Source organism: Lactuca sativa, chromosome 5, assembly GCF_002870075.4.
Source record: "Lactuca sativa cultivar Salinas chromosome 5, Lsat_Salinas_v11, whole genome shotgun sequence".
NCBI classification, from domain to species: Eukaryota; Viridiplantae; Streptophyta; class Magnoliopsida; order Asterales; family Asteraceae; genus Lactuca; species Lactuca sativa.
The window spans coordinates 224,109,946-224,182,034 of record NC_056627.2 but is presented as its reverse complement, the minus strand read 5'-3'; the positions used below and the strand labels follow the sequence as shown (position 1 = coordinate 224,182,034).

The 72,089-nt window shown below is 35.3% G+C and overlaps 1 protein-coding gene across 3 annotated transcripts; it reads right to left on the bottom strand.

The window, feature by feature from the left end:
- Nucleotides 1-33,806: 33,806 nt before the first annotated feature.
- On the bottom strand, nucleotides 33,807-56,994 carry LOC111909257 (serine carboxypeptidase-like 10). Of its 3 annotated transcripts, none has more exons than XM_023905045.3 (14): nucleotides 56,768-56,994; nucleotides 56,478-56,623; nucleotides 52,526-52,602; nucleotides 39,431-39,553; nucleotides 39,043-39,145; nucleotides 38,892-38,929; nucleotides 38,697-38,798; nucleotides 38,500-38,586; nucleotides 38,248-38,403; nucleotides 35,397-35,468; nucleotides 35,106-35,257; nucleotides 34,834-34,947; nucleotides 34,680-34,734; nucleotides 33,807-34,014 (listed from the first exon to the last, which is right to left on the bottom strand). In XM_023905045.3, the coding sequence occupies exons 1-14, from the start codon at nucleotides 56,989-56,991 to the stop codon at nucleotides 33,931-33,933; spliced, it is 1,533 nt and encodes a 510-aa protein (XP_023760813.2). In that variant the 5' UTR covers nucleotides 56,992-56,994; the 3' UTR covers nucleotides 33,807-33,930. The 3 variants fall into 3 exon arrangements, 2 of the variants coding, with proteins under 2 accessions (XP_023760813.2, XP_052627443.1); XR_008232403.1 differs by having other exon boundaries at nucleotides 33,930-34,014; nucleotides 34,858-34,947; XM_052771483.1 differs by lacking the exons at nucleotides 38,697-38,798; nucleotides 38,892-38,929; nucleotides 39,043-39,145.
- Nucleotides 56,995-72,089: the final 15,095 nt, after the last annotated feature.

Here is a 72,089-nt window from a genome sequence, read left to right as displayed (position 1 = left end):
CAAAGAGTTTGGCATCACATATATGTTTATTATCGAGCTCCATAGTATATCAACTTCTAATTCTTGGGTCGTTGACACTATATGTGGTACTCACATTTTCTTGGATATACAGGGACTAAGGGAAAGTAGGAAGTTGAAGCATGAGGAGCTCAATGTATTCTTGGGAAACAGACGCACTGTATCTTTTACAATGATTGGGGACTACACGATTGTGCTTAGTAATGGTGTTTCTCTTAGATTGTTAATTTGTTACTACTCTCCTGATATGTCACAATACATTATTTCATTTCATGCATTGTTTAAGGATGGTTTTTAGTTTTCATTTGATAATGAAATGGTGATATTTTGGTTTATAAGAATTTTTCTTTTTAATTTAATGTTGTTCCTTAAAATCGTATATATGTTTTGGATAGATCATGTTTGTAGCATTGTCGTCTTGGCAATATAAACAAGAAACGCATCGCCAATAGCCAATCAAATTAGATATTGAAATCATGTGACTTGAAGTTGGATGATGTATGTTATTCTTACTTAGTTTTCAAGATGAAAAAAGCGCTATTCATAGGTAACTGTGAAAGCGACAAGTATTTGTTGGACCTTATACACACAAATGTGTGTGGACTGCTAAGATCTTCCACAAGACATGTCGAATGAAACTTTATAACTTCTACTGATGATTTTAGTAGATATGACTATATTTGTATAATAAAAAAAGTTAGAAACTTTTGAAATGTCAAATATTTTCAAAACAGAGTAGAGAATCAATTTGGCAAGAAGATCAAGATACTCTAATCCGATATGATAGGGTGGAGAATATCTAATCTTGAATATTATGATAATCTAAAGAATTTTGTGATAGTTTCACAATTATCTCCTCCTAAAATTCCACAACTTAGTGGCATGGCTGAGAGAAGAAATCAAATCTTGTTTGGTATGGTTCGATCAATTATGAGTCGAGCTACACTTCTGATAAGTTTATGGGGTAATTCCCTAGAGATAACATCCCACATCTTAAACTTCATACCATCTAATATAGTTTCTAAAATACCCTATCAGATTTGGAGTGAGAAATATCCCTCTCTAGCACATGTGAAAGTCTGTAATTGCAAAGTTTTCGTTCGTCACAAGGATAACAATAAACTGGAACCCAAATAAGAGAAGTGCTACTTTGTTGGTTATCCCTGAAAGTGTTTTGGATACTTGTTTTACAATCTTCCTGAGAACAAGGTGTTTGTGGCATGAAAGGTATTCTTCCTTGAGAATGAGCTCATATCCAAAGAAGCCAGTAGGAATCTAATTGATCTTGAAGAGATTCAAGAGTTAAATGAAGAATAACCAACATTTTACACTAGAATTAAACCAAATGTCGATGCACCTATGGAGGAAACTAACATATCACCACGTAATCTTTGTAGATCCAATAGACTTCATCTTCGTATTGAGTTTTATGGTTTCCATATTACTACATAAGGAGATGGGCATATTAGTGATGAGTCTCTAGACTGTATGGAAGAATTATCCAACTATAAGGAAGCGATAACACTCGCATAGGCTACCAAATGGAAAGAGTGCATAAAGAGAAAGATTCAGTCTATGTGTGATAACCATGTTTGGAATTTGGTTGATCCTACATCGGGCCTTAAAACCATTAGGTGTAAGTGGATCTTCAAGAAAAAGACTAACATGAATGGGAATGTGCACATTCAAGGCTAGAGTGGTAACAAAGGGTTACACTCAAACTCAAGGGATTGATTATGAGGAAACCTTCTCACTAGTATCTAAGATCAAATCTATTAGGATATTAATTGCCACAACTGCTTTCTATGATTATGAAGTATGACAAATGGATGCAAAAACCGATTTCCTTAACGGAAAACTCACAGAGGATGTGTATATGGAATAACATGTGGGTTTATAGACTTTAAATATCAAAATAGCTAGAGTGTGTAATATTGATAAATCCATTAATGGACTCAACAAGCATCTCGCAACTGGAATCTTTGCTTTCATGAAAAGGTCAAAACATTTTGGATTTTCTAGAAGTGAAGATGAGTCCTATCTATATGTCAAAGCTAGTAGGAGTGGTGTAGTCTTCCTAGTGTTGTATGTTGATGATATAATACTTATAGGAAATTATATCCCATTGTTACAAAGTGTGAATACTTGGATTGGGAAAAATTTTACTATCTAGGATCTAGAAGATGCAACATATATACTTGGTATAATAATCTATAGAGATAAGTCAAAACATCTAATAGGATTTAGCCAAGGCACATACTTAGATAAGATATTGAAGAGGTTCAAGATGCAATATTCCAAGAAAAAGTTTCTACCCATGCAACATGGCATAAGATTCAGTAAAGATCAATGTTCCAGTACTAGGGAAGAATTAGACAAAATGAATCGACTCTCATATGCATCTACTATAGGATCGATCATGTATGTCATTATATGTACTTAACATGATGTCTTGTATGCTTTGAGCATGGTGAGTCGTTATCAAGACAACCCTGGTGATAGTCATTAGACGGCAGTAAAGAATATTCGTAAGTATCTAAGTATAACAAAAGATGCAGTCTTAGTATATAGAGGTAGAGAAGACTTGAGAGTAACAAGTTACAATGGTGGAAGTTTCTAAAATGACAGAGATGACCCGTGTTCAAAGTCAAGATAGGTGTTCTTAATCAATGGAGGAGAGGTAACTTGGAAAATTTCCAAGCAAAAGACATTGGCATACTATACGTATGAGTCTGAGTATATAGAAACAAGTGAAGTTGAGAAAGTGGTTACATGGTTGAAGAACTTCTTTTATGATCTTGGTGTCATTCCTAGCATCAATGCACTCGTTGAAATCTTCTGTCATAAAGAAGGTGCAGTCTCTTTGACTAAAAAACCTAAGGATCATGGGAAGTTAAGACATATACTCAATAAGTACCATTATGTTCGAAAGTGATTTGAGGAAGGAAACATTATAGTGAATGATTTATCATCGGAGGAAAATCTGGCTAATCGCTTCATGAAACCATTATTGAGGACCAAGCCAGATAGTTACACTAGGTCCATAGGCATTAGCGTTGCAAGTGATTTGACATAATTTTTTTTGTTAGTAGTTTGATAATTTGAAACTTATAATAGTATAAATTGTAACCGATTTGGTGATTATTTTGTGGTGACTTAATAATAAGATGGTTTGCTACCTTTTTTTGTTAATTTAAAAAGATGTTTCATTTAGCATGTATGGAACCAAGTTCCCGATTATTAATTTACTTAAACCTGCATAGTCGGTCATACTCTTGGAAGAAAGTAGTGATTTAAAATTGTCATGAAGTATTAGTAGATTCTCTATAGTAATTTCCAATTGGACATAACATAGAGATTTCAACTAACACTCATGAGTACTCAATGGAGATTTAAGTATTGGAACAACCCACACTTATAGATTACACAATTCATTAAGTCGCAAGTAATTCTAAGATGATAATATCTCTTATTCTTCAAACCGAGATACATGAGGGATTCTGCTTTACAAGTTTTTTATGCATTGGTTTACTCTAACATTGTTTGTAGCTGACAATGATACGACAATATTATAAAGTATGCCCATGCGTGATATGATGTGAATACATAAAATATATAGTCAAAATTTATTTTTTCATTCTTCCCTAACAGTTAAAGCAATATATATGGGCCCCTCGATAATTTGGTGTTGACATATAAAGTGTTTGGCCAAGCCCTAACTAGAATTGATGTGTTTAATTTAGTAGTCTAATGAAGTAGTCACAAAAATGTATCGGGAAAAATAATCTAGAACATTAAGAATGACCCTTATCCATGTCTCAGGTTCATATAGATGTAACACCCTGATCCACAGGTATTAATAATGATATTTTGGTTTGGACTTTTGAGAGCCTACTCGGCGAGTTGGCCTCCCTACTCGTCGAGTAGTAGTGGGTTTGTCCGTGAAGTTTAATGATCTACTTGCCGAGTTCATTATGGTACTCGACGAGTAGATGCTGGCAGATGAAACCCTAGATTTCGGGGCCTTGCACCCTATTGGGTCATTAGCCTCCCTTGGCCTCTCCTTTACAGCTCTTTACCTCCCAAAAACCTTGTTTTGAGTGTGAGTGTGTTTCTTGGTGATTTAAAGCTTGAAGGAGGGATTTGGTGAAGGAATCACTTAAGGAATCATGCTAGAAGAAGCAAAGGACTCGTGGGGATTCAAGATCTACTTCTGTGGAGCACTTTCTGAAGGTATTAAGCTGTCTCTTGGCTCATTTCCACCCAAAACCCTCTTGTGCATGGATTCTAAGAAAGGGCTTTTGTGTTTAAGCCGAGATCTGAAGTTGTAACTTCAGATCTTAACTCCTTTTGGCCTTGAGATGCATAAAGTTATCAGTTGAGCTTAGCATGTGCCTTCCCTCAAGTGTATGACTCCATTCCAAGCTTAGATTTGCTATTTTAGGGCCTTAAAGCCTTGCATGCACGTAAAGTTTGCAACTTTACGTGGAAAGCATGCCTCAGGAGCCTAGATCTGTAGTTTGGAAGCATTGCATGGCTCAAAAGAGTCTGTATGGATTGAGATCTGATAGGACTCGGCGAGTCGTAGGGGGAGACTCGGCGAGTCATATGAAGGCAGGCATGGACTCAACGAGTTGGATGAACAACTCGACGAGCCCGATGAATATTGCTATGAACTCGACGAGTTGGATGAACAAATCGGAGAGCCGGATGAAGATTACCTAGAACTCGACGAGTTGAAGGAATAACTCGGCGAGTCGAGTAAAAGTCCCCCAAATTGTTGGATGTTCGTAGGCGTGTCGAGTGTCAAGCAAGGGAACTCGACGAATGACCTTAGATTATCAATCAAGACCATATGAACTCGATGAGTCACCTCGATGACTCGGCGAGTAGATGTTACCCCGGGAAACTCGGCGAGTCACTAGTTGTACTCGGCGAGTTAGGGTCAACATGGACTGTTGACTTGACCCTGGCTATAGTTGACCAGGATGGACTTTGGGGAAATGACTGAATATTGTATGACACTTTTTAGGCAGTTGCGTGGAGCAGCCCGTGGGGTACATTTGGTCGCAAAGTGTCAGTTCAACATTCGTGACAGGTGAGTCTTCTCACCATACCTATGGGTCTAAGGCATCAAGGCCGGACCATTATGTGATTATGATATATGTGTTAGACATTCTGTGTTTTGTGATTGCTTGTTTGTATGAAGACCCCGGGGGGAGCCCGTGGCATTGGATGCAAGACCATGTGGGGTAGCCCATGGCAGTCCTAGGTGAAGACCATGTGGGGTAGCCCATGGCATTGGATGTAAGGCCATGTGGGGGAGCCCATGGCAGTCCTAGGAAAAGACCATGTGGGGTAGCCCATGGCAGGTTTCATGTATGCATGGCTTACGTGATATGTGTGTAGCTTTTATAGCTAGCAGGATATATGATATGTGGTATGTGTGTATGTGGTATGCTCTGGGAAACTCACTAAGCATTTCGCTTATAGGTTGTTGATTGTTTCAGATACTTTAGAGCCTAAGGGCAAAGGCAAGGTGTGATGATGTGGCGTGCACTCTACCTCTCTTTTTGTGTGTTGGGATTCTTTGATGTTTCAAAAGTACAATGAATTTGTAATAACTGTGAATTGGAAAACAAATGATTTGGAAATTTATGGATTATGAGAATCGTTTGATTAATTAAAAATGAAAATTTTCTTGGTAAAATTGGGTCGTTACAATAGATATCTTGTAGAACAAATTTTGATCCTTATCTAAGGGTTGAATTATGATTTAACCAATTTTGAAATTGCATTAGATAACATACACTCAGTTGATTATTTGACAATTATTAGACCTCGTATTGTAGATGACTTGTTCAAGTGGGATATTGTCGGAAAGAATGTTCAAGGCCATTAACTATTGGTACTATATATAATAATAGTGAAACATCCCAAAAATACAAGCCAAAAATTTCGTTTTTAAAATCATTTAATAAACATAATGTTATCACCATAAGGTAAAATCATCAAGCATGTATCTCAAAATCTCATAAAATCTGTTAACATATAATAGTCTCATAATAAATATCACAGTAAGATCCCAGGCTAATAGACTATGGTGTGTGCCATGTCATCAGCTCGAGCCCTTCCCTTTGCCAACTGAAGTACCTAAAACCAAAACTAAAACTGTAAGCACGAAACTTAGTGAGCTCCCCCAAACTACCACATACCATACAAAGGACATATATCAAATAACATAATTCCGGGACTACTCCCACTACATTTGGACGAATCCCGGCATCGGACACCTGTCATGCATCGGGCTCACCCCGACATCCGACTTTATCGGGCATTGAGCTCACCTCGACATCGTGCTTGCCCCGACATTGGGCTTACCCCGGCACATACATAACATAGTCACATAATCTGCATCGGGCTTTCCCCGACATTGGACCGAAGCCTGGAACAAACAACATATAAGACAAAAACTAGAATACATCGGGCTTGCCCTGAAATACATAATACACAACATAATGACTAACATACATCAGGCTTACTCCGGAACACATAACATATAGGAACACATAACATATAACATAATCACATATACTGCATCGTGCTTGCCCGACATCGGACCGGAGTCCGGAACATATAACACATAACACATAAACATGCATGAGTCACAAAGACATTAAGCATACATAACTACTTCTCGGGACCGCCCCGACATCGGACCGAAGTCTAGAAGCATATAAACTGCATCGGGCTAACCCCGAAATCGGGCTCACCCCGACATACTCTACTACTTAAACGAGCCGTCATTGGTGCCTTAGACCCGTTCCTACTGGAGGAAAACTCACCTCACACTGCAAAAGTCTCGCTGACAAAACCCTACCTGCTGGATGACAGATTCCCGAATCTGTCGACATCAAAATAACACCCAATTAATAATTGAGTTCCATCACATATACTCATAAGTCCATGATTGGGGTAAAAGACTGCTTTACCCCATTCAAGCTCAAGGCCCAATAAAAGGCCCAAAAGTCTAATAATGGACCAAGTCCCAACTATAGCCCATATATGGCCTAATTTTCCCAATTAGGCCCAAGTCTCTACAAGGTCTTGATCAAAGGCCCAACCTTTTAGTCCAGTCCAACATTTGGCATTCTAATGGCCCAATATCATATAACCATCAAGGCCCAAACTATGGCCCAATTTTCCAAATTATACCCACACCCTCATATGGGCCTTACCCTAAAGCCCATCTAAATATTCCAGTCCAAAGATTGATCTTGGATGGCCCATTATTAGCTCAAACACCAAAGCCCCATAGAAAGGCCCAACATAAAGCCAAGTGAAATTAGGGTTTCACATAAAATGACGATTAGGGTTAAGTGTTTCTCACTTAACCCATTAAGGACTTAATCCATTAAGCCCTTTACTCTACTAGATAAATGATATGGAATAATTTGGGCTTAATACACAATCCAATCCCAATGGCCCAAAGGTGGATCCAATAAGTTCAAGGCCCACATATCTAAAATTAGGGTTTTCTAAACCCTGATTAGGGTTTTCCACCAAAACATGGCTGAATAGGCCCAAAACTAATCTTTAAGCCCATTAGGGTATTTGCTAGGTCCATTAGGGTTTTGCTAGTGGGGCACCACCCACTACTGTTGGGTTTTGAGCAAACTAACACTCCTAAGGTGTTCATGCAACCCTAGAAACCTTGGATCTATGTTTGACTATGATACATGCAAAATTATTTTTCCAAGGTTCATAACCTATATAGCATAGCATGGGGTACTTTTAAACATAAAAAACTAGAAGAATTACATACCTTTGGTTGTGAGTTGATTCCTTTGGAGTTTGAGAGCCAAGCACCAATAATGTGAATGCCTCAAATGGAAATCACAAAACACCACAAACTTGGAAAACTTTATGAGAGAGTATGTCTTTGCTCTAGAAGCCGGCCACTCTTATGCACACACTTAGTTTCATTTCAAGCATCACAAGCCTCTTTATATAGTGTAGATGATTAGGGTAAACTCTAATAACCCATGTCTTTTCCTTTTCCAAGGATCCATGGGTTAAAAGCTCCATGGATCATCCATGGACTCCCATACAAGCTTAGCCCATTTCCTAATGAGTGTTAGCCCACACTATATAAATATAATAGTCCATGTTTAATTAGTCACCTTTTGATCACTAAATTAATTCATAATTAATTTAAGATCAATACTAATTAAATAATATGATTTCATATTAATATATTATAACTTATAATATTAATAAATCATAAACATACTATTCTCACAAATATTATCCATATAAATAGTTCAGGTGAAGTGCAACCGAAATGGACCATGTCGGGTCGGGTCAAGTATATACCAAATACGTTATGGACTTAGACACCTTATCCAACAGTCTCCCACTTGGATAAGTCTGATAACTGTATTTTCCTATATTACTTCAGGAACCAACCGACAATCATAGCTCTCGAAAACTCTGTTGAACTAGGAAGCGCCATTTTAGATAAGTGATCATATAATCCTCTGCTCTCATGATATCAACCGGACAAATACATGGAACAATGTCTTTCTTATTGTCCAGCAGTTTGTTTCCCGATTTCTGATTCGTTTGACAAAGAACTTAATCGAACACATCAATTTATTTCTGACCGGGCCTGGTACATAGGTCAAAACAAAATCATCGAGGGGCCCAGATATCGCTTCTAATCCAAGAAGCAATAGATAAACTTCGACTCATATGCTTGTTCTACTACTTGTTGAATCATGCACAAAGGCACGTTTTATAACATCAAGTTACTGATGCGTTTTCGTGCAATCATTGCACAACCAACTCATAGGTAACAACTCATATCTCTAGGTTTGAAGACTTATATGATATTACCGTCTCACGATCACTCGAGATAAATTCCATGAAGTGATGCAAGTGAGTGTGGGTTTATTCCAATACTCATAACTTATGAGCACTCATGAATGTTGTAGCAACCATTGCTATGTCTAAACACATTTAGCCATCTACAATCCCAATTCATGACAATCTTGATTCATACCTACTTCCGACGTATGACCGACTGTGGAAAGTTTGAATAAATTTATTATTACGGACGTTACACTACGGGTGACAGGCGACGAATGGAACCCTAGAGATGGCGACCAACAGCGATGACGACCTAAACGGCGACCATAGGGCTGCTGGTGGCAGAACCTGATGTACACAACACCAAATTACAGAAATAACGAAGAAGAAACGATAAATGGGTGGTTTGTAGTAGACTAACCGAGAGTTTCAGGTCGTTCATACTCAACAGCGGCGTTCACCGCTTCCTTCGTCGGTCTCGGTGGCTCCACCTGCTTCCTAACGTCTCTGGTGGCAGCGATGTAGTGGTACTCGTCGGTGAGGCAATAGGTGACGCTCTTGACTGGTCGGAAGAACAAAAAGAAGGTGGCGGCTGGAGTAAAAATGGCGGTTTAGGGTTTGCATTAGATTAAATATGGAGGCTGCACACTAGGGTGACGTGCTCACCCGTACCCTTCAAACTTCTTTCATATTTTACAAGTTCAGCCCCTCCTTCATTAAATCTTTTTAACTTTATTCCAATAGTTACTCTTTTGCCCCTGATTTCATAATTTCTTTTCATTTTAGGTCCTAAGAATTACCAAACATACCCCCACTTCTAAGATTCTTCTCAATCAACTCCGTAATTTACTAAACAACCCTCAACTATCAAAATTCTTCAAAATTTAGTTCGAGAGTTACATTTATTAATTTATTTGTTTATTTATTAATTAAACGAGGTGTTACAACTCTCCCCCACTTAATTTTGATTTCATCCTCGAAATCAACCTCTATAATTCCTTACATGCCAAGCCACTCAGGTAGCCTGGCCACAACCTTGGGCACACCCAAGCCTTCTCAGGGTAGCTGTGACCAACCCGCGCAGGGTTCTAAAATTTTGCAGATGAACGAATTCCTTACAACAAGATCACATCTACTCCGTCTGAAATCTGTTGTCTCGAGATGGTCTGAATACCTGACAGACCACTCATACTAAATTATTATAGATGAACCCTGCGGCGGGTGACTTAGCATTACTCAACAATCTGTTATGCTTACCATACATGAGATCCTCAATTACCATTACTGGTGGAGACCCAAAACTGTCTTAAACTCTGATTTACCTGAAAACACTGAACTGCCTGAAACACTGACTGCCTGAAACACTGAACTGCCTGAACACTGAACTACCTGAAACACTGAACTGCCTGAAACACTGAACTTCCTGAAACACTGAACCGCCTGAAACACGGAACTACTAAAACACTGAACTTCATGAAACAACATGCTACTACATGACCGCTTTCCCAAAATCTATCGAGACTTTCCCGGTCTCAATTCATCTGCCGGTCATCTGAAATACCGGGTTCCGGCCCGGCTACGGAGCCAAAGGACTCCCACTTAGTTGCCTCACATGACTTCTGAACGAAATACTTTTCTGGAACATGTTGCAACTAGTTATCATGCCACTGTGACTCTAACAACTTTCTGATCTAACCGATTAGGCCCATGCGTCGAATCCCGTCGTCATCAAATCCAAGACTAAAAGTGATTGCTACATGACCAAAGGTAGCCTTAAATCACAAACGACCTCACATGATCCATTGATTTTCTAATCCCATAACTATAGTGGCGCTCCTACATTCTCATCACTGGCTTAACCAGGTCTAATCCGTCTAGGTAATTCTGAAATCCAATCCGTGGATTTCCATATCCTCACTGCTACACCCGAACTGGTGGGTACTACTGTTCTTTCCACGTCCTAACAACACACTCACGCTATCTACCAACCTAGTGAATGCTACAGCTACACCCGCAGACTTACAACACTCTATCACTGTCTGGTTGCTAGTGAATGCTACGGCTACACTCGTAGACTTACAACACTCTAACACTATATGGCTGGTAGTGAATGCTATGACTACACCCGCAGACTTACAACACTCTAACACTATCTGGTTGCTAGTGAATGCTACGGCTATACCCGCATACTTACAACACTCTAACATTATCTGGCTGCTAGTGAATGTTACGGCTACACCCGCAGAATTACAACACTCTAACACTATCTGGTTGCTAGTGAATGCTACAGCTACACCCGTAGACTTACAACACTTTCCATACTAGGCCGAATACGTGCTTGACCTACACTCAACTGAACTCATGTCCTGACTGGAATCCTTAACCTCATTCCTTAAGGCTTTCTAGCCAACAGTACGGGAACACGATCTCCTTATTAGCAAGTTTTTCCGAACTTCCATCTCATACTATCCTCAAACCATACAGCCGCTTGAGCTTTCTTCCTTCCTAACAAGGATTCAAAACTTATCCCAGTTTCAAAACTACTCCTACTTCTGAATCCTTGGATGATTCTCCCCCATTTTGATTCAACTAACGTCTTACAACACATAATATTGGAAGGATTATCAATCCTTTTTACCATTCTATGCCCAATATGCTGAAACCACGCTTACCATTGCTAGTGTTTCAATACTAGCTAGTCCAAAAGATCACACCACCTCCAAGAACCCGAATAAATCTCCAGTAATAACCCGGTAAACCCAGGAAGCTTCGAATCTTAGTTGGAGACCTCAGAATCTCCCACTCATCACGACCTCTATCTTGGCCGGATCGACTAGTACACCCTGCTGGTTGGCATGGTGCCCAAGGAATTGCACCCCGCACAACCAGAACTCACATTTGGAGAACCTTGCAAAAATTCTCTCCCTCCTCAAAGTCTCTAGCACCTCCCTCAGGTGCTTCTCGTGCTGCTTCTCTGTCTTGGAATAAACCAAGACGACGCTGTACTCTCCCAATCCCGTAATTTGGGGAATTGCTCTATCACTATTCGCTAATGCTTCTCGGTATGAAGTTGGCATATAACATCTCTTGAAAATATAATTCAGACACAAACTGAGGATAACTCAGCGTTACACTTACTCAAACCCTTGGAACGAAAGGCTCCCTTGTGCAGTTTCCCGCAAGTGTTGTAACGAATCTGGTCATGCTGGTCTCTCGAAAGCTAATCCCAAATCTAGGGTCTCCTCCAGAGACCCTTCAATATAAGCAACTGATTTGGTTCCCTCTCTCCAATGTGCTCCAAGTCCATATCCCGTTCTCAAGCTCTAGAAGTCATATCATTCAGGGTCTTGCACCCCGAGATACTCACGATCTCCCTACTATCATTCTACAGTATGTTATGATAACTTACCTTCTTCATTCCCTCATCTGATGCATATTCTGGCACCATATAAGCTCTTTCCTGAGACATGGCAGTGATCTCTACCGTAGTCTCAGTCGTTTGGTGGAGATCTAACAACTCTTGCGCCAATTGCTGTGCCTCAATCGCCTGGGCACACTCTGCCCAGAATTTGGTCTAAAAGTCATCCCATGACATAGCATCAACTGCATCATCACTCAAACTTCTACCAACCTCTTCCTATCAATCTCATGCTCTGTCCCTGAGGAGACAGGAAGTAAGTCAGATCTTGTCTCCTTTCGAGACAACGTCTTGTACGAAAATTTTTGGTGACATCTGCCAACGATCTGCTTCTAACAATGGGGTCCCTGACCCCTATGATAGTCTGAAGCCTCATAAACTCTGAATTCCCGGACATCAACGTATGGGTCCCTATCATGACTGCTATCTTAGTGCTGATTACACTCGGCCTCTCATCACAAAATCTCTATAATGCCCTCCTTGATCATATTGAGGATCCCAAGAGTCTGGTCAATAATACTGCGCATAATCTCAGATGGAATGAACTCCCTCATCTGATCATCGAGCTGCCCGGCTACAGAGTCCGAGCCTGATCCCTCGTCGACACCAGAACTACCATCTGTTCTACCATGTAGCGTCACTATACTCAGTAATATACCATCACTAACATCACAATACTCATCAATACTCGAGGGATATCACACACTACAAGTTCTCTGGTCTTATCTCACCCTTCCTTGATTCGAGTACGGATCCTCTGCTTTCAATAGTATGGGCCCATACTACCTTCCACATCTATCCATACTTTCCTCAAGAACTGCCTTGACTCCACCAAGTCCCTTCTACTGCTACTGCTCTCTGCTACTCTCATCCTAGTCTTGCCCTATGGAAATCACCAACCCACTCTCCGCCATCAGCTGCATAAGAAGTTCCTGCTTTCTTCCCTTAACTAGCTCGTGAATACTATTACATATTACTTAGACTAGATAATTCTTCAAATGAAAGATCCTACCCTACAACGGTTGGACTCAAACAAGAGCTGTGCAATAGAGGTAGACCTAACCTTCTGAAATTATTTAATCCTCGCAATATATAACATAACATATTCATTTACTAGCTAGTAAAAGATAACTAAGACTCCTAAAAGCACAAAGCAAGCAACATTCGAGCATCGAGTACACATAATCAAGCATATACTACTTTGGCTATCGTATTGACTAATCTATACTAGCATGTAGTTCTCAATAAGCTGGTACACATATAACAGGCACATAAGGCATCCTTCCTAGATCGTTAGTCCTAATCTAGCATGTTGTTCTCATAAAGCTGAAAAACATATCATAACATAAACTTGTATGGGTAATTTGAGAGTACTTACTTGAGCTCGGCTGATTGCAAGCACCACACCCTTTTCACTTTTCAAAGTTCTTTTTCTTTCTAAAATTTATTTTCGTTTTTTTCTAAAACTCTTTTCTTTCCTCAAAATCCTTCTTACAAAAATTGATTTCCTTTTGAAAATTTCTATACCAATTCCTTAGTTTGAGTTCAGACACACCCGAAAGTGTGCCCGAATCCCTCAAACCAAGGCTCTGATACCAACTTGAAACATCCCAAAAATACAAGCCAAAAATTTCGTTTTTAAAATCATTTAACAAACATAATGTTATCACCATAAGATAAAATCATCAAGCATGTATCTCAAAATCAAATAAAATCTGTCAACATATAATAGTCTCATAATAAATATCAGAGTATGCTCCCAGGCTAATAGACTGTGGTGTGTGCCATGCCATTAGCTCGAGCCCTTCCCTTTGCTAGCTGAAGTACCTGAAACCAAAACCAAAACTGCAAGCACGAAACTTAGTGAGCTCCCCCAAACTACCACATACCATGCAAATCACATATATCAAATAACATAAATCTGGGACTACTCCCACTGTAACGGGACGAATCCCGACATCGGCTTACCCCGACATCTAACCGCATCGGGCATCGGGCTCACCCCGACATCAAGATTGCCCCTACATCGGGCTTATCCCGACACATACATAACATAATCACATAATCTGCATCGGGCTTGCCCCGGCATCGGACCGAAGCCTGGAACAAACAACATATAACACACAAACTAGCATACATCGAGCTTGCCCCAAAATACATAATACACATCATAATGACTAACATACATCGGGCTTGCCCCGACATTGGGCTTACCCCGACATTGGGCTTACCCCGGAAAACATAACATATAACAAAATCACATATACTGCATCGGGCTAGCCCGACATCGGACCGGAGTCCGGAACATATAACACATAACACATAAACATGCATGATCACAAAGACATCAAGCATACATAACTACTTCTCCGGACCGCCCTGACATCAGACCGGAGTCCGGAAGCATATAAACTGCATCGGGCTAACCCCGACATACTCTACAATTTAAATGGGGTGATATTGGTGCCTTAGACCCGTTCCTACTGGAGGAAAACTCACCTCACACAGCTGAAGTCCCTCTAACAAAACCCTAGCTGCTGGATGACAGATTCCCGAATTTGTCAACATCAAAATAACACCCAATTAATAATTGGGTTCCATCACATATACTCATAAGTCCATGCTTGGGGTAAAAGACTGCTTTACCCCATTCAAACTCAAGGCCCAATAAAAGGCCCAAAAGTCTAATAATGGACCAAGGCCCAACTATGGCCCAATTTCCAAATTAGGCCCACACCCTCATATGGGCCTTAACCTAAAGCCCATCTAAATATTCCAGTCTAAAGCTTGATCTTGGATGGCCCATTATTAGCTCAAACACTAAAGCCCAATAGAAAGGCCCAACATAAAGCCAAGTGAAATTAGGGTTTCACATAAAATAACAATTAGGGTTAAGTGTTTCTCACTAAACCCATTAAGGACTTAATCCATTAAGTCCTTTACTCTACTAGACAAATGATATGGAATAATTTGGGTTTAATACACAATCCAATCCCAATGGCCCAAAGGTGGATCCAATAAGTGCAAGGCCCACATATCTAAAATTAGGGTTTTCTAAACCCTAATTAGGGTTTCCCACCCAAACATAGCCCAATAGGCCCAAAACTAATCTTTAAGCCCATTAGGGTTTTTGCTAGGTCCATTAGGGTTTTTCTAGTAGGGCACCACCCACTACCACCTCAGGTAGTGGTGGTCAACGGCGGCTCACAACGGCTGCCACCACCTTACGGTGGTGGTTATTATTTTCATTATTCTTTGCTAATTACAGATACAATGCTTGAAATCAAAAATAGACGCACACACTAACTAACATAACACACACACACACAACCACCCTAGTGGCGGCCGACGGTGGCTCGTGGCGGCGGTGGCTTTTTTTTCGGCCAAATAAACACCCAACACTACATCATTGAATAACACACACACAATTACTCCATTTCTGGAACAGTAACACAGTCACCCACCTAGTGGCATTTGGCAGCGGCAGTGGTGGTGGTTTCGCGATGACAGTCAGGGTTTCTCTTGATTCCCAATTAAGCAAACCTATGTGCACACTCGAAAACATGGTCTAAAGGCCGAGACATGTCCAACTCAGCCACTACGGGTGGCAGGCGACGAACAGAACCCTAGAGATGGCGACTAACAGCGGTGGCGACCCAAACAACGACCATAGGGCTACTGGCGGCAGTAGCTGATGTACACAACACCAAATCACAGAAAGAACGAAGAAGAAAGGATAGATGGGTGGTTTGCGGTGGACTAACCGAGAGTTTTAGGCCGTTCATACTCAACAACAGCGTTCACCGCCTCCTTCATGGGTCTCGGTGGCTCCTCCGACTTCCTGACGTCTCTGGTGGCAATGATGTGGTGGTACTCGTCGGTGAGGCAGCAAGTGATGCTCTTGACTATTCAGAAGAACAAGAAGAAGGTGGCGGCTGAAAGTGTAACACATGGTGGTGGCGGCTGGAGTAAAAATGGCGGTTTAGGGTTTGCATTAGATTAAATATGGAGGCTGCACGCTAGGGTGATAGGTTCACCTGTACCCTTCAAACTTCTTTCATATTTTACAAGTTCAGCCCCACTTCATTAAATCTTTTCAACTTTAATCCAATAGTTACTCTTTTGCCCCCGATTCCATAATTTCTTTTCATTTTAGGTCCTAATAATTGCCAAACATACCCCTACTTCTAAGATTCCTCTCAATTAACTCCATGATTTACTAAACAGCCCTCAACTATCAAAATTCTTCACAATTTAGTCCGGGAGTTACATTTATTAATTTATTTGTTTATTTATTAATTAAACGTGGTGTTACAAATAGAAGGGTACTTTTGGTTGCCCTCATGAGCCATTTGAGCAACAAAAAGACAAATATAATATAGTAAAAATTAGCTTATTAATCTTTCATGTTATGATAAATTAATTGGATACTATTTTTTGAATTAATTAAATAGAGGAACTGGATGTGAATTAATTAAAAGGTTAAATTAATTAGAACATTCCAGAACTCCTAAGGATATTGTTGGACAATTTTCAAATAAAGCCTTTCATGGTTTTGGAGTTGCTTTGGGACCAAGCATGTGAAGCCTATAAATAGGGAGCTAGGGATCAAGCCATAGATTCCAATTCCTCAATTAAAAATTTTGGATCATTCCTTCCTCTCCCTAAGGTGGATGAAATTCTTAACCCTTATATGGTTTATATAATTTTCGTTCCTAGCCTCCCATATCCCATGGTTTTTTTCTTTTGCTCTCTTGGTGTTTTGGGTGTAATTTCATTAGAGGGATTCTACTTTGGATCCTTACATGCAGGCAAGGTACCAAGAATAAGATCTCAAGCAAGAAGGTCTCTATTTGCAAAAGAGGTATGTTTTACTATTAATCTTGTAGTTGCAATATTAGAATGAAACTTAGATCTTCATATGTTTCATAGAAAATTTTTCATTTTTATTTATTCAACTAAATCAGGGTATACTTAAATTATGCGGAAAACATGATGTCAATACGTGTGTGTACAATCAATCCTTGCCCTTCTCACAATCTGAAAAAGCACCTTAAAACATTTATAATCAACCGGGTAAGCACAAATCTTAGTGACTTCCCCAAAATACCATATACCACAATACGTATACATTCATACAAATAATGGCTCATGAACTTTCTCCGATCCTCCAATAATATATAAGCAACAACTCATGACCTTTTGCCTAACCACTAGTAATTTGTGTATTTAGTCTTACGGCCTACTTTTCATTTCATTGTCAACACGCATGTCAACCGTTATTCTAACCGTAACGAATAACCTTAATACAACAACATTTATGCACATACAGGCTACATTTTTGGATCTAATAGTATAGACACACAGATACTATATTATCTACTCTACTAGCTTCAAGTACATAAAAGGTAAAAGCATAGAGACTATATTTCCAACTCTACTCTACAAGCTCATTGTATCCTTACATACATAGATGTATACTGTAATACATAGTATAGTGAGGTAACTCACCTAATTAAGGTGGACGATGCTCGGGAATCTAGCTCATGGGCTAATGCTTTAACTTATGTCCTTCAAAAACCTAAGTACGAATATTAGTGTGGTTCAGTATTCATTTGTATTTATACTATTTCCTGGATTCCTCAACAATCCCAATGAATACATTGAGATCTATCAAATAAGGAACAACCAGTAAGATCATATCGGAGGTAGGGTCTATTTGGTATATAGAGAGTATAATATTGGAAATGCCACTCTAAACACCTAACTAAATCTTGCCTGGACATCATTCTCGTAAGTAGATCAATCGGTATTGTATCTGGAATCATCGATAAATATTATTATAGATCTATAAGAACGACTATGAATATAAAAATAAGTTAAAATTAAAGCGTAATAAGTGCAACTTAACTTCAAGAAATTTCTAGCGAAATGTTAGGAAGTCGCAAGCATAAATTTACCTTGAAAGCATCTATTTCTCCGGGATCGTTGATGCTAGGGAGTATCGGGGCTAGGGGCACGGGAAGGTGTCCATAGGATTTCGGGTTGAATGAGTGAGTGAATGAGGTGTAATCGAGCTCTTTTTATAGGCTGAATAGGGAGACATGTCGCACCTATGTAAGTGGTCCGCCACGCCCAAGGATGGTGTAGCTCCATTGCTTTGTTGTCACGTGTTGTCTTATCATTGGTCCACATCTCTCCTTCTAAAATGTTTCCACATGTTATCTTATTATGGATACACGTTTTGCAACCTCGTGCTGTCTCGTTATCGTTTCGACTAAAAGACCTGGTCGCCTTTTTGCCATGTGGCACACTCCGGTGTCGCCACATCACCACAACAAGTATTTTCCTAGAATCTTCGAAAGTCCATAACTTTTGCATAAAATCTCTATTTTCGATGTTATTTATATCACCGGAATCCACTCATCGAGGTCTATAACTTTCCTTTAGGCCTCAACAGCTAGTTCTCATTCTATTTTAAAGTCATATTTTTATATTTAGACTATCATAGTCTGTGCGAAAATCATAACTCTTTCAAATGAACTCCGTTCTCGACTGTCTCTATATCAACAAATTCGTTTTTACGAGATCTTCAATTTTAAATTATAATTTTTTGGCTAACAATCAACCAATTTATATTTCAATTTCGGTGTTGCATAATGTTGTATTATGTCCTATCGAAACTTTGATAAATCATAAATTCATCAGCTAAAGTTAGATTTGGACGTTTTATATATCTACAGAAATTGTATTGACGTCTAATACATGTTTATGATGATTATTTTAGCTAAAAATTAATATATATATATATATATATATGTATGTATGTATGTATGTATGTATGTATGTATGTATGTATGTATGTATGTATGTATACTTTGAGTTTCATACACAAACGTTTTATATTGAATTCTGTTGTAGAGTGAAACTGTGACAACCCGGAAATTATCCCGTCACTGTAACCCACTTTTGTTAATAAAAATTTATTTTTATTAAAATTTTTCCGTTAACTTCTTGAGTTAAGTAAATCAATTAGGGTTATTGTCGTAATTTCATATGTGACGGAAAACGAAAAATCACACGAAAACCCCGTTTGTTGTTGGTATTTGGTGGACCCCCCCTCCACCCTGGCCGTAAACTCAACCCTATATAAGGGTTGAGTGGTCTTCATTTCCATTTTTTTCACACTCTAGAAACTTTCTCTCTCTACTCTCTTTCTACAATTTCGGATTTTGATCAAGAAAGACTCCTACAAGCTTCACATAAGTAAGTAAACCCCTCCTAGCTAGTTGTTTGCTTAGCATACTTGCAAATCCATGGTATAAACACCCAAAAACCCCAAGAACATGGGTTTATGGTTTGGGAACCTCCCAAAACCGTAAACACCCTAAAAAGGGGTTTTGATGCCCCAAACTCCTTCCAATGCTTGGCTAATGAACTAGGAACTTGCATGAATGATCTAAGAACCCCAAAACACGAAATGAAAGGAGTAAACATGAGTTTACGGTTGGGGTATCTCCCAAAACCGTAAACACCTTCTAAGGGTGTTAAAATGCCCTTAACACGTTCAATGGCTTGTATAAGTGGCTAGAACTTTGCATGCTTAACTTAGATGCACCAAAACACAAAAGGAAGAGGAAAACATAAGTTTACGGTTGTAAACTCATGGGTTCACGGCAGTAAACTCCCCAGGGACCGTAAACTCCACAAAGGGGTCCATTTCAAGCCCCAATCACTTCCATAGCCCTTGATTCAAGTCTAGCAAAATTCCTTGAGTAGTTTAAGACCTTTGAACACCCAATGACACCATTGCCATGAGTTTACGACCGTAAACTCATGGGGGAAATGGTCTTGGAACCGTAAACACCCCTAAGGACCACCATCTGAGGAGTAAACTCCATAGTGAGGCCGTACTCTCCTTAGATGCAACTCCTAACACTCCTAGCACTTGAATCAAAGTGTTTTCAAGCATCAAAGTGTCCTTACTTACTTAGTTAGTGATTAAATAACTAATTAGATAACATTATGTATCACTTCATGATACATAGGATCCGTGGGTGTGTTCAAGTCCTCACTTAACACCTAGCATCCTTCCCGGCACTTCCATCCATTCCACTCACTGCATGTGAGTTCATACCCCTACACTTTTCCGAGTTTTTCATGTTTTCAGGGGGAATACTAGCTAATCATAAAGGATTTCGTAACTTAAAAACTGATGTAGTTACCATGATTTTCTATCAAACATTTAGATATATTTATCCCTTTTATAATATGCGGAGCATAAGGGGCGTTTTCTAAACATAATTACATAGTTTTTATTTAAAAGAACTCAAGAACTTATCAAACCATTCAAACTATAATGGGTATAGTTTGGGATTTCATCACCTATCTTACATATTCGAATTTCATGAAAAGTCAAAGATATAAACTACGTCAGATTTAGTTGATCCATTGCTAACCTAGAGTATCTTGCTGAATAATTATCTTGTGTATAATTATTATACTCTACACCGTTATAAACGATTTTGAACTCGAGAATGACCAAACAAAACGTGAACTAATTAATACATGATTGTGAGACTTATCTTCGTCATACCCCTCGGGGTACCAATAAATCATCTCCGGTAGTATAACCAGAGTCTCCTGGAAGGAAAGCGTGAAATTTGTGAATAGATCTATTCGGGACCGACAATCCAACACCTGAACTTCTAGCTACAGTTAGGCGGGCACGCCTGGGGTGACAAATTTTGTAATCGTACGACGCCTGAAGAACGTCAAGGAGGTCACGGGTCAAATTAGTATGGTTATTCGACTCACAATATGTATATATTAACCTTGTTTACGGGATTTCTTTCTTCTATAGTTTTATTTTATGAAATAAAACTACCTATCTACTTACTAGAGGGTATTCCAAAGAGACAACTTATGGTTTTATTTTTAGTAATAAAACTACTATACTTATTGGTGGTAACTAGGGTTTTCAAACAGAATGTACTTATCATATAGAAACCAACAAACATGTTAGAAAATATGGGATTTTCTCGGAAAACATGCATACGTATTTCATAACTCAGTAACAATGGTTTTCGATACTAACGTCATAAAAATGAAGTATTTTCAAAAATTCAGTGACCAGTTTTCATTACAAAAATCATGCTTATGAACTCACCAGCTTTATGCTGATATATTTTCAAACCGCTTGTATTCTCAGGTCAACGTTAGACAGGTACCTCGCCCACTTTTGGAGAAGATGGAGCATATAGAAGTCTCGTCTTTACTTTTGCATATACTGATGTACACAAACTATGTTTTCAATGCTTTTAAACAAATGTAAATATTCTTATTGTAATGTAATGGTTATGTTTACTATTCTTACTATGTACAATGGTTGTGATACTACGCATGACGTCCTCCGCCCCGGAACGTTTCCGTCGCCGGTTTCGGGGTGTGACAGAAAAAAGGGTGTTACAACTCTCCCCCACTTACAAAGATTTCGTCCCTAAAATCCTACTCCTAGCGCACCTAGATGTCATATTATTGGATTTATCAGGATCAACGTGTGATCTAGCCGACGTTGCTGAATCCATATTTACCATATAACTCCTTTTTCACTTTGGACATACTTTCGAACTCCTCAAGAAGTCTTCCAAAACTTGGAATTCGTCCGTCTAGACTTCCAGAAGTTATACTCTATGACTGACGGTCGCCTTTAGACATAAAATGTCGAATTGCTCCTTTGACTAGGAACACTATCGACTCGTTATAAAGAGCTTAATTAGGGGAATTTATCTATGATATCCTAACAGAATCCACTTTCTGGAACATATCTCTATAAAAGGCTTATGATATACTATTCTAACTTCATGTCCTAAAACAACTTACTACAACATACCCTTAAAACACACAAATCTAGATTCCAACCAGTTTTCTCTACCTAGTCCAGGTGTTCCAACATCCTAAAACTTAACAAAAGCTATTGTAATAGTTTTACTGGTTCGAAAACAATGGAACCAATAGTCTAGTACTGGTGATGGACTTATTATAAGGCTTTCTCATCTTCCAACCTACTAGATTATAATTATCACTAGGTCACCAATAGCCTTCTCGCAAGGCTCTAAGTACTTTACCTATATCAAGGTGTAACTACTACTCAAGAAATGTTCATATGCCCGCTCACGACATGTCATGATACTATCTAACTACTGAGATTACAATGTCAGATCATTTTGCCATCATCCCCATTTGGGCCTGAAGAATCATGATCAACCCCTTGATGTCTAGAAGACTCACAACCATTATCCCACTGTTCCGTTATGAACTTAGTCATCATCCTTCCTTGATATCAATTAATCACAATAGGTCTCCACTACTTAAACTTCTGAGGCTACAACTGATCTGAGGTCCTTAATGTACATGGTACGCATGTTGAAGTGTAACTATTGTCATATTTCAGCCTATGAATGTCAAAATTTGGTCCTATTTTTGTATTAATTCTTACGTTTATCGACTAAAGGAATAACTAACTAAACACGTAGCTTACCATGAAGACCTACGATAATAATGACGCACTAACATATGATTACATGGTAGCATAGATTCTAAAGACTAATCGTTGTGTCCTATATTAATTCATGAATGTTATGGACTTGATTATGAACTCACTTAATTATCAACAAAAGAAATGAATAAAACCAACATATAGTCTACCGTGAGGCCTAAAATAACACTGACCCATTACTAGATGCATACGTAGTCGCACTCGACGATCTATCTAACGTGACCCTTAACTGAGCAAATATATCAAGGAAATTTACACTAGTCGTTTATGATCCTTTTGTGTTCTCTATCAATTGAAATACTTCCTTTGAAAGTTTGCACAGATCTATGACGATACCAAGTCATCTTATTGTAAGTCTAAATCGCATGGGAAATCCTTCAAGCCTCTTATGGCTTTGCAGATTAAACTTTTACTAACAATACTACAACATCACTTGAACCGAAGAGGTGTCTGGAAGGCTAAATCTTGAGCAATTCCATTTTCTAACGACAAACTATGTGGCCTACTAAATTTATTGTCTAGCAGCTCCTACGTTGTAATGATAAATACCACATTCTTGAGGGTACGAACCTATCTAGTTATCTTGGCTATCTTAGCCGTAACAAGGAATTCGGTCTACTTCATGGATTCTACCTGACACTTGGAAAGAAAATCTAACCATTCCTTGAGAACCACATCGAGAAACTTATAACATATGGGTATTTTTGCAGAAGTCTTCCTTCTTACTTACCCACACAACAAAACCGAAACTAACAACCTTCATCTACTGGTTTCACTCTCTTCTGGATCTTGACGTCTAAACCGAAAGTCAAGCTGCCATTCGTACTTTCACCTTAAGGGTCAGTTCTCCCCCACATGTGTTCAACCCATCATTTTCTGCTACTCTTAGCTGATCAAAGTCGAAGTTGGCCTTACCTATGTGATTTGTGTCTATTTTGACTTTGAAGATAATATCGATTGTCATACCAATGACTATGACGCCCTCATTGTAGCATTTGCGACCATCGCAAGTGGTTTTCTCTCATAGCATGACCAAATCAGGATAAAGACGTGATAAGTACTAACACACATGTATAAGTAAATAATATCAGAGGACATTACTATCTTAAGACTAGCAACAACATAAATTCAACATCCCATCGTTATTAAAACATCATCGTCATACATTAATTAAATATAACTAAGAGTTTAGGTAGAGATTTGAAAGCATTACTAATTCCTTCGATATGATCATAGTCATGTTGGGCATTTTCCATGATCAGAAGAACAACCAACTACAAAATCTGGTGCCTCATTGGCTTCCTTTTCCATGATTTAAAACTCTCACCCCTTCGCCCTTGGAACTTCAGCTCTGCTCTTTTGTCCATAGGTTATCATGAAAGTCGCAAGTGATGGAGCTTGCATTGTGCTTGCTGGTTTTAGGAGGGAACATCAGGCCTTGATATGGCCCATTTGGTTGCAGTGGAAACAAATATGTGTCCCATGCACCCCGACTTACATTCTCGACTAAAATGTCCCTCTTTACCACACTTGTATCATACTAAATGATGACAAGCTCCTTCGCATGTTTTCCACACTAGGTACACTTCTATCCTCCAGAACTTGAATCAGTGTGCTTGAATATTTTGGCGGTTGGTTTAGATGGAGTCAGAGTCTACCTCTTTTCCTTGTACTGGGTTTCCAACTCAATTTCCCTCCATCTAGCATGCTCATGCATCACTTCTAAGGTCTTGTATCGGTTACTCGATAAAAGTTCTCTAATCTCAGTCTTGAGTATACTCAACTATCGATACATTTTCAACTATTCTGAAGATGCATACTCTAGGAAAAACAGGGCCCTCTCTATGAACATTTTGGTGATATTTGTCACTGATTATGTTGTTTGCTTGAGTGCCAAATGTTCCTGAGCTGGTTGATCCCTTTCTATCAGTATGACATACTCTTCTCTAAACTTTTCAACATATTGTTCCCAGGTCACTGTGTTTCTCTCACCAGGTGAATAGTTCTTAGTGACGAAGTTGCACCAACCCTTTTCTCCCAGATAGAGAGGATTTTGTGCATATATGAACTTTAGGTTAGCCGGATAAGCGCAAGTGTAAAATCATCCTTCCACGTCCGAGATCCACCTCATGAAAACAATTGGCTCCCTGAAACCATCAAAATGTGGGGGTTTGGTGTTATTGAACTTGGGATAGGGAATTTTCCTTTCTCCATATATGACAACATCAACAACATTAACAGTGGTTGTGGTGGCAACAATACTAGCAACCACAGTGTATCGCTCATCAAACATCATGATTATTCCATTTTTGATAGTTCCGAGCATTTCTGGAATCATTTCCTTATGGCTGCAGATATTTCCGCTTCTATTAAGTCGTACATATCAGTGTCTCTTGGACCAGATCTATCCTATCGCATTCCAGAACCAAAAGTAGAACCAGCCGCTCTAGTGATCATCACCATGCTAGACAATTATTGGGAACATATTAATATGGATTATAGAACTAACTCGAGATAATATTCGAATCCTTTCCAGTTCCTTAGTGACCTTGTGCCTTTTCTTGATTCTTGTATGGAACTTATGTTTCCAAGTCACTACGCTCCCTACCTGATAGGCCTTTTCACATACCTAGTGCTACAAGGGCCTAATTACTTACTTTCCTAGATTTTTCCTTTAGGTTCTCTTCTACTTTATCCATCTATTAGTCGAGGAAGAACTTATACCAAAATTAACTAATTATTAGACGGATATGACATACCTCTAAAATCAAACAGACTGTTGACTAAAAGATTCGATAGTACAACAAATGAGAGTTGTGCAATAGCATCAAGTCAAGCAATCTAAACCTATTTAATTACGGGAGCATGCAACCTAACGTGCTTATCAAATAAGTAATTAATATCAATACAGGTTCTAATCAGGAATTAACAAGCAAATCCATATGTAGCCTACATACTAGCATGTAGTTACAACAGTTTTATATATCAGCATACATAAATAATATGAATATTTTGGGAATCATTTTCCTTTCTGAGCTCTGATTGACTGTACATATTCTTTCATTTTCAATATTTTTCTTTTTCTAATTTATCAAGTACTCAAATCCTTAGTATGATTTTGGAATCACACGAGTGTTCATCTAATTTTCTCAAACCAAGGCTCTGATACAAACTTCTAATGTCCTAATTTTCATAGAAAATTTTGTATTTTATTTATTCAATTAAATCAGAGTGTACTTAAATTATGCGGAAAAGATGATGTCAATGCGCACGAGTACAGTCAAGTCTTGCCCTTCTCGTGATCCGAAGAATTACCTGGAAACATTTATAATCAACTAGGTAAGCACGAAGCTCAATTACTTCCCTAAAATACCATATATATATATATATATATATATATATATATATATATATATATATATATATATATATATATATATATATATATATATATATATATAATGGCTCATGAGTTTTTGTCGATCCACCAATAATATGTGTATTTAGACTTACGACCTACTTGCCATTTCGTTGTCAACATGTGAGTCTATAGTCTCCTGACCTATCTTCATTCCACCAACAACCCCTATTCAGACCGTAACAAATAAATTTAAAACAATAACATTTGTGCACATAGAGATTACACTTTTGGCTCTTTTAGTCCAGGTACACATAGACTACACAAAATTTAAGCACATAAAGACTATACTTTCGGCTCTACTCTACTAGTTGTTTGTATGATAACATTCATGTTCATATAATGTGATATATAGTATAGTGAGCTAATTCACTTGATTAAGGTGGAAGATCCTCGGGAAGCTATCTCATGGGCTAATGCTCAACTTATCTCCTTTAAAAACCATGAGTACAAATATTATTGTACTTCACTATTCGTTTGTCTTTATACTATTTCCTGGATTCCTCAACAATCCCAATGAATACATCGAGATCTATCAAATAAGGAACAACAAGGTAAGATCATATCGAAGGAAGAGAGTATACTATTTGGAAATCTCACTTTAAACACCTCACTAAATCTAGCCTATACATCATTCTCATAAGTAGATCAATCAGTATTTTGACAGAAATCACTGATAAATCATATTTATAGATCAATAATAATGACTACGAATATAAATATAAGTTAAACTTAAAATGTAGTAAGTTCAGCTTAACTTATAGAAAATTCTAGTGTGGGCAGAACTTCAACCCGAAAGCTTTTATTTTTCTGGGCTCTTTAATGCTCTATAGCTTCGCTAAAGTAGCCGAGAAATAGGGAGTATCAGGGCTAGCGGTGCGGGAAGGTTTCCAAAGGACTTGGGGTTGAATGAGTAAGTGAATGAGATGAAATCGATCTTTATTTATAGGACGAATAGGGAGCCGCATATAGGGTGCGTCGTGCCCAAGGATGACGTTGCTCCATTGCCTTGTCTCCATGTGTCGTCCTATCGTTGGTCCACATATCTCCTTCTAGAACTTTGCCACATATCATCTTATTTCGGTGTCATGTGTCACGACCTCATGGTGTCACGCGATCGTGTCAGCTGAAACATCCAGTAGCCTTTTTTTTCATGTGGTGCACTCCAGTGTGGCCACGTCATCACATCATGTGTTTTTCTAAAATCATCGAAAGACCATAAATTTCTCATACAAGCTCCATTTTCGATGTCCTTTGTAGCCCCGAAATCCTCTCGACAAGCACTATAACTTTCCTTTTAGGCGTCAACACCTAGTTCTTAATCTATTCCAAAATCTTATTTTTATAGAGATTGGACTGTCAAAGTCCGTGCGAAAATCATAACTACTTCATATGAACTCTATTCGCCACTATCTATATATCAAGGAATTCGTTTTTACAAGATCTTTAATTCTCGTTTACATTTTTTGGCTAAAAATCAACCGATATTTATTCCGGTTCTTGTGTCGCATACTAGTGTAGTGTGTCGCATCGAAACTTTGAAAACCATAATTTCATATGAAGTCAGATTTGGATGTTTTATACATCTATGGAAATCAAATTGACGTCTACTACATGTTTATGATGATTATTTCGTCTAAAAAGTAATATATATCTACTTCGAATTTTATAAACAAATGGTTTATATTGAATTCTATAGTAAAGTGAAAACGGAGTGTTACAGTATGTTAAGAATGCCCTATAACCTACCACACACACACACATACACACACACACACACACACACACATATATATATATATATATATATAATGAGCTCATGTTGGTATGATCAATAAAATATGTTTTGTAGTGTAAACAACCCTTTATATAGAAGCAATATTCCATATTTATTGATGTAAAAATATTCCTCGAATATCAGTTTCTTGAAGTTATTTTCCCAATTTGAGTTTGATTTTAAAATATGGGACACGATTGAGTTGTTGATCATCCAATAAGCATCATTTGTTGTCATAGAAGTACAATGCTCATGTGGATGTGATTTTGATCCTCCAGTGATAAACATAAGGAAAACCTAGTTAGGTAAATTTTTATCATGGTGTTAGATACAAATTTGAAGCAGGGGTTGCATGATGAAATGGTTCAAACCAAAGTGACGATAAGCTTGGATTCGACGAGAGGTTATAATGGTTGTTTCACATTATGAGTTCTTAATTCTAAGGGTTAAAGGAAGCTCAATGTAGTTAAAAAGAAAAGGTTTATCAATGGGAGAAAGAAGATAGTAATATCAAGTTGTTATTTGATGAAAGGTTGCATGAAGACTAGGCTTTTACTTTTGTGTTTCTATGTAATGATTTCACCCATTACTTTCATATAATTACGAAGCATTATATTCATGAGTAGCCCAAAATTAAGATTGTCCCAACACAATACATATGGGACTTAATGGTGTATCAGGCCGGTAATTCAAGGAAACCCATCACCGGCCCAGTACCTACCAGGTCTGCATTATAGGCATTGCTACTCGCTCCGAATGAATATATATATTCGAATATATCATACGCAAGTATCAGAACCATATCCCAGGAAACATGCAAAAGAAGTGGTATGAAACAAATAAAATAAACAAGGGAAGGAAAAGAATCATGCCTACTTAAAGACCGGATAATAGGCGAAGGACCGGTCATTGATATGGGCTCTTCTAACAATGGAATACCTATATATATATATATATATATATATATATATATATATATATATATATATATATATATATATATATATATATATATATATATCCTAGAGGCATTATAATCGGGGAGGCAAGATAAGGAGGACATACATTCCTTAGCATTAAGGCAACACTAAGAATCATAATCTAATTTAGGCATTGGAGAGCTATGTCGGGGTCCAACCCTCAGTATTGCTGTCTGACCTAGCTCTTGTTTATCTTATGCAAAGCGGATTCCCAAACGTTTATTGGATTGAGGCCATTTGGGTGAGAGAGATAAGCATACGCCTCGAGTTTTCCATAACAGCAAGACTTGAATAACTTATATGAGAATACGAGAATATAAAAATATGAGAATATGAAATGGAGTTTTTTGGTGAGTTGTAGTTGAATCGGGGGTTTGGGGAATTTGTTTCATTAAATACATTGATTTTTATACATTGTTTTTTTTACTTTATAATGTTTATATGAGATTTAATTTTAACAATAGTTTACTTTGACATATGTTATGTTTTAACCCAAAAAATTTGAGATTGATTGTTTGTTGAGTTTTGAAGAAGTATGAATTTGCACATATGTATATAAATTGAGTGTTCATTAATATATATATATATATATATATATATATATATATATATATATATATATATATATATATATATATTAAACAAGTCCTACCTTAGCAACAGTGAACAACCACCTTTTTTGTCCATTTCAGCCCTCCTACTTGCATTGCTCATTTCTGTAATTCTAGGTCCCTGTATTTTCTGTATTTGTCAAAAAAATTTTCCTTCCATATTTGGTTTTTGGTAAACATTTTTTGTGGACGCGAGACATAAAACTCGGTGTGACATAGACACGTGTATTCCATTTATAATCCACCACTTTTGATATCCAATAGCATACCGCCAGATTTTTCATCACCGCCTCTAATTCTTTTTTATATCGATCGTATTACCCATCGTATCCTGTCACCGCCTTTCCAAAACCCAATGTCTCTCTCTAAACGCATCGCCATCCAAGAACCACTGGAGACAACCTCGATTTTGGATCATTTTTTGATCACCATCAGCGATGAGCAGGAGGAGCAACAGCCGTCGTCACTGCAATTCCTCTTCTATTGTCTGCGACTCCTTGATCTTGCGTTTTCCGATTTTCTTATGCCCTAACTGTTGCTCTATAGGTCGATTATGGAAGATGAAGTTCTGATTTTGAATTTTTCAATTTTTTTGAATGATAGATCAAATTGGGGATTTTTTTCTTATCTGGCCCTTGATTTATCGTTTGTCACATACTCTGGCGTATGAGAAGTAGAATCCAACTGCATGCACCATCGCATCTTCTTCAACAACATGTAAAGGTGTTTTTCTAGCCCTATTAATGAAGTGTTCAATTACTTTGACTTTGAGCCAATGGTTGTTTCCAGTGTTGGTTCAGCAGGAAAACAAGTGACACAAGTTAAAACTTGAACTGATATTTCACAAATTTGAATTTAGGTAGTTCATTTGTTGCCTTCAAATTGGAATTCTAGCAGGTTGGTTCTATAGATGAACTAAACTGTAAATTTTATATGGATTATATAAAATTTAGAATTTTAACTTGGGCCCTTTTAACTTTGGTCTGTATGTGATTCTGAAGCTGATTCGGTTACCAAACATTATCTGTTCTTCAAAACATAGGTACATATTCACCCTTTAATTAATTATAAATAAGTTTTTATCATGAGTTAGTACTCTTCTTTTTGTTTAATGTTAGGTTAGTTTTGATTTTACCCAAACATATTGTTATGAATTTCTAATTATTGATAACAATTTCTTTACATTAAAAATGGTGATACCCTGTTTGTCTGTTTAACATATATATGGGTTTTTTTACAATGAATACTAAGTGTTTGGTTAAATGTCTTAATGAACAAACAAAAGTTAAAGTGTGCTTCAATTTGCAGTTCAGTTTGAAGTGGTATGTTATCGGCTGTGCACTTTATTGTGCACGTGTCAGATTAAAATTAAGAGATTGTCTGTCCAGAATTCAATTTCACATCCATGTATCTTCTTTTATGTTCCAGCTAAAGTGTGCTAATCAAATATTTTTTTAATATATTATTATCATCATCTCATTTTGATATATTTTTTCAGCTTTCTGATATACATAAGTTCGACCCGAGGTTTTGATATCAGTAATTAGTTCTCAATGCTCCCAATACCATTCCTAAAATAACTACTGAAATTTGGCATAAGCATGGATTTTGAAATAAATTGACAAAGTTTCAAGCTTTTCACTACCATTTTTGTATTTCTGAGTTTTAATCATATAAAATTGGTTATATGTTTTGCAGGAGGTATAGTAGATGCTATGGTAATTCTAAGAGGTCTGTTGAGGACATGGTTCATGATGATCTAACAACTATACATGCTAATCTTGTACAATTCAATACATTACTTTAAATAATACTGAAGTAGTGTTGCACTATATAAAAATGAAATCTTTTTGCAACATTAACAGTTTGTTTGTTACATCTTGGTATCAGATTACAAGAGATGGGAAGAACAGATTGAGAAATGCCAAAATCCGAACTTGAAAAATTACAAGTTACCTAAATGATAACTTTTATCTCTATACAGTTTCTTTTTTCTAAAAATAACTACATAATTTATGTTAAAATTATAATCGTATTTGGGTTTTATTATGTTGATATGTAATACAACATAGTTGAAAGGAATCGACTGAAGCAAACCGTATTTGTAAACATGAGATGATTTTTATTTTATTGCTTGGCTAATTAAAAAATATAACCATTTTGTCCTTCAGGTTGAAGAGAAGGAAGGTCCCCTGCACCAATTTACACATGTATAGTTAAATAAAGGTTTGAGTTCTCTCTTTTACTCTCTCTCTCTCTCGTCGTATTCCTTTTACTTATCTGTTGCCAACACCTCTAGCGCGGCCGCCATAAAAGCAGAGCTGTCGACTTCTATCTCTACTGATCCAGCACCGACCATTCAGGTACTTGAACTTGTCATGGTAAAATCAGAAATCTGATGAAGAGGGTGTCTGATGATTTTTTTTTCTAATATCTGGTAATTTTTTCTTGGTTTCTCTTAAATGTGGTAAATTCTTAGTTTTTTTCCGGAAATTTAAATGCATTTATGTGTGAATTAAGCGTGAAATCAGATGTATGATGTTGGTACTTCTCTATGTTTGTAATTCTTCATGCCAATGCAGGCAAATTTGTGTTTGTAAAATTTTGATGTATCTATCTTGGTAAAAATTAGATTTAGGCTTACATGTTGGTAAAAAATTTGATGAAATAAATATTGGATGCCTTTTTTTTGTGCTGATTTATGCTCTGATGAAATAAAAATCCGATGAAAAATATGGTAATTTCTTAAAAATTCTTGCAAGGGACATACAATGGGTCAATCTTGCACTTAGCTTAGTATCAATAATTTATATGTAAAAAGAAAAAAAAAATAATAGTTGTCTTATTTTATGTGTGAGGAGAGCAATGTAATTATGGGACAGGTATATTATATTTAGTTTTATAATTTATATTTGTTATCGTTTACAGCAACAACACATTTACTTACTTGATTAGAATGTTGAGGGGAAGGTGTTCATTGAGGCTTAGAACACTATCATTGCTTTGGATCACAAGAGAATCAGGTTCTATTTCACTCTCTTTTGTTGCTCGAAAATTCGTCAAAATTACATTCGAACTCGCAATAATGTTTATTAAAACTTAACATCCACTAGTCAATAGTACCTTTAACTTGGAAATTTATGAAATCACTCAAAAAAATATGTATATTTTCTCATTTCACATGTTGTTTTTAGCATTGGATTAATCTGTCAAGTGGTTTATTTATTTGTTAAAGGATCTCACAACATTGAAATTGCTATGGCTACACCTTCTGATTTCTATAATAATAATAATAATAATAATAATAATAATAATAATAATAATAAAAGGTTAACTGAGTGTATTGATAAAATGATGAGGTACGCTGTGGTTGCTTCATTCCGCATCATTGACGTGTTGCTTGACTGTAAATACAGGACCGATCAAAAAATACAACTGATGGAACATTTTGGACTTTCTTTATTTCAAATTTTGGTCCCAATTGTTCCGAAGATGAGCTAAAGCCTTTATTTTTCCAAGTATTAGCATATTTTGGGATTTTTAGTTTTCTTCATTTCCACTTTATGATGATGACCTATATTATGGATTTTGGTTATAGGTATGTGTGGTGCACCCACCACCTCATTTCACGTATCAAAGGAGAAAACAGAAATAGATTCTAGCAGAGCAAGGGATCACTACCGACCGCAAGGATTCTGCTGACATGGAGGAAGGGCAGGGGCAAAATAGGAATAAAGTTTAGACCTTTCTGATGAACAACCGAGAAGAAATTGGCCATATAACAACCTCCGTCCCCCATGGAGCGGGGGAACACCCTCTAGTTTATATAATATCCATATAATTTCTAGCTCAACTTTACTTACTAGATTCTAAGCATGACTCACTACATTGATTTAGTTTTTAGGTTACTAGCAGATTACTAGTAATATTAAAGATTGAGAAGTCTAAGGACATCTAGAAGACACTCTTTAGTGTATGTAGTATTGTTTAACTAAAACACTATTTTTTATTTACACTCTCGTTCTAAACTATTTTGGAAATTTAAAGTTTAGGCCATATTCAACAATTAAAACTCTAAAATCGTTTTGAAAATTAAATTAAAATATCGCACCTGAGGGGTGTTTCATATTACGTAGGCATTATTACCAAGATATATTAATTTAATTGCAAAAGTTATTTATGATATAAATAAACACATTACAATATCAACTGATACTGAGAAAGTCTAAACATACAAACCAGTGCACAAAAACTAAGCATCAAACTCTATAATTGTTACTTACAAGTCTACACTATCAAACCACCTTATAAACATATTAAAGCATTCTTCCGGTCTATTCTCTGGACTCGTGTGACTTCCTCCCTTTAACAAAACAAAATGACCGACCATCATGATTATAACATTAAATGTTCCTTTGAGCTCATAGAATTTCAAAAGTTCAATTTAAAAGGGTTAGAAGTGTATTCTCAAGATAACAAATAGCCTAAGGCTTTGGTTCACAATTTTTATTATATTAAAAAGGCTTAGGTCATTTTTTGTCACTTAACTTTTGGTTTTGTGCTTATTTGGTCATTTAACTCTTTTTAAGTTTTAAAAGGTCATGACACTTTTGGCTTTGTGCTCATTTAGTCATTTAACTTTTGGTTTGATCACATTTAGTCACCTAACTTTTAAAATTGTGCTCAATTAGTCACTAAACTTTTAAATTTTTATTTAAAAGTTTAGTGACTAATTGAGCACAATTTTAAAAGTTAGGTGACTAAATAAATGAACACAAATCTAAAAGTTAAGTGACCAAACCAAAAATTAAGTGACTAAATGAGCACAAAGTCAAAAGTTTGATAACCTTTTAAAACATAAAAGTAGTTTTACCAAATGAACACAAAATCAAAAGTTTAGTGACCAAAAATCACCTAAACCCATATTAAAAAATTGTAAAAATATTTACAAAGTCAAATATTATAGTATTCATGAGACAGGATCGAGCATCACCAAGTGAGAAGGAAGTTTCAGGGATGATTACTCACCTTTACCGTAGCGAATGTTAATTTATAGTCGTGGTTTGAGAATTTCATTGTATATCTGCAATGAATGAGATAATAGAATATCATCATAAATTACTATTTTTAATATTTATATTGATTATAACAATTCATGTGCTCCTAGTAAACCATAACTAACCCGGCTACTTGTTCATCAACATACCACGGTCTCCAATACTCCACGAGTAACAAATTTATCGATTCAATCCATTTTAACGTAGAAAAATGTGGAACACGCAAATCATGATCTCCACTGCTCAAACAAAAACAACAAAGAAACAAAATATTATTAATTTTTGTTTGCCTTCAAGCTCCCTAAATACCATATGTATACATAAATATAAGAGACCAGGAGCCAACTTGAAAGAGAGATTATATAAAAAAATATTGGGAGGACGCATAACTAACTACCTATATACCAAAGCACGACAATTTTTATGAGAAAATTCTTGATGATAAGCAACGGTACTCATGATATTGAACTTGTAACTAACTTTCGCAAGCAAACCATCTGCATATGTCAAGCTCTGATTGCATGACACCCATTTAATTTCATTAAGTTCCTGTAGTCATACATTTATTGTCGTAAGAGTCGAATTTGCATTGTTTTTTGAAAAAGATTATTATAAATAGTTAATGATATGTTGATATTTGATAAAGGATGTTCATGGGGTGTTTATTTAACAACACCCAGTCACAAACCTCACTAACATGAAGAGCCTCTTTTACGTCTCTCCTACTAGCCCATGCCTCGATGTATGCAGACTTGTAGTTCTGTAAAAAATTATACTTAGTTTTAACATAAAAATTATAGTTGTAAAATTCTAAATATAAAAAACTATAATACATCAGAAAGATGAAATCATTAAAAAACAATAATTTTTCTCATGTATGATAAAACGAAAAACAAAAATCATGGATTTTATACTTGCATTCAAAATAATTTTGATAACAATGAGTTAATTATAATTACGATTAAAAATTTCTATGTGATTATTAATTGTAATTAAAAAATGAATCCCTAGAATATGATTTAATGATAGTCAATTCTAAAGGAATGCCACTTATTTTTTTTGTTGCAAGTCATAAACAAGGCTTGGAGTTAAAAAGATGACAAAAACTTGTTATTCTCATAGTAGTCAATCTCACATGATATAAGTGGTGCTCAGCGTTTTCTAACCACCAAGAAGGATTTTATATTCTATAAGATCATATCTTCATCAAAATGTAAGTGTCATTATTCAAGAATGACATTTGAATCTCAACCGGTCAAGAAGAAATTTGCATAAAAATGTTGTGTATTTTCCTTCAAGATTTTTTTTGATCTTATTCTTTAAGAATGAAAAATAGATATTGTTAATCTTTTTATGATTTTTAGTCTTTTGATATGCATGATTTCATTGTAATTATTTCATATGTTATTAGTTTAAATAATTTTGGTGTATATTATATTTAGCCAATAATGGATTTTTAAAAAACAATTAATTTCATATTTATTATCATATTCTTTCAGAATGAACATTGGACTCATAATTTTTTTTTGTCTAAATACATGAATTAATCGAATCATTTACCCACTAAAATCATATTATTTAAATTTATATAATTAATTATCTCTAAAACTCAGAATTTTTATTTTTTAAATACAAATTCAATAACTAAAACACTACAATGACAATTATGTTATTATATGGTACATGGTATTCCACTTTAATAGCATAGACTATCAAATCATAGTCATTTAATATTTTCATCAATTGGTTCATGATTATTCTTATGAGTACACAATAGATGACATCCACAGTGTATATATATATATATATATATATATATATATATATATATATATATATATATATATATATATATATATATATATATAATGTTAGGTTATTGTGTTCTAACTATCTATTGTGTGCATATATGATTGATTCTGGACCAATCATTTTAGTTATTTTAAGAAAGTAATTAATGCATATTATATGTTATAGATACAATGAATGTTAATTAAATCTTCAGCATTTAATATGCATTAATTACTTTCTTAAAATAACTGAAATGATTGGTCCGGAATCAATTCTACATGCACATAATAGATAGTGGAAACATTTGAACCTAGCTCTATACGGTGGGTTAGGTTATTGTGTTCTAACTATCTATTGTGCTCATGTAAGATTGATTCTGGACCAATCATTTTAGTTATTTTAAGAAAGTAATTAATGCATATTACATGTTAAAGATATAATGAATATTAATTAAATCTTCAGCATTTAATATGTAATAATTACTTTCTTAAAATAACTAAAATGATTGGTTCAGAATCAATTCAACATGTACACAATAGATAGTAGAAATATTTAAACCTGACTCTATATGGTGGGTTAGGTTATTGTGTTCTAACTATACATTCTGTGCATGTTGGATTGATTCTGGACCAATCATTTTAGTTATTCTAGGAAAGTAATTAATGCATATTAAATATTAAAGATATAATGAATACTAATTAAATCTTTAGCATTTAATATGAATTAATTACTTTCTTAAAATAACTAAATTAATTGGTCTACAATCACTTCTATATGCACACAATAGATAATAGAAACATTTGAACCTAACTCTATAAGGTGGGTTAGATTATTGTATTTTAACTATCTATTGTGTGCATGTTGAATTGATTCTTGACAAATCATTTTAGTTATTTTAAAAAAGTAATTAATGCATATTACATGTTAAAAATATAATGAACTAGTTTATAACCTGTGGGAACCACGGTTAGAAAATTAATTAAACTTTCTAAATAAAAACTCAAAAGTATTAATTAATAATTTTAAATAACTTATTAATTAAAAGATATTTTTTAGTTATTTATAAAATTATAATCGTTGATTCAAATAAATACGTAAAATATATATCATCTTATAAATTGTATAAATTTTATTTTATTATAATTGGTATAAATTTTATTTTATTTTTATTCTAATATTATTAATTTAATGTAATTAAAATGTGATTTAAATTTTGAAATTTGAAATTTGAAATGGAGAATTAATAAATTGACAAGTGTCATGATATTAATTACAATGCCTAACATGGTGACACATGGCAAAAGAACTACTCTTTTATTAGTATAAGGATATATATATATATATATATATATATATATATATATATATATATATATATATATATATATATTTGACTTCTTAATATGAAATTATTTATTTAATAAACCATCAAATTATTTATTTTGTAATTATTTTTTTAATGGATAATTCATATTTTATTCTTCTACTCTTAAATATATATTTTAGATCACCTTTCACATTTCCAACATATAATACATAAACCTTGTACATTTGAAGGTAGCATGAATTTATTTTGAATTTCAACGCACTAATTATTTTAAACCAACGTTGCATATGATGATTTCCCAAAGTAACGTAGCTTTGAAGTTCAGATATATATAAAATGCAAGTATGATGAACATTTTTCTCAAATAAAGGAATAGCAAGGGAAGCGTATAATTCACAAAGGAAGGGTGAGAGAATAATACACAAAGCCATTGTGTCTGAACATCGTCTGATGACCAAATATAAATAGAGGTCTTATCAAGAGATCTTAGGCCTATTCTGAGGTGCTCAGATTTTGAGGTATTTGAACGATCACAAAAAGGATATAAAATGTTGTCCACACTAATTCTTTCAATGCACTGCAAATTCAAAATAACAAAGCACTAAATTCAATGAAATTGTGGGTGCACATTGTAAGTTAATAGCCCAAGTAAAAATCTAGGTTAATTATGTACCTCGTGTACCACTTGAAGATCCTGTATGCAACGATTGTTGTTTGGATCTACATATTGGTACTCTCCGTGACAATTTTGTTTAACAGACTGTAAAATTACAGAACTACATTAATTCCCGGACATTAGGAACTTTATAAACAAGAAATTTTTTAGCACATAATGTATTAGCCACAACTTGTTAGTACTTAACTATTTACCTCATATATTTTATCCGATATGAGTGCCATACGATGAACTTGTTCGATTTTCGCATTAGAGGAATCATGCTTGTCTGTTAAAGGATTACCAAGAATGTACCCCTATGTTGGAAAACCATATATCAATTTCATTACCGAAACTTATATAGGGATATAAACATATAGGAAAGTTGGACTAATCTAAATAACTTGTACTTTGAAGTTGATGTGTGGTTCTTCTCCACCTTCATTACCTACAAAATATGGAAAATAAGCTAAAAGTTCAAGTATCCCGACATGATCTCTCTAATATGCTACATATATCCTGAAAATAATGTTATATATATCCTGAAAATAATATATATACCGTTATATATTTCCTGAATAGTCATTGGTACTGATATGCCACCATAGGAATCACCACCAAGATATAAGGGATTTTTGACAAATTTAGAATGATCCACAAGCCACTAATCAGATCGACATAAAAAACAAACATTGGTCTTAGTTTTTTTTTTATCTAAAGCATATAGATTACAATCCACTCTTAATGCTTGAATGACGTAAAATAAATAATTAATTTTTTCATGTATAAAATAGTGAGTTATAAAATTAATAACCAATCCATTTTCAAGGACAAAAATGGACAATGTGTGTATGTATTCAAATATGTAGATACATGGTTGTATTAACCGGAGATATGTTGATTAAAATTAACGGAAAATATAGATATTTTCTTTCAAAAATTATCTTACCTTCCTTATAAATTGGTGTATATGTATTGGTGTTAAAGTATCGTTTGTTATGTAACCTTCGGGGGATTTTGCATATGAGAATCCAGATCCAGCAGGTTCATCAAGAAATAGGATGTTGGCTACCTGATTTCATTATATAAAACATATTGTAAATCTTACAAAGAAAAAACCAGGCTTACGTATTTATAGAGAACACTAGGGACAAAATCTTAAATCCATGGCAAAAAAACAAGTCATCTCTAATTTATGTGTTTTATTTCTATATCAACTCAAATTCCACCAACACTACATCAATCCAATCATCATCATGATGGCCTGAAATATCTTTGTGTCCTCAACTAGATAATTCTCAACATGTGTTCAAGAAAATGAAGGTTTCTTTTATAGTTAAGTGGTGACATAGTTTGGATTATGGATTGGATATACAAAAGGTAAAAATACAAAAAGACTTGAACTTCACTAGGATGCAATCACCATCCAAACAAATACTTTGAACTTCACTATTTTACTTCAACAATATTAAGAATACTCAGAGAGAAAAGAGGAAAACGATAGAGAGCAGACTAGATCCTTAAGAAGGCAATAATGAAGGGAGTCTTTCATCCCAAGAAAGTCAACATGGGATAAGACAAGGCGTCATTGATCAGTTTTGTTCTTCAAAGTTTTCATGACGACAATTCAAGTCAACCCCTTGGGATTATAGAAGGTGGACCAACACAACCCACTAAATCCTTTTCTAATAACTTAAAAACCTGGGATTGGAGCCCACCATGATTAATGACCCATTATCGAGGATTTGTCTTTTACACCCCATATTCAACTGATAATGCTTAGGAATTTTCTACTCAAATTGAGGATTATGTGGAAAAAAGCGATTACGATTATCTTATCCCCATGGAATATGACACCAATTTTGATGGTGAATTGATTTTCGTTAAATGTAAATCTAGTGATTGTTTCCTTATTGCCATGGCTTCGCGCATGTCTGGCAAAATTCTACTATATATGATTGCCTTGCATGCGAAGGCTTTTTGCGAACCATTGTCGTATAATTCTACTCCTTAATAGCCCCAGACTTTGGCCCTTCACCCTTCAGCTTCTTTAACTAATTTTGGCTCGGATTTGCTGATTTGGAGACTCTCATTACTCATGAGTGGGTGAAATAAAGAAATAGTCTGAATGTGTTTACAAAGTGGAAATGCTTTCGAGAAAATTAAGGGATTTAAAATAGTTCATAAGCTCTTTGGCGTAAGAACATGAATTATAATCAAAAGTCAATCATAAAAACCATAAAGATTATTTAAAATATGTTGCCATTTATCTTATTGCCGAAAATTGTTCTCCTGGTGATGCCATAATATGAGAGAAATTGGATTTCATAATATGAGAGATTGGATTTCATTTCTCATATTCAAGATTACGAAACCATGAGGTTACATGGCATTAGGAAACATATGAGGTTTAAATAGACTATCGAAGGGAATGAGAACTCATGTTATTTATGTGATGCCATCAACTTCAACTTGAAAACGTCTCACGTTAATGGCCTCAATATAAATTGGAGTTAGGGATCTATTAGACTACATTTATTTGTTAATTATCTCCACTATATAATGAGCATAACCCCATGTCTTTGATATGGAGATTCATTTACACATGGTATCAGAGCCAATTCTTCCTTTCTCTCCCTCGTTAAACTTTTGATTCCTCCTCTCCTCTTCTCTTCTTTTCGGTTTTCTTCTTCCTCTCTCACACCGGAGTTCCATCACCACCATCGCCTCATCATTTCAACATCCAACCCCAATGATACCACCATTCCCATGAACACCATCCTTCACCTCATCATAGTCCGCCTCTCCCACTTTTCTAAAATACATACAAATTAAATGCATCCAAAGAAATCAAATTCGTTTCCTTCTTAAAAAAAACAACTGCAAGTATGTATATAATATTAAATTTCAATCTTTTTTATAACTTTTTTTTTTAACTTAACATAACAAAAGAAAGAAAAATGAGATATAAAATTATAACGCTAAAAAAAATCCCAAACAATATTAAATATTTGATACGAGTGAATATAAATTTACAAAAAAAAAAATGCTTTAGACTTTAGACTATACGTTTACTTTAAAGTTTTATTATTATTATGAAATAAAATAAAAATAAAAGTTGTATATTCAACCAATATAATAATAAAATATTAGGGATAAATAATGTTATTTATAATTAATATATATTAAAAAAGATTATTAATAATAAAATTATAAGTTATAAATAAAATATATTTAATTATGATTAACAACCCAAATTGATTTGACTAATTACTAGATTAAGCTTTTTCACGGAAACCACGATAAGTAAAACCCCTAAGGTTTTTCTAGCACCACCCTTATCAACGAACAAAGACTTACATAAGAGGTAGAAACATCTTTGACGACCTTCTTGTTGAGGAAACCACTCCATAGACAAAGAAAAAAAAATCATCTTTCACGTGGACTTTAATAAGACTATTTGACAAATTTATTTATTTATTTATTTATTTATTTTTTTAATTTTAGAATGTGATAAATCTTATGGGTTTTGTTGTTAAATGGAAATCTTGGGTATTTTCATTTATTTCTATCACAAAAGTTTTCGTTCATGATAAGTACAATCCCATAAAACAATTCTCTATAGAAAAAAGAAGTTCATCAAGGAGGTCCACTTTCTTCATTATCACGATTAAAAGGTCTCAAGATTTTTTATTTTATTTTATTTATTTATTTATTTTTTTTTAAATTTGAAGTAAATTCTACTGTTTTTTTAATAACGAAACTTTTTAATTGTCATCGTACAATGAGTGAGATAGCAAACAGGCAACAAGTTGTGCCGCTAAGCCTTTTTGAATGGTAAAGCTAATTCTTTTAAAGACTACATCCGAAGATCTAGGGGATATAACATTACTATGCATGATTCGTTGTACTCTTTTAATAAGCTCTACCGCATTCGGTGCGAGGAAACCAAACGTATCAAATGCAAATGGTATGAACACGTGTTGATTTTCTAGGCACGATCTCTCATGTTTGGTGACTTTGTCTGTGGCTGCTTTTAAAGCAGCATGTCCCGCTGTGAAACCCCCAGCCCTCAGGCCCACGAGAGGGGATACCCCTGTAAGATCCACACATGCGTGTTTCCCTCCGACCCATCCAAAAATCAAAATGTCAGTCGGTCTGAGGGTTGACCTTCCTTCTGTCAGGTCAGTCAAGAAATTAACAGGTGCCTCTTTCTTAGCGGAAACCCCGACACGCTTAAATATGTCAAACAAGACATCCCTAACCATATCGTGTCTGTATTTGAACCCCGAGAGTTCTTTACAGTGAACTGCATGCTCCCCAAAAGAGTCCAAACATGCATTGCGACACACATGACATATCTCGTCAGTTGGGAAAATAGGAATCATGAGTCGATATTTGAGAATAGAACGATACTCCACGGGAGACATGTGTTGGTCAAGCCCATCTATAGGGATAGCCAGAAGAAAATCTTGAGCATGTGGTGCACATAAGCACTGGAAAACCGCTTTCTGCCGAGCCGTTATGTAAAAATGCACTTCCATATCTTGGACAATTTTATGAAAAAAGGCACTCGCCAATGTATTCTGGGATTTGGGGGGGGGGGGGGGGGGGGGCGGTGTCTTTAGTAGTAAAATTGTTAAGGTCAAAATCTGGAAGCTTGTTGCGAAGGGATGACAAGGCACAATCATAATCAGAATCCATACCATGTATACCGCTATCCTGTAAGATGTTGTCTTGAAATACCCAAGATTGGGCCCTTGAGGCAACAAAAGCATAGGAGGTAGCCTCTACAGCCGAGTATAAACCCAAACCCCCAAACCTAATGGGTAAGGAAGCAATTCACCATTGTATGTCACCAAAGAAAGGGCCCTTACAAACCACAATGTCCTCAATCACCCCGTGCAATCCATTGTCAAAGAATATTGCCGCCTCCTCCATGTGAACGGGTTGGCACGTCCTCAACCCAAAGAAAAGCTTAGCAATACCCATACAAGACCGAAGAAGAAGGAGCCCACTCTGGGGGTCAGACAATTGTGGAAGAAGGCGCATCAAATTCACAGCGTTTTCGGCTCTCTTTATGGCTAGGTTGCGAATTGTTAGGGTGCAAAGTCACTCTTGGATGTAGTGTTTTAGGCTTACTCTCTTGTATGTGTAAATGGGTTGAGTCTTTCCTATAAATAGGAAGTGAGTGACTCCCATTATGAAAGGAACCATTTGGAGTGTTAGACTAGAGAGAGAATTTGTATACAAGACCCATTTGTATAATCTTTCTAGATCTAATATGAGCTTACATAGATTTATTTACTCCTTGTGTTCTTGATTTGTATGATGAATCACTAGATCTTTCCTAATTCCGCACATGCCATCATAATCAACACCACTACAATTGGTATCAGAGCGGGTGTTCTTGAATCTCATCAAGAATTGATCCTTGATGGCTATTTTGATTTGGTGATTCTTTTTCTTCATTGATCTTCGTGTTTAGAGAGTGTTTTTGTGTTCTAGAAGTCGAATTTTTCTTTGATTTGATCCATAATTCGACTTTCTCTCTCTAGAATACTTGTTTGTATCACTTTATCTCTCTAGAAAACCCATTCAAAATCACTTTCTCTCTCTAGAAAATTTCAAGTTCTTGTAATCATGGAGAAATGGATGATACGTAGGAATGATTTTCAAAGTGAATGCTCATTTGAATATCTTCTTTATGGCTTAACTGTTGGATTGATAAGTGAATGTGATATTGTTGTAAATGGAAAAAAGAATGAAGTTGGAGAATTAATTAGTTGTCCAATTTTTCGAACCAAACATTTGTTTGATCGTTTGATTACAACATATCAAAAGAGACGAAGAAATAGAAGAGATGGAGAAGTCATAAAAGGAATTTCTCGTGCCGAATGCAAATATGGAAGCAATAAACTTGAATATTATGCAGATTGTCGTGAAGCTCGGGATGGTGTTCATGATGATGATGATGATGTTCAAGAAACAGGAGTTCAATGTGATGTTCTTGATGTTCAAGAAAAAGGAGTTCAAGTTGATTCTCAAGATGAAAAAGTTTTTTGCTCAATTGGAGTTCAAACCGATGATATTTTGTGTTCTTGTGATTCATTTGAATGAATGATTCCTTATAGGAAGCCGGTGGTTCAAGAAATTCACAAATATCAAACTCCAAAAGATTTGATTCAAACTCAAAATGTTCATGTTGTTGAAAGTGGGTTTGTTCATGAAGTCAAGTCTTCAAGATGCAAAAAGATGAGAAAGAAAAAGAAGAAGAAGATGAATCGAAAGAACAAGCGGGTTTACTCACAAAAATCGTCATATGTTGTGAAGCCAAAATCCGTGAAGCAAATTTGGGTTCCAAAGCAACAATCTCCAAGTGTTGAATTGAATTTGAAGTCAAAACTCAAATGTGTTGGTGGTTCTTTTGAAGATGTTCTTGGTTTGATGAAGAACACGAAGAACACGAAGAACGAGTTGTACATCTCGCATGGTGGGTGGTACAATGTTCGATTTAGAGATTTTCTCATTCTGACAAAAGAACCAAGATCTTCCAAATTTGATTCGTTTGTTGAAAACTGAACTCGATTCGTCAAAAAGGTATCTCAAATTCTCAAATGGATTCCAAAACATCCATGATTTCGATTCGTACTTTGCGTTTTTCATTTTTGATCGATTTGCTTCATTGGATCTAATCTGTTTCAAACCTCATTGATGATCCAATTAATTTTTGTCTAGATCAAAACCAAAATTAAACTCAGATTTTTTTAATTTCGAATACTGTTCATTCATTCAGCTATTTTGGAAATGTTTTTAATTTCGAAGCCCAGCCCAACTTCAATTTTTTTTGATTAATTGTTTTCAAGCCCAATCTATATTCATATCCGAGTTTTCAATGGAATAAGCCCACAGATCTTTAAAAATCATTCAATCGCAATTGATGTTCGTATTCCGACTTGTACTCATGCCTTTCTTACTTGTACCATCGTATCGTCTTGTTTAATCATGATCGATGTTCTTGAGTTTCAATTTCGTTTCAATTTTTTTTAATCGATTGATGTTTTTCATGACTCTGAACTTGTGAATCGGTTATGATTTCTTCAATTTCATACCGATGAGGATCAAGTTTGGCTAAGAAATCGACAAACAAATCCTTGATTTTGAAGAACCGAATCAAGAATACATATGTATGTCGATGATTGGTTTTGGATTTTGAATGATTTCGAAGGGCTGTACTTGAATGTCGATTGATGATCGATTTCGTTTGATTTCTTCAAGTCGTTCTCATCTGATTTGGAAGTCAATTCGTCATGAACGAATGTCAATGTTTAAACGAATCGATTTTGATTTGTGACTGTAAAGTGACGATTGACGGGTTTGAATCAATAGTTGAGTTCTGAGAAATCGGATGCTTGATCTAAGACAATGTGCAAAGGGTCAAGGTTTGAGATGCTATCAACGTTAGTGGTCGACTGATTGTGGACGAGATTTCAAAAGATTGAGCGTCCCAGTGTTTGATTTTTGATCGATTAGGAAGACTAGATTTCGAATAATTTTGGAATCGATGGGTTTTAAAAGCGACTGATCGATGATTTTGGGAAGATGATTTTGTATGAACAAAAGCAGTGAATTCGTTAAATAGGTGTGTTTGATCAAGTAATGAAGGGGATGGTATTTGGTTTTGATAAATTGAGAAGGTGTTCGTGTAATCAATTTTCGAAGGGTGTATATGGTTGAATGTACGAAGAGTGAAGAACTGTATGAATATGATTTTGATTTCGAAGGATAAAGGCTGTGAGAACAAATGATCTGGAAATCGAAGGTTGATTTTAGATTCGAAGGGTTAAGAATCGATTTGGGAAGAGAAGTCTTGTAAAACGAGATCTGTGATTTTGGAATTGGGGCATACGATCGATTTTGAAGTCGATTTTCAAAGGGTTGGTGAGTCACAGTTGATGATGTAGCTTCGAAGGTCTGGATCGATGATCAATGGATCGGTTATTGATATTGGTATTGTCGATGATTGATTGGAAACAGATGACGAAAAATCGAACAATTGGATAATTTGATTTTGATGTTGTTTGCATCGGGATTCAATTGTAGACAGTCTGATTCAGAGAGACGATTAAGAGATTACTGTACATTCAGACTCTTCGTATGCTTCGCATTCGTGTGTTTGTGTATTGATGAAGGATTCGAAGGGTTCCTGGAACGAAGACCTATAATAATAATAAAAAAAATAAAAAATAAAAAAAAACGAAGGGGTGTTTGGATTTAGATTCGAAGGTTGTTTGTGACTTGAACAAAAGGGAATGTTTGATTTTGATTAAAGCAAAACAATCGAAGGGTATTTTGAGTATACATATGAAGTAAAGAAGGATTATGATTCGAAGGGTATGTGGTAAATGAACGAAAACGAGAAATCATAAATTCGAAGGGTTGGTTTAATGTTGAATATTCGAAGGGTATATTCTGAATTTTCGAAGGGGGTATTTTGAAAATTTACGAAGACTTTTACTGTTCAGTCTTCGTATCCTTGTACTTCGTGAATTGGAGTTGGGGTCTTCGAAAGAAGTGAGCAAATGACAAAGTTTCGAAAACAGCCCCTGAACCTTCGATTTGTTGACACTTCGAAAATTAACACATGTTTCGAATGTTTGACACTTTTCGCCCAAATTTGAAATCTTTTGGAAGCTTCGAATTTTTGGGAATCTTCGTATGTTTGGAACACAAAGAGCAGAATTTTCAAAAATGGTCCCTGAAACTTCGAATTTTTGGCAGTTTTCACCCAAATTCGAAAAAGGACTATTTTTTGCTGAAAATTGAAGATTGTGCATTTCTGGTCCCTGCAGTTTGTGCAAATTGACGCTTTCTACCCAGATTTGAAAAAGGGGGAGAGTTTTGCATATTTGGTTGTTTTGGACGCAACGGGTCCCTGCAAGTTTCAGAAAGTGACAATTTCTACCCGGATTTTGAAAAATCTTGCAACTTTCACCCAAAAAGTCAAAATTTTTCATAAATTGAAAATTTTTTGTGACTTTTTCGTGATTGTTTTTCCGTGCAAGATTTTTGGTGATTCATTTTTGGTACACATCAAGGGGGAGTATTGTGAAGATTATTCCTCGGGCGCTTCTCATCCTTAGTGGGTTTTATAATCATTTTTTGATTATAAAAAGGGGGAGAATGATGGGTATTCGAAGCTTCTCGGGTTTGTCGAATATTCATTTGCAGATTTGAAGACCGGTGTTACTTCGAGGGGGAGTTTGGTCTTAATCGCGCTAGCTCGTTGGAGATTAAAGTCGGACATCCAATCCTAACTTTGAGGGGGAGAATGTTAGGGTGCAAAGTCACTCTTGGATGTAGTGTTTTAGGCTTACTCTCTTGTATGTGTAAATGGGTTGAGTCTTTCCTATAAATAGGAAGTGAGTGACTCCCATTATGAAAGGAACCATTTGGAGTGTTAGACTAAAGAGAGAATTTGTATACAAGACCCATTTGTATAATCTTTCTAGATCTAATATGAGCTTACACAGATTTATTTACTCCTTGTGTTCTTGATTTGTATGATGAATCACTAGATCTTTTCTAATTCCGCACATGCCATCATAATCAACACCACTACACGAATGAAACTAGCATCTCTACTAACAGCTCCCCCAAGAAGTTTCACCCCCAAAGGCGACCTCCCGATGTCCGCCGGAAATAACCCCTCCCATAACTTGCTACCATCACACGAGGGCCAAAAGAGCTTGGTTTTCTTGATATTCAGCTGAAGGCCCAATTTTGGACCAGTCACCGTAATGATGTCCAATGCTTTGGCCACCTCCTCCGAATCTCCGATAAGTGGGCCATCATCCAAGTACCATGCATGGAGCAGAAGATTGAAATTGTCTCTAATCTTATGCAAGAGCGGGTGCAACACAATGGCAAAGAGAAGTGGTCCCAAGGGGTCTCCTTGTTGAACCCCAGTAGAAGACCTGATATGTGTGTTGCCTAGATATAACCTTGCTGCTTGACCATATATGAATTCTACCCACAAGGAAATAGAGGGACACCCCAGTCTGACCTTATGAAGTAATGCAGATCTGTCAACAAGGTTAAAGGCATTAGAGAAGTCCACAGTAAGCATGGAGAGAGATTTGTCATCGTGGTGCTCACTCAACAACCTATTGGCGCTATGCAAAATGGCCTCAGCGCCACCCGACACCCTGACTCCGAACTGAAAATCATTGAGATATTTGGCCATTTCTTTACCAACCCCTTTCATGGCCAACTTGGAAACCAAACGTCTCCATATAGTACCTACTGCAATAGGTCGTATTCCCTTGTCAGGTTTTAAGAGCGGCGTGAGAGGAGCAGAGGCAACAAATTCTGCCAAGCTTGAAGGGCATCTTCCCCCTAGCCATAGATTAACCACAGAAGTAATAACACGCAGGAGGTCTTTGGATATAGCCGAACCTTCTCCACAAAGGGAATCTAAAATGTGTTGAGCTCTCAACCCGTCCCTCCCATACGAGGTACCTTTAGGGAAGGATTTAATTCCCCCAAGGACATTGTCAACATCCACAACCAGGGGAGGTTCTGAAAATATGGTGTTAGGCATGGAAGGCAGTGGCTTGTATGGATGCTTATCCTCCAATGTCTTCGTGGTATCACCCCCAAATGGAGCAACCCCCGAAGAACATAAAACTTTCACCGCTGCTGTAAAATGTCCATCGGCAACCTTACGAAGACATTGTCTGGCATTGGTGCTGCCCGGAGTTCTTTTCTCTTGAATGTACTCTTCTTTTTTATCTTGTTGCTCCAGTCTTGCATTGTCAACTAAGTTTTTAACTAGCTTGGTTATCAATGATGCTATAAACAATAACATATAAAAGGGTATCTCTCTCCTCAACAACATGCTTATTCATCCCATCTTTCACTATGTGAATGATGCCTTATTCCTTTGGAGAATTGTTTAAAGAGAACATGATAAATCTTATAAGGGTCTTAGGTGTTTATTTCTTGAATTCGACCTCAAAATGAACCTTATTAAAGGTAAAGGCATGGGAACTTTTCTTAACTTGACAGTTTAAAACATGGAAATTGGTTGAGTTGTGCCATAAATTCCTTTCTTTTCTTCGACATTGTTCTCTTGGTAGGTGCGAAGATGAGGATAGTTTCATATTGGAACCCTATTGTGTGTTGGGTTAATCGGATTTAAGTCTAGGGAAATTTAAGGAACTTTACATTTTTTTTTTTAATTTTGTTTCCCAGTTGTGGAATATGAATCAAAGTCTTTTTATTTTATTTTTTTAGAGGTTCATTAGGTATTTAATTCCATAAGCATAAAATTAGGAGCATGCATTGTTTTTTTTAATGCAATTTCCATTACTTCTTTTGTTTAACTTTCAGAGCAAGTAATTAAAAGTTTTTTTTTCACCTATTTTCTTTCCTATGTTTCGTTTCCTCCATGCATATAAGAAAGTGTTCTAGTTTATTTTTAATGCACTTGGTATCAGAGCAGTTTCATTGAAGGGGTGTGATTCGATTTTGATCACAAGCAGACCTGATTTCTCTTGATCGGGCTTTTTCTAACTGGAGGTCAGTGATAAATATCACAGACATGAAGTCATCAAAAGTGGGTAGCCTTGATTTGCTTCTTTTTGCGGGTAACAAAAGACGATAAAGGTGGTTGTGACGTTGTCTTGTGGTTTGGTGGAAAAGTGCTCTCGGAACAAGCTTGATTAAAGAGGTCGGGGTTGTCAAAAGAGAGAATAAGATATCGATTGTTAAAGGAGGTTTGATGTCGTATAAAGTTCCAATTTTGACTCCAACGAATTATACTGTGTGGGCAGTCAATGTCAAGGCGATTATGGATGCACACGACATATGGGAGACAGTTGAACCGAGAGCATCATGTGTAGCATCGAATTCAAAGAAGTTAAAATAAGCTCTTGCTTTTTTGTTTCAAGCGATACCCGAAGACATGGTGTTGAAAATGGCGAGTGACATCGACCCAAAACAAGTGTGGGATGGGCTAAAAACATGGTATTTAGGTGTGGATTCGGTGAGAACGACTCCACGTGCAACCTTAAAAAATGAGCTTGAAGGTTTTCTCATGAAGAAAGGTGAAACGGTAAATGATTTGTGACAAAGTCATCCAGTTTAGCCTTAAAATCAAAGACTCTTGGATATATTCTTGAAGAAGTGGGATTTGCTGAAAAGGTTACTAAACTCGATGCCTAAGTCGTTTCTTCAAATTGTGATTTCAATATAGCAATGTTTCGGGTTGGAATCGATGTTATTCGATGAAGCCGTTAGAAGATTGAAGGAATACAAGGAATGTATAAAAGGAATCGGGAAAGTGGTGGGAATCAAGGTGGGTTGATGTTGGCTAGGGAAGAAAAATCACATATTTTTAAGCACTATGGCAATAGAGGTTTAAATCGGGATAACTTTGGACATAGTTGGGGAAGAGGTTGTTCGTCCGGGAAAAGTCGAGATGGCAAGGAACGTGTCCGGGATAAAAGTCACATTAAATGTTACAAATATGGTTAGTTTGATCAATATAGCAACAAGTGTCCTAAATTGGAGAAACAATGGGCAAATCTACTTGAAGAGGAACCAACACTACTGTGAACAAGTGGTATCGTCAATCCGATTAAAGGGGTGAGTGTTGGGTTAATCGAATTTAAGTCTAAGGGGCATTTTAGGAAATTTTCTTTTATTAGTTTTGTTTCCCAGTTTTAGAATATGAGTTAAAATCTTTTTGTTATATTATTTTAGAGATTCATTAGGTATCTAATTTCTTTAGTATAAAAGTAAGATCATGCATCGTTTTTAATGCAATTTCCTGTACTTTTTTTTACTTCGAGAGCAAGTAATTCAAAAAAAAAATTCTTCACCTATTTTCTTTCCACTATTTTGTTTCCTCCCTACATATAATAATTTGGTTTATTTTTATTACATCGTGGAGAAGTTTCAATCCAAATTGTTTAGGTGGAACACCCAACAACCATCGTTTGGCGATAGTTTAAACTTGTGTAAAAGTGTTCTTGATTGACTTAGAACCTACTTGTTCTCCCTTATTAAGGTGCTGAACGAAGTTGCAAAAACTTGAGAGTATCCGAAATCAAATTTTTAGGACAGCTCAGATGATAGAAAAAAAGTTATTTGAATTGCTTGCATAATGGTTTTAAATATCAAGAAAAGGTTGTTCTCGCAATAGGGAGACTCTAAGGATTTAATATTTCTTTATTGCAAAATGATGGTGGTGGTTCTATACAACAATTGGTTAATTTCGAAATATTATATCATTGCACATGGCTTGGGGAGGGATAGATCAATGTCCTGTAAAAGAGGAACGTGGAGAAAAATCAATCATTTTCACACTTACTTTTAATTATATGAATTTGGTTATTCTTTCTATGTTTTATGTCCGAAACAGCAAACTAGATGGATTGGAAACAATGGTACAAGTTTCTAGGTCTCATCCGTAAGCATATTACGGATCGAAGACATTCTACTAGACTAAAGTACTTGCAACACTATCTGGAATCACATTGCACCTAGAAAGGTAAACATATAACTTCGCATGTTCGGCTGAGTGGTCTACAAACATGTTTAAACCTAGAGTCATTAAACAAACCTCCTTTACCCCCCCCCCCCCCCCCGCATGCCTTTATGTTTTTTTTCCATGAATCGCAGACACACTTATTTCTAGAATATCCTAAATTCATTGCGCTCCAAGGGATTTTGTATCAGTAGTGGAGATAACAAGTGGGTCAATCAAGGATTTATTTTAGGGTGGGACACTAGGGTTTCCATGTCACAAGATCATACATGCTATCACCAATTCACCATTAATCTCATGGCCATGTTCAGGGTTATGTGGAGACTCCTCAACGAGGTTTTCTTCAATTCCAAGTTCATGAATAGTAAAGAAATTTATTGGTCAAATTCATGTAACCATTGCCTCGAATACACGCAATTCTAGCCTATCCCTTGCTATTTTTGAATAAGGGTTCTTTTGTTGTTAAAAAATAATGTAACAATTACATACCTTCGTCAAACTATGAGTGCTTAACTCGAGCATTTGGTTCTCCAAACTGGAATTTATGTAGTTGATAGTGATCGGACCTATGCACAGATTCATCAATAAGTATAATCTTACAAAAATAAATTGCTAATATATATATATATATATATATATATATATATATATATATATATATATATATATCACAATAAGTCTTATTAAATTCGAATATCATTGATATAATCCGAAAAGAAAAATTGAGGCGATAATGAGTTGTGAATTGTACAATTAATATTTTATTAATCCAAACTAAATGTTTTCCAAAAAAAAATTACAAAATTAGAGTCGTTTTAAAGAACTTTTTAAAAATTAGTGTAAAAAAATATGTTGTTTAAGAAATGTCTCGACAATCTCTTCCAAAGGACTTCTTAATTGTTACAACTTAGATCGTTTAGTTTTTAATTTAAGAAAAAAGTCTCAAATTAATTTTGTTTTTACGAAAAAACATTAATTACCGGTAAAAATGACGATTTGATCATTTTTTCCAGTTACCTAACCTGTTTCATTATTTATCCGGTTCTATTAAAGTCTCATTATGTAACATATATTTTACCGGTTTCTTTGGTAACCTGGAGGTCTAGTCATTAAATTAGTTGATAAGATGAATACGATAGATTATATAATGTTATATTTACCATAAAATTTAATATCCATCTCATTGGCCGATTTATGATTATATAACCAGATCAGTAATGAAACTTATAAAACATTTTTTTGGAAGAAAGGACGAGAAATGAGTTGATGAGATGAATATACTAGGTTGCATAAGATTAGATAGCCCATTTGAAATTTCTTGTAAACTTAGAAAATGACTAAATTGTTAGTTTATGTAATTATTGTAGTCTTTGTTGGATGTATTTTATATTCCAAAAAATATGCAATACATTAGGATATCAAGTTTTTGGTAAACATAACATTATGTAACTCAATATATTTATCTCATTAACTCATTTATTGACTAAACGCCTGATCAACAGTGAAACCGATAATATGTATGTTATAGGGAGAAAAATACCAAATCATCACTTAAGTTTAGTTTGAGATTTATTCATAAATTATGTTAAAATAATGAAACTTTTACTATTAATATATTCAAGTCACACAAAAAAAACTATTACTATTAATTGTTTTATCGTTTTGTGTGCATTGTGTGGTGGATCAAACTTGCCAACATATAAAATTGTGAGACCAAACCTATAAATTTTCTAATATGTAAAGACTATTTTTGTAACTTTTTAAACACATATATTGTTTCTGTAAAAAAATATGCAATGACATTTTCTATAAATAAAGGGGATAAGTTTTGTAATTTGTTTAAACACATCGACTGTTTCGGTAGAAAAAAATACACAATGACATTTTTTTTAAATTAAGGAGACGATTCTAGTAATTTATTTTCTATAAATGGGTCAGACTTGTTAACATATAAAAATCATAGACAACTGACCGATTTTGTAAAAAAAAAACGTTTAGTGACCATCTCTGTAAATTAAAAATTACAAAGACTAAATCTACCAAAATATAAAACATTTGTTGCGGGGAGTAAATCTACAAAATTATAAAACCTTTGTGTCAAACTCCAAATCCTATCTATTTTAAGATAGTGACAAATGTAATTAAATTTAATTTAAATTTGATTGAGAAGTTAAATTTTTAAATTTGTCATCATCTTAAATAGGTAGAAGAAAAGTAGGAACAAAATATAAGAGATATTTAATCTCTCTCTCTCTCTTTCTCTCTCTCTCTCTCTCTCTCTCTCTCTCTCCCTCTATATATATATATATATATATATATATATATATATATATATATATAATAATAATAATAATAATAATAATAATAATAAAAATCTTTTTATCACATGTCATATTTTTTTACTTTGACACATGTCATTTTGTGGGAGTTTTAGAATTTTTATTTACATTTGTTATTTTTTGGGATTTCTGTTTTCTTAAAATAAAATTCCATAAAACTCTAAAATATTATATAAGGAAAGAAAATCATTATATTAATTTGATTATAAAATCTCATAAATGTTCCAAACTATTTGATTTCGTTTATAAATGTTCCAACAGTTTAGAATCTGTTCTATAAAAGTATTACTTTAGAAAATATTTAATATTTATATTATTGATATTAAAATTTTATTTTAATACAGTTCAAATACAATTTGATACCTTTACAAAAGTATAGAATTATTTTGTAGAAGCATAAATACTTTTTTTTTTTGTGTTTTTTAAAAGTATATTTTTTTAAAGTATGAATACGTTTTTTCGAAGTATATATATATATATATATATATATATATATATATATATATATATATATATATATATATATATGTGTGTGTGTGTGTGTGTGTGTATGTGTAGAAACATATTAATATTTCTTAAAGTATAAAAGTATGTATTTACGCTTTTATAAAATGTATATATTTCTAAATACATAAAGCTTTGTATTTATACTTCTAAAAATATATTTTTACGTTTTAAATTGTATAGTAAGGTAAAAAAACATATATATAAAGAAATAATATTTTTTAAATGTAAATAAAATGTTTTATAAAGTATTTTTCATATATAAATAGTTTTTCTGCATGTATACGTACAAAATTTATAAACATAAAGATTTTATTGCTAATATTATTGCATGGTAACTTTGAAACCTATAATAAAGGGTAACATTGGAAAATTAGACGATGCGGTATGTGTCTCGTTGTGGCTGAGGTGGACGCCAAAAACGGCGTTGCATCTCGTTGTACACCGGCCTGCTTGATCGTTATGTTGCTTCTCGTGGTAACGACCACCTACAGCAACGGCGTCTTCTTCTTCTTTCTTCCTCTGCTTTTCTTCACCTTAACAGGGCATAAAATGAAAACACCATCCCCTAATCTCGTTGTGGAGAGAAGATGATGATGTGGATGCGTTGTGGGTTGGGTATGGGTGTTGCCCATACCCAATGCTCTTAGAATAAAGACTTACAAAGTTCATGTTTTAACACACTCGAAAATGATGTTAGGATAAAACCGTTTTTTGTAACATAACAATTTTGATGTCAACACCCTGAGTACAAAATACAATCACTTATTTGTTGAATTCATAGTGTATTGTCGAATTCAACATTCGTATTCAGTGTCAGTGGAGCACTACCCAAAATTATTATCATTTTTTTTAGCTTGGAGCACTACCCAAAATTATATATCATTTTTTTTAGCTTGGAGCACTACCCAAAACCTTACGTATCTACTCTAATAAATGAATGTTTTTTTTGTCACATGTCATTTTCTCTTTCATTTGGACACATGATATTTTCTAGAATTTTTAAATTTTGTATTTTCCACCTGTCATTTTATTGTATTTTTCATTTATTAAATTAAAATTATATATTTAATATATAAGGTAATATATATGTAAGGTATTTATTAGAAAGAGTTTATATATGTAATGTATTCAATACATTAAAGCCACATTAATTTTAATAATTCAAAATTTTTCTCATTTTTCTTATAAATTCAATTTTTCAAATTGTTAAAATTTAATATTTAATTTTTTTTAATTAAACTCATATAATACATGGGTCTCACACATAGTGAAAGAAGAAACGAAGAGCATCTAAAATAAAGCTCTAAAACTAGGACCTTTTTTATTCCAAAGCTTTATCACGTTGTTTGTAAATTTACAAGCTCCGTTGTAGATATTTTGTATATTTTTAATACAATTTTATTTAGTTACTTAGTAGACCTATTATGAACCATAAATATGCTTTGTGAAAAAACCTTGCATATTTTGTCTGTTTGTTAAGTTTGTTGTTTTATTTTATGTGGTCATGACAACTGAAAAAACTTATTGAAATAGATGCATTATCAGGAATGCTCTAAAGGCAGCTTTACTAATAAAACTGGAGACAATAGATATACCTATCTGAAGCAGAATAGAAGTGAGAACACCACAACCAGGCCCTCCTCTGACCCAAAGTAAGAGAGGGTCGTTTTCCGGGCTCCTTTCCGACTCAAAGAAATAGTAAAAGTACTGTACGTCATCATTTTTCCCTACCGAAATGTAACTTAAAGCACATTTTTTGACAATTAGTATAACCATTATAATAAAAAAAGCATAATAATAATAATAATAATAATAATAAACAAACAAACAAACAATATGGATTAAATAAAACATATAAATTCAATTACAATGAGAATGACTATACCCAGTTTCAAATAGGAAAGGAAGATCACCAGGAAAACCTGGAAGCGTTTTAACCAGATACCCTGACTTAGTTACCTCTAAAGAAACTACCACCATAAACAAGCCAAACAACATCACATTGTTGGACTTACGAAGGAAGTGCCAAGGTTGAATATGATATTGAGATCTAGCTTTCATGTTTCGTCTAAGAAAAAAAGAGAGATATGCTAAGCAAATAATGTGCATGCATCCTCCTTATCATTATATATATATAATTGTAAAATGATTATTTTAAAACGTGAACTTTGACAAAAAAACGTTTTTATTTTCAAAATATCAAATCTTGTGCAATACAACTTTTATATATATATATATATATATATATATATATATATATATATATATATATATATATATATATATATATATATATATATATATATATATATATATATATATATATATCTTACATACTTATAAAGCTTGCATTTTCCCTTAAATCTCATACATTTGAAACCCCCACAATAATTTGCTAAAACCTCATGCATTTGAAACTCTCACACTTTTTTACCTTTTTAATAACTAATCACATATAATGAATGATAATTCATATGAGATAAATCACATTAAAAATTTAAAACACTCCATGAACCTCATATTTCAAAGGCTAAATATATTCAATTTTTAAAAATACCATACAAAAAATCAAGAGATAAATCCATACAACTTTTTGCTTTTTTTTTTCCAACCACTAAGCAATTAAAAAGAATACGTTGAACAGTTTAAATATTCATGAGTTGCATTAGATTAAACAAGTATTAAAAGAATGGAATCAAGGATTAAAGTTTTATTCCAATATAAAGAAGATATAATTTTTTATTATCATTCCATGAAAAAAAAAGTTACATAAAACAAAACTTGGTCTTATTATTGCTACCAGAAAATTTTGAAATATGTTGTTATATATAAACATTTACCTCTTCTTTCACATGTGTGCGACATTATATTACAATATTTTTACTAACATTAATAAAGCGTGGAGTATTAATTTTCAAATATAATTTGAAATATTACCTTTAATAAGACTAGGTATATATATATATTAACGGAATAATTATTTTGAATTGTTTATTAGTATAAAATATTTGTAAATCTAAAAATATTTACCCACATTGCGTCTTTAATACTCCACATTAAAAAAAAACATTTGTATATATTGGGTAGATTAATATTGTAACCTCCTATTGTTAGTTAAGAATATTAAATAAGTATTTAATTACTCATAGAACAACAAGAAACTATTATTTGGCTCTTTAGTTACGCCGTCTTAAAAATAATCGTAGCTCATGAGTAACTAAGCTTAATTGGTATTAAAAGCATTAAAGGCCACAAATGCTATACAACAAGTAAATATGAAAAATAATTTATATACTTATAAAGCTTGCATTTTCTATTAAATCTCAGCATTTGAAACCCCCACAATAATTTGCTAAAACCTCATGTATTTGAAACTCTCATACCTTTTTACATTCTTAATAACTAATCACACATAATGAATGATAATTCATATGAGATAAATCACATAAAAATTTTAAAACACTCCATGAACCTCATATTTCAAAGGCTAAATATATTCAATTTTTAAAAATACCATACAAAAAATCAAGAGATAAATCCATACAACTTTTTGCCTTTTTTTTCCAACCACTAAGCAATTAAAAAAAATACGTTGAACAGTTTAAATATTCATAAGTTGCATTAGATTAAACAAGTATTAAAAGAATGGAATCAAGGATTAAAGTTTTATCCCAATATAAAGAAGATATAATTTTTTATCATCATTCCATGAAAAAAAAAGTTACATAAAACAAAACTTGGTCTTATTATTGCTAAAATTTTGAAATATGTAGTTATATATAAACATTTACCTCTTCTTTCACATGTGTGCGACATTATATTACAATATTTTTACTAATATTAATAAAGTGTGGAGTATTAATTTTCAAGTATAATTTGAAATATTACCTTTAATAAGACTAGGTATATATATATATTAACGAAATAATTATTTTGAATTGTTTATTAGTATAAAATATTTGTAAATCTAAAAATATTTACCCACATTGCGTCTTTAATACTCCACATAAAAAAAACATTTGTATATATTGGATAGATTAATATTGTAACCTCCTATTGTTAGTTAAGAATATTAAATAAGTATTTAATTACTCATAGAACAACAAGAAACTATTATTTGGCTCTTTAGTTACGCCGTCTTAAAAATAATCGTAGCTCATGAGTAACTAAGCTTAATTGATATTAAAAGCATTAAAGGCCACAAATGCTATACAACAAGTAAATGTGAAAAATAATATTTATTATCTCAATTACATCATAATTAATGTGTTGATAGTGGAAAACATAAAATTTTAGAAAACAATTCAAATATGATTAATATAAATAGTGAACTTCACTTACATAAAACAAACTACATTGGCACTCATAAGTTTCACCGATGGCATATACAAACATAAGTGACCTTAATTCATCCAAAAATGATTGAGTTATCAAAGTGCGATTGTGTAGGATGTGGGAAGCAGATCTGTATAGCTGAAATCTGTACAAATATATGTTTTTTTTTTAAATTTAACTTTAATGTTGATAAATTTAATATAATAATTCGTATACTAAGTTGATATAATATATTGATTGTTTTGAATTATATGATAATATATACATCTATTAAAACTGCATAATCTCAATCTTTTGAATGACCTCTACCCGCGGGTTACTCATGAATAAAATTAAATATAATATATGGTTTAATGTTATTTATAGTTGTTGTTATTGTTAATTAATTTTTTTAAATTTATTTTATTAACATTTTAACTTTTATCATTGTAATTATTTAAAACATCAAACAATTTTTTTTATGATTTTAAAGGTAACAATATAATCATTTATATAGAGTTGTTTTGAGGAAGGTGGGTTGATGTCAATGAATAATATTGTTCAAAATATTATGTCAATAACATAACCATTTTAAACATATATTTTTCAACATTTTAACAGTATATTTTGAACATACGCTGCGCAACGCGCGGGAATTCGTCTAGTATATATATATATATATATATATATATATATATATATATATATATATATATATATATATATCATTTGAAAACTCATAATTTCCCGAGTACCCGAGAACTAAAAGTGGACCGCCAGATTAAAAAAAATTAAGAGCTAAGATTGTTTATGGCACTTTTGTAAATAAATGAGAATAAAAACATGGGAGGGCATCTTAATAATATAACATAAGGGCATTCAGGGGATTTAGAAATTAGCCCAATTAAACATATCAGATCCTAGGATGCGTTTGGTACAGAGAAATGAAATTGCAACAGAGAATGGAAATGCAGAGAAAGAGAATTAAGCTAGAGAAAGAGAATTGATTACACTGTTTGGTAGAACTGAGAATCCACTAGAGAAATGTTGTTGAAAATCATTTCTCTTGTTTGGTTGTATTATGCAGTGAAATGGAAATATTTTATTACCTTGTTTATTTCTTTTTAAACAACACTTTTTTTTATTAAAGTTACAAATAGATCCAAAATAAAGAAATATTATCACACCACATAATAAATATAATATATCAACAAGAATAATGAAATAATAATAGAGTTGTTCAATCATTAAACATAATATCAACACCACATAAAGAAAATGAAGTTTACATAAAAACATGGAATAAATTAATTGTTGGCACGCCTTGCACTCCAATCAGTGAACATAGTATTAGCAAGAAGATCTTGACGGTCAGTCCATCCTTGCGATGTCTCTACGGTAGAAATAATGTTGTCATGTTCGTCTCCAAATTATGTATGATTAACAGGGATTTCTTGATCAAGGGGGTCTTCAGTCATGGTTGTACATATGAAATTATGCATCAAACAACATGCAATGATTATGCGTGGCATAGATTCTATTGGATGGTATGCATTATCACGTAAAATAGCCCATCTAGATTTGATCAATCCAAAACATCGTTCTATTACGTTCCTTGCCGATGAGTGTCTCATGTTATATAACTCTTTAGCATTTGTAGGTGGTCGAGACCAATCATTAAGATGGTAATGTTGTCCGCGATAAGGTGTTAAAAAACCTTCACCATTTGTATAACCCGCATCACAAAGGTAGTATGTTCCTACAATAGATTCTACATATTTAGTTAGACTGTATTGATAATAATATTATGTAGCTTTATATTTTATGTATATCATACCATGAAGTATTTTAAGACCATGTGGTCTACTAATAGCATCACGGAGTACTCGACTATCTGCTGCGGAACCCTCCCATCCCGCTAGTACATATATAAATTGAAGATCTCTCGAACACACTCCCAGTACATTAGTACAAATCTCACCCTTGCGTGTTCGATAAGGTTTTCTGTTCGCTGCAAGGACTTTAACTTTGATATATGTTCCATCTAATGCTCCTAAGCAACCCTGTACGTAAAACAAATTTTTTATTAATATTGGAATTAAATAAATTTATATTAATTTAGTACTAACCTTAAACCACCTCCACCTCTCGTCGGTTTCATCATCGGGTATTGGTACGGGTTTCTTGTAGAACTCTTTATGTAATCGACATACCGCATCTAAGACTAACTTGAAGTATCGACTTACAGTTTCACCTGACCGTTTGAATCTTTCTACTATAATCCTAATTTTTTTCATTATGTGCAAGTACATGTAAGAACATAGCAACTTGCTCATCAACTAACATGTGTTTGCTATTTTTCAACCCTCCTCTTTGTTCAAGCATGTCACATAGTCTTGTAAATGCATTTCTATTCATTCTTATGTTAACCACACTTGTTTTATCACTTTTATAAACCATATCATGAATACTATCACGTCCATTATGGTAACTCATTAAGTATTTTTGCCGTAATATTGTAGCTTTTTCTAAACGGTTCATAGCAAAATCATACATCATCCACCAACGAATAATAACATACATTGCATAAAATGCTCTTACGACGGATGTCATAACATTTTGTCTATTTCGTACAATCCGTTGTTGCAATGGTGTTCGTGTCATCTACATATATACAAACAAGGAAGAGTTGGGACAAAAAAGTTAAAAAAACAAAATGTTTAAATATATTACAAAAACCTAACATCCACTGTTTGGAGTTGCATAACTCAGACAAAACCAAACCAAATAAGCGATTTCTTGAGTCTAATACGTAGACAACACATAGGACTACAATCGAGAAAAAATTTCACCGTATTCCAAGCTCGTATGAAGATTTTATAAGGTTTCAAAGTTGGACAAAAAAGCTAAAAAAAAATCTGAAATGTTGTACAAAAATTCTAACAGCCACTGTTTGGAGCTACATAACTCAGCCAAAACCAAACCAAATAAGTTTTTTCTTGAGCCTAAAAACGTATTAAAGACAGAGGACTACGATTTGAGAAAAAAAATCACCTCATTCCGAGCTTCCATGAAGTTTTTATGAAGTTTCAAAGTTTGACAAAAATTGTAAAAAAAGTGCTGAAACATTAAAAAAAATAATAATAACAACCCCTGTTTAGGCTTGTATAACTTAGCCAAAAATCAACCAAATAAGCTGTTGTTTGATCCTAAAACATAGCCAAGACAAAGGGCTACAATCTGGAAAGAAAATCACCTCATTCCAAGCTCTTATGAAGATTTTATGAAGGTTCAAAGTTGGACAAAAATTCAAAGAAAGTGCTGTCACATTATAAAAAAAAAACTAGCAGCCCCTGTTTAGGCTTGTATAAATCAGCCAAAAATTAGCCAAATAAGCTGTTGTTTGATCCTAAAACATAGCCAAGACAAAGGGCTACAATCTGGAAAGAAAATCACCTAATTCCAAGCTCTTATGAAGATTTTATGAAGGTTCAAAGTTGGACAAAAATTCTAAGAAAGTGCTGTCACATTATTAAAAAAACTAATCTACAAGTATTGCCAAACACGATTAATTTTAACATATGAAGAATCGATTGTCATGAATATGTTTTAACATCAAAAATAGGATTCAAACAGGTACAAAGAATCGATCATACCAAGATTTTAACACAATTCCAAATCATATGAAGAATCGATCATAACAAGATTTTAATACAATTTCGAAATTAGAATTCTTGAATTGGAAGTATTCATAAGAAGATTAACAATCATACCTACGGTCGGAAGAAGCTGATGCCAAAATCGCCCAAGAAGAAGCTGTGCGTGAATGAAGCGACACTGCTGTGAAGACTTGATCCTATGTATCGATCGTATGTAGGGCAATCAAAATTACGTGGGCCGATTGCATGGTAATCGGCTTGAAACCTTTTGAGTGTTGATCGATTGCAAAATCTTGACCGATTGCACATAGTGGGGTTCGAATGGGGGGCAAATCGATTTCTCCGCTTTTTTTTGACATTCTCGGTCACGCCTCGTTTTTCTTTTCTCTCTTTTCTCTTTTAAAAATAGAGAATGGATAAGATGGAAAGGGAATTGATTTATTTCCCAATTATTTATTTTTTGTATCAACCAAATAAGAGAAAGGGAATCAATTCCTTTTCTCTATTTTTAATTCCCTGTACCAAACACCCTCTCTTTCTATCGCTCGTTCTTTCTCCCCATTCTTCAACGACTCCATTGACGTCCTCCCTAATTCCATCGATCATCTCCCTCCCCCTTCCGCCTGTAACGCCCACCCTACCTCTGTCAACGACCACCACAGTCGAGGATTTGTCCGTCGATCTTTGATTTTTCATGCTCCCGAAGGCAGCGATCCCGAAACCCTAGCCGACAAAATCCATTCATGTATTCGCAAGTGAAGAGTTTTCTCCAGAACTTCCTCATTTCTGCCGTGTGGTAAAAGAGAATGATGAGAAAGTTCCTCTTATCAGGTTGTGTAAGGGTGAATTGATTGGGTTCAGGGCTTTTGGTTAAGTGTATATGGGCATGAATCTCGATTCTGGAGAGCTTCTTGCTGTTATACAGGTTTAAAATTTAATTTCATTTGCCTCCATTTTCGTGTTCTGATTCTGATTTGAGCTTTGCTTTTGATTACTCTATTTTCAAGTTTCAATGGTTGTTAACTGTGCGTCTAGAGAGAAGACTTAGGTTTGGACGCTATGTTTATTTAAGCTAACTGTTAATGTGTAATATTTGCTTTAGTTAGTCTTTGCTAGATTCAATTAATATCTACACACTATAATCTATTTATATGTGCAATTATTCTGTCAGATAGTAATTTTATAGATATTTTTGATGTTAAATTTGTGCACCATGAATAAATTATTCAAGTAAGTATGTGAAGCAGAACTTTTAGACATGGTGTTTTCACTGTATACAGATATTCACAAATATTGTGGTGGAGAAGAATGCATATTTATCATGTCAAGGAGGTTAATAGCTGTGCAGGCAGAGCTTGGTTTGAAATTCATACCTGAAGCATCGTCTGTGATGTTATCATTGTTTGTTAACCTCATTCACTCAGAGATTGAACACATACAACTGTCAATATTAAAACTGGTTCTGGATCTTATAAAGTGGAAAAGCGGAAATGGTAAATGATAGGGAAGTTGCTACTGGGACCACTGGTCTGGAACAATTTAACAGATTTGGCACATGGAAAGTTTACAGGAGGAGGCCAAAGCCACGTGGAGGGGAACAATTGGGGCAGTTGTGATTCTGTTAGAGAGAATAGATTTATATACGTCATGTTGATGAATGAGTGAGATCATGTTTTTTATTTTCCTTCTAAGAATGTATTCGGCTGAATGAAGCTTGGGCAGGAAGACTCATTTGAGCTTCTCTGATTTGATTTTTGAATAAGATCTCTATTCTCTCTCATTTATCTGTTTCCTTTTCTCCATTCTTATCAATTGGTTCCATTGCCGGTACCCTTTCTCTCCTCCGTGAACCATGGTGCACCCCGATACCCCTGCTGCTAATACTCAATATCAATCCCGAGTGTTGACCTCCGATGAAAAAATCAAGCATCTCTCCAACCAACTATTGGATCTCACCAAACAGATGTCTTCTATGCAAATTGTCCTCACCAACCTTCCCACCACAGTTGAGAAGATGGTTCAAGCTTCATCTCAGGGCAAGACAAATGTGACTGAATTGGGGGATGATTCTGGCACCCCCATCCCGAAATCCACCATCATCCTGACTAACAAGTCTTCTAGCTCCTCCTTCCTCCCTCTTATCATCCATGAAAATCATTTCGACAGTTCCCTGTTCTCCTTGCCAAAGGTGAAACTCCCATAATTTGAAGGCATCGACCCTAAAGGATGGATTACAAAGGCTGAACTGTATTTCACAGTGAACCAGATCCCTACATCTCAGAAGTTGCAGCTCGCCCAGATGTGTATGGAAGGAATCGCTCTCAACTGGTACACCAATCAAATGATCAAACACCCGCTCATCGACTGGCCTCAGTTTCGTGACAAATTGATGGTCCGCTTCAGCGGTACTAAGTTCTGAAATGCCCATGAAGCCCTTGGCTCATTTTTCCAGGATGGATCTGTCGATGATTACATTGAAGACTTTGAAGCCATCTCTGCCCTAATTCCCGATCAGTCGGAGGAACAAGCTATTGGCATGTTTTTACGTGGTCTACAGGATGAGATCCACAATTAGGTACGTGCTCTAAACCCCAATTCCTGCGATCAAGCTATGGATTATGCCAGACATGTTGCCATCGCTACTTCTTGCCCAACGGAGAAAACGAGTAAATTTCGATCGACATCCCAATCCGGGTACACGTATTCTTCACCGTCTACAGGAAAGAATTTATACCCTAAATTAGACTCCACCCGGTCCACTATCCCATCTAAGCCCAACACACCTCAAAACCCACTTATGACTAAAGCCCATCCCACTCCTACGTTTACCCGTACCCGACACTTATCCAAATCGGAGTGGGAAGAGAGACGCCGATTGGTTCTATGTTTCAGATGTGGCCAGAAATACACTCCCCAACACAAATGTTCTGCCGGTCAATTGCACATCATGCTTCTAGCAGACGGCGATGAAATCTCCGATGACGGGGGAGGTGAAATTGCTTGAAATCGAAGCTCATGCTGACACCCCTGTGGATGGAGAATGCCAATCTCTAGAGCTTTGTGGGGTTACTATTGATTCTTCATCCACTGACCTTAAAACACTAAAAGTTTCTGGGGAAATCCATGGCTTCCCTGCTCTTATTCTCATCGATAGTGGAGCTACCCACAACTTCATCTCCAATAAGTTGGCCCGAGCCCTAGGTCTGGAACTCCATGCTGTCGGACCTTTTGGTATAAGATTGGGGGATGGAAATCGAGTTTGGGTCACCCATCAATGCAAAAATGTTTCTTTGAATTTTGGTTCCTTCATCTGTAATGTCGATGCCCTTGTGTATGATCTCGGTCCATTGGATTTCATTCTTGGAATAGCTTGGTTGCGCCGTTTGGGGGATGTTCTATTCAATTGGCAAACTCACGAGGTCAAATTCTGGCAACAAGGTGAACATATTCGTCTTAAAGGTATAAATTCCCCACTAACTGATCAAGCTTCTTTACGAAAATGCCTAGACAATCATTTGGTCAGTCTCAGTGTTGACTCCTGTGAGCATTCAATTTTGAGTTCAACTCAGCAACAACAATTGGATGATCTAATTTCCTCTTATACCTCTCTTTTCCAAAACCCCCAAGGGCTACCCCCAATTCGAGCCATTGAACATAAGTGTGACAACCCAAGTTGTCCCGTTACATTTCCCCGTTACCGTTAACGGAATATTCCAGTTTATAAAAGTTCCGTTAATTAGAGGTCGTCAATTAAATAAACATTTCAGTTGTTTATGTTTAATATGCCGTTAAGTCGTGATAAAAGGAAATAAAAACACATAACACACATTTCCATTTAATTGGAAAAAGTTAGTTTTTATTATTACGACCACTAAATCGGGTGCGACCAAAAGCCCCGTATAACGGCAGTATCGGGTAGAATTCCACTGAGCTCCAACTCCCACCCATATATAAAGGGGAGTAAACCCCATTTCAACCTTTTTTTACCCTCTCTCTCTATACTTTCTCTCTAGACCCGTTTTCGCCCCGAATCCGCAACCAAATGCTTCCAAATCGTAAGTCCGTTTACCCTAGCTTATTCTAAACATTATGATTCGTGTTTATAGCTTAAAATTGGACCATTTAAGCTGTTGGAAAGGAGTTTACGGCCTAAGATCCTCCTTAGGCCGTAAACCCCTTAAATGAGGCTAAAATGACCCTAAAATGTCCATAATAGCTTGGAAATAAATCGAGGATTTAGCCTAGGAGTGTTTACTCTTTGAAAACAATCACTTTAGGGCATAAAAGAGAGTTTACGGCCCAAGCACATGATTAGGCCGTAAACACCTCTTAAACTTGCAAAAGTGCCCCAAAAGCACTCCCAAACCACCCTTGGACTTAATACATCAATTAGGGGCTTATCATTTCGGGTTTAAACCATTTAAACACATCAAAATGGAGGGACAAAAGGAGTTTACGGCCCAGGCATGTACCAGGGCCGTAAACACCCCTAAACATACCCAAATGATAGTTTTAATCCCCCAAATGGCCTCACACTTCATTATAAATTGCTAGGAAGGTATTTAGGGCTTGAAACTTCACTAAACCCAAAGTGTTTTCCGCTCCTTTGAGTGCGTATATGTGTTTAATTAGTATTAAATATACTAATTGTATGTAAACATATATTATCATATGTTAAATAGGTCACTAAGAGTGTCCAAGTTCTTACTTGACACCGAGCACCCAACCGACACCTTCGTCGGATCCACTTACGCCAGGTGAGTTCATACCCCTGAATGAACCTTTTAAATGTTTTTATACGTTTTATAGGGGGGGGAATACAAGTTAAACATGCCAGTTATCATATCAATCATATGTGATTGATAACCCGCATGCACAAGATTTTACCACACTGTACACTGTTTTACCGAGTAGGATACTATAATGGTTTTCAAAAAGGTATTCAATTGTTTCAAAACTCTTACTTATACTGTTTTATCTAAATTCATTTTAATCTGGATTATAAAGGTCCAAAGATTTCTAAAGGTTTTCTAACTTATTTTACCAAAGAATACCAATTGTGATTTTCCCTGAGTATAAAGGTTTTTCCAAGGTTTTCATCAAAGCTCCCTTTTCACGACATATACTTTTACTTGTTAGTTACTGCTGCTTCGCTTTCATTTATTTAAAACTCCTACTTGAATACGCATTTCCTTCGCGATACGCTTATACCGGTTATTGTCTCTATATCGCTTATACTTGTAGCCACTTATACTTGATAGAAGTTTTTACTTCACCAGTTGTCGTTTCCACTTCGTGATACACTTATACTTGGTACACTTATACTTCACGATTCGATCATCCCACACTGTACACTTATACTCCACGACTCGGATATTCCACTGTACGCTTATACTTCACAAGTCGGTTATTCCACACTGTACACTTATAGTTCACGATATGATTCCACTTGATACACACTCAAGCGTAGTTAGATGTATGCATGTGCTTGTGTAGATGCATATAAGTAATGATTGAAGGACTTAGGAAGGTTCGTCCGTCCTATTTCCTTTTCTTCGTTGAGATGTGGTATGGTGGGATCGGATGTCCATCCGAAGGTCGTTTGATTCATTAGTTATATGTTATGTATATGAGCATAGACATATAGGTTTGCTCTAGTCATTTCAGTCATGAGTCTCCACCTCTAGTTCAGCACTTACATTAGAAACCCACTACCCACTGTTTGGAAGTCATTACCAACTATTTGGGATGCATCTTCAGGACATGGCCTTCTCCGTCGTCTAGTTGGTAACCAGAGTCTCCTGTAGGGAGAGCGGACATTGTGTGTATAGATCTATACGGGATTGACACCCCCGCACCCTGACTGCTAGCTTTAGTCCACGGCCCACCAAGCCAAGGGGTGACAAATGTCACATTATATAGACGCTTGTAGGGCGTCTGGTACTCTAGTGTCGGTTAGTATGGTTACGAGTATCCCGGGTTACCTTATAATTCATGGCCTTAAGGTACCAGTATTCACCGACAATTTACACTGTATGCTGGTAACTCATTTTCAGAGTCACACTGTTTTGACCTTGCAAGATGTATCTTTCATTTGATACTATCTGCGGTCTATATCCTCTGTTTTGACCTTGCAAGATGTATAATTCATTTGATACTGTCTACGGTCTGTATTCTCTGTTTTGACCTTGCAAGATGTATCTTTCATTTGATACTGTCTGCGGTCTGTATTCTCTGTTTTGACCTTGCAAGATGTATCTTTCATTTGATACTGTCTGCGGTCTGTAATCACTTTTTTTGACCCTACAAGTTGTACCTTTCGTTTGGTACCTTCTGGGATCTGTGTCTTCTTTTGTTAGACTGAACCAGGCGTGTCGTTCGTTCGATACCCTCCTGGAGTCTATGATTCCTTTTCCTTAGTCAGCAATCCTCACTGCTGAGGCATATGTTATTTCCCTGACTTCTCTTGCTTTCTTTAATAATCAAATTCAGTATTTTGATAATGATAGCGATTAAGGGAAAACTACTTTTACCACATAACTCTGTCCAGTCTTGGTAGAAGGCTGCTTTTATTAAAGAAAATATAGGATTTTCTGGAAAGATCTCTAATACACTGAAATCTCTTAAACTACTTCATTATAAAGTTATTTGGATAAAAACGTCACGAAATGCTTATGAACTCACCAGCATTTGTAAAAATGCTGATACTCCCTTTTCAAATAACTTGTATTCTCAGGTTAGCATTACACAGGTACATCCCAGGAGCTGTTGATGAAGATAGCTTAGCTCCACGCTGTATTTATTCTATTACTTGTATTACTTTGATGTAATGTAATGTAAACCATGTAAAACTATTACTATTAATGCAATGTTTTGTTGTACTTTGATTACTATAATGCATGTGTTGTGATACTTGACATGACGTCATCCACCCAGAACGTTTCTGCCGTTCCGGTTTTGGGGTGTGACAGATTGGTATCAGAGCATTGTTTATAGTGAGCTATGTATATCAATTCATAAAAGATATACAGCCTATAAATACAAAGGGATAAAACACTCTGACCAAGAATTATACTTTAAAATATAACCATATTTTACCAAAGTATAATAACATCCAGAATCTAAATACCCGAACAAAAGTATCACAAGAAGAACAATGATAAAAGTCTTCGGATGTTGAGCATTACCGGCAAACCTGGGCAGTTATGTAATCGTAAGCTGGAATAAATGTAACTTGATCAACCACAGTTATTCGAGATGCGATGAACGTGTGCTTGGGAGTGATAGTGGTGTTGCAACAGGTCTGAAACTTACCAACTAGGAATATTAGAGCCCAACGTAAAGTTAAAATACTATAGGAGTATTTTGGAACACTAAAAGATTCACACTACTCCCAGAATCATAATCAGAAGATAAGAATCAAACAAGAAATTAAAATACCATGGGGGTATTTTAGGATACATAGATAACCCTGTGTGAAGAACTAAAAAGATCCTTATTGATATACCTACAACTACAGAGGGTACACTCCCAAGGTTATATATAATAAGGATCCCATAGGCTAAGAATGTGTGGTTTCGCCCTATTTCCTTTTCCTCGTTGGGATGTGGATCTAGAGTAGTATCACATATTCGAAGGCCTATCGGATCTAAGCTATATATGATTTGTATACCCTGTGTAATCGTAGAAGGACTCAGTATGGATCACTCAGTGAAATGTTAATAATCTCTTAGGATTCTTTAGACATTTCCATTCTCGCACGAACCCTGTAGAAAACCCTATCCACTTCAGTGCTTGACAGAAGAGTTGAGTCCGACCCCGAAGAAGTTCATTGAGAAGATTTCCAGCTCGGAAACGAATGAACTAGGTCGAGACTATTGAATTCACCAAGTGCCTATATCTTTTAGGGACATCGGTGAGAAATTCGCCTAAACTTTGGAGATTCTCGGTCATCCATCATGAAGTGATGACACCCAGAGTTGGAATCAGAAGGAAGGCAGAGTAGAAATTCAACATGTCTTCACAAGAGAAGAACCCTAGGTAACTACCCGAAGGAAACCAACGCCGATACCAGCCAAAGATACGAGGCAGACAGAGGGAGCCAGTGCATGGAACCCAAGAATTGTCTTTTCCTCGTGTTCGTCACACTAATAAACCCGTAAAATAATACAATTTAGTGAGTTAGTGGTTACACTACTCACGCTATGTGTTAGGTGAATCGTCGTTTCCCGTTGCCAGTTACACGATTAGAGCGGATCCCCGCACCTCTATTGAAAGTATCTAGCCATAAGCCCTCATGAGCCTCTCTTTCTGCGGTTTCGTTCCGAACTGTTCTCAAAAATCTCTCCAGGTCGGAGAGTGAAACCTTTCCAAGTATAAAGGTGACTTAGTAGGAACGACTCGCATCTTATGGCCTTTTCCGATACTCACACACTCCTACCTTGATTCCCAGGACTACATTATAGGGATGTAGGTCGACACTCAGACGACCAGTACCCGAGGCACAGGAAAAATTTATACCTAATACAGTCAGGACAGATATGTCCAGGGTTAGCCATCTTCTCTCATTACCTTGTATTCCTTTCCGTGTAGGGGAAACCATGCCACCGAAAAAGCGTAACCAGTCCACAAGCAAGAAACCTAGTCTCTTATTCGATGAAGCTACGTTCCAAGCTGCAGTCTCGGCAGCCGTAGCAGCTGCCATGGCTCACCTGAATGCTAACAACGCCAATGTTAGCAAGGGCCCTATCGGGATTTCCGATCCTAGCAATGGACAGCAGCAACCAACACTTTCATACCCAGCCACCCAAGAACCTCACTCAAACCCACTGAAGAGAAAGATCAAGATCGAGGAGGGAAGTACCTGGCTCAAGGACTTTCCGAAAGGCAACGAGCTAACACAGTCAGTATCCCTGCCAACCCTCCCATCCCTACGCCTAGGAGACCATACCTAGGAGACATCCCCTACTGCAGCAAGTGCAGCTACCATCATCATGGTGTCTGTCGGGAGCTCTATTGTGCTAGGTGCCACATGTTGGGGCATACTGCTCGCGTCTGCAGAACCCCGGTTGAGTTCATTACATCAACCACCAATGTGGCGACCCGTACAGTTTGCGACCTATGTGGTGAAGTGGGACACTTCAAGAAGGACTGCCCAACCGAAGGAAAGACAAGGACACAGGAGGAGTCTAACTCTAATGCTTAGGGAGAAGCATCAAGGAACCTGGTAGATTT

Excerpts from the sequence above, each read along its gene's own strand:
- LOC111909257 (XM_023905045.3), bottom strand. The coding sequence starts at position 56,991 with ATGCACATTATTTGCTTAGCATATCTCTCTTTTTTTCTTAGACGAAAC. Across the intron at positions 38,799-38,891 it reads AACCACACATCAACTTCAAA|GGGTACATTCTTGGTAATCC; the intron begins GTACAAGTTATT and ends TTTCCAACATAG. Across the intron at positions 38,587-38,696 it reads TATCGGATAAAATATATGAG|TCTGTTAAACAAAATTGTCA; the intron begins GTAAATAGTTAA and ends GTAATTTTACAG.